The 56,700-nt window shown below is 42.8% G+C and overlaps 1 protein-coding gene across 1 annotated transcript; it reads right to left on the bottom strand.

Moving 5' to 3' along the window:
- Positions 1-32,018: 32,018 nt before the first annotated feature.
- On the bottom strand, positions 32,019-55,607 carry LOC124234539 (solute carrier family 28 member 3-like). Its single transcript, XM_046651881.1, has 18 exons — positions 55,497-55,607; positions 53,532-53,700; positions 53,277-53,370; positions 52,150-52,241; positions 51,264-51,453; positions 50,053-50,197; positions 48,683-48,796; positions 47,989-48,066; positions 45,841-45,921; positions 44,134-44,214; positions 42,101-42,226; positions 40,829-40,959; positions 37,912-38,080; positions 37,319-37,516; positions 34,210-34,291; positions 33,390-33,488; positions 33,043-33,163; positions 32,019-32,163 (listed from the first exon to the last, which is right to left on the bottom strand). Exons 1-18 carry the CDS (start codon positions 55,605-55,607, stop codon positions 32,037-32,039), a joined length of 2,208 nt encoding a protein of 735 aa, XP_046507837.1. The 3' UTR covers positions 32,019-32,036.
- Positions 55,608-56,700: the final 1,093 nt, after the last annotated feature.

Below are 56,700 nucleotides of genomic sequence, written 5' to 3'. Positions count from 1 at the left end.
GTCAAAGGGTACAAACTTCCAGATGTAAGATGAATAAGACCTGGGGATGCGATGTACAGCATGGTGACTACAGTTGACAATACTGTATTGTATACAGTATACATTGTATACTTACACTTGCTAAGAGAGTAGATCTTAAAAGTTCTCACCACACACACAAAACTTAACTTAACTATGGAGGTGATGGATGTGAACTAACCTTATTGTGTAACCATTTTGCAGTACACACATCTATCAAATCATCACCTTCTGCATGTTAAACCTGCACATTGTTATGTGTCAATTATATCCCAATGAAGCTGGAAAAAAAAGATGCTCGCTTAATGGCAGAGAGCAGTTATTCAAAGACTAACAACAAAATAATATTCATCAGACATTGAGCACCTTGAAAATCTTTAATATATGTCCAGGCCATGGGTTGATTTTCTTTTGATTTTACCATGTTTATAGTAAAATGTTGTATTTCCAAATATGATATTTCATTCATTTTCTCATATTTGTGTAAAATATAGTGTATATATCTGCACATACACATGTATTTATGATTACCTGTATCTCACCTTCTGGCAATCGGTTTTACTGCGACGCCCTTGGCATAAAATTCTGTAATATCCCCATGCCTCCACTAGAGGGTGGTCTGTACACATTTAACAGTAATTCGGCGTGGGCAGGGGATAAGGTCATCCTCACTCAGAGCTTTGTCAATAAAGATTAGTGGCTTAATCTCAACAAGTAAAGTCTGACCTTGATCATAGTTTCTCCTTTTTTTCTCCTCCAGAAATTCTACACTGGGCAGGACCTCAAAAAAAAAAAAAATCACCTTGACCAAGAAAATATAGTGTCCATCCTTCCAAAATTAACTATAGCTCAACCACGTAAAACGGGGGTTCTTTTTCTTTAAACTTTTTATTAAATAAGCAATACTCACTTGGTTCAAAATGTGGAAAGGCATATACCGTGAAGCTCCCTCCCAATCCCTTCTCCACCCTTTTTATACTAACTGTATCTGTTCACGCTGTTTATCCCGTTCCCTCCCTTTTTTTGTAAGAGTATATTGTGGAGACTGTTCATCAGCCCGTAAGGAACCTCCTCGTTCCTTCAGATGGCTCCTCAGTACCCGCTGTATGGATCTATCTTGCTTCGTTTTGCTCCTCTCCTGTTGGTGGTCATTTAGTTGTTTCCAGTCTTTGCTGTTTCAGATAAGGCTGCCCTGACTGGGAAGAGAAAAGGTGCTTTCTCAGCCTGCTCTTACAGACGTGCGAGGACACAGGCTTTTCCTGCGAGCCTCCCCCAGGAAAACCACTTGGCACCACAGGAACGTGCATAATTGTTGGAGAAGTCTCCATGGCTGAATTTCCTCCCAGTCTTTCCCCTCGGGCGCCCGCTGACATTTTATGCGGTGGTCGTGTGTCGTCGGCGTCGTCCTCGTCGTCCACCCAGGCCCCCGCCCCGGCATCGCTCTCTCAGGACCTCTGCATCCCCGCTTGCTCTCGCTGCCGCTGCCCAGCTTCTTGGCTTGGATTCTGGTCACGGAGACTCCTGATTGGCTGTGACGGCCTTCTCCTCCCTCTGGCCCTGTGATCTCCTGTGACTTGAAACTTCCGCCGTCGTCGCTCCTGCAGGGGGCTCTTCACCAAAGATGGGCTTGCAGTGGGCACAGGCTCTTTTTTATTAAAAGAAATAAAGTCTTTTTTAAAAAATACATTAAGGATAAAGAGGAAGGTAAACCTTTATTGATAATTTTACCACTCAGAAATATCTTCTGTGTATATTTGTTTACATAGATTTCCCATCTTTATATCGAATATGTGAGTATAATAACGTATGTGTATATATGCGTGCAGCCATTTACATCGTCTACATATGTTATACCAACCCTACATTTTGCCTTTAACATTATAAATCTTATAGGCATTTTCTCTTGTCCTTAAAATTCATCATGAACGTTATTTTTACTGGTTTGTGTATTTATTTGCGTGGACTATAACTCTCTTAATTTTTCTTTTGTTACACTTTTAGATTGCTCCCCTCCCTTTTTGTTTATTATAAATAGAGCTGCCAGCATCTTCGCAAGTACACACTCTTGGTTGAGTCGAGACTCTGCCTGACTGCTGGGCATCCCAACGGACCATTATTTGCCGCCTTCCTCCTGGGATTGTCTCTCCCAGACGTGTATTACTCTCTAGGCCCCACACTGCCTTCTCTCATGAGCTAGGGAGGCTGTTTTGAAAGTGACCCAGTGTTTCCTGTGGTGAAACTGGACCAGGTAAAGGGTTAGGGAACAGATTACCTTTTACTGTGTCGTATTACGTGCGGGGAGCTCTATATGTGTTCTCTCATGTAATTCTCAACATGACCTTGTGTGAGGTAGTTTCACCTTCTCATTTTATAGACGAGGAAACTGCGGCTCAGAGAGGACGAGTAACTTGTTCAAGGTCACACAGCTAGTAAAGAACAGAGCCAGGAGCTGAACTCAGGTGGGCCTAACTCTGAAGCCTACATCCACCGGAGAGACGTTTCAGTAATTAAGGTGGATTTTAAAATAGTTTGGTAGAGGCCAAAGCAGTGCGGTGCTGGTAAAATGGCTTTTTGGAAAACAAAGCAAAACAAAAAGTGGATCTGAAGTGTTTGCCAATTCCCAGGGTCTAAATACTCTCATCATCGCTGATTTCAAGCTGCCAATGGTTTAAACGATCCGCTTATGAAATTCCTGGATATGTAAGAATCAGGGCGCCTGGACACACATGGCTCCTTCATACCGTGGGGCAAACGTTTAATTACTTACTTCCCCAGAGACGTGTGTTTCTGCACTCTGAGTTCTGATTGGTTAAGTAAGTAAAATGATGTCCTCGTTTCTAAGTGAGGCAACTGTAGACATCCACAAAGTCCTTCTAAAACTCAGATTTTCGTGGCATCTTTAAAGTTCTCTAAAGTTCAGTTACTATCAGGCCACATATCTCCCCACTGTTGAGAATTTCTTTTCCACACGTGAGTGGCTTTCAGTGTGTGTGACTGACTCTGAGATTTCAGTCTCTCTCAGAGCATAGGAATTAAGATCAAAAGACAGGCTAGTGATATATTGTAGGATGTGGTCAAAGCAAAAAGTTAGTTCACCGAGTCCGCACTTCGTAGATCAGACTATCCACAGACTGTGTAATTAGAGCCTGCACAAACATGGTTTCAGTCAGTGATGGAAATAGGTGGGTGGGGGAATGTGCAGGAATTATTGCTAGGACTTTCCAGCACTACCAGGGGGAAACCACTTGCGAAAATCCAAGTGATTGAACGGTAATCCAGTAAACAGTTTCCGTTCCCAGCAGTGGTTTCTGGAAACCAGCTGGAGCCATTATCTTCGTTCAAGCCCCGTGGTCTGCCCCATTGAACATTTCCACGCATGGTGGGTCCGTGTGATGCCCGAGGCCCTGCTGAAGCCATCGCAGCCTGTTTAACACTGGTTCTGTCACTGCCGTGTAGGGACACTGGATTAAGTAATGGTCACAATAGCTTAGTGACTGGGGCAGGGGTCTGGGCATGGTCTGTACTTCTGTGGGTGACTTTCTGGTGGTGGGAAGAACAGAGAGTTGAACAGCCATCTTTGGCGATTACTGGATCCTGGCTGGAGGATTTCCAGGCGTGGTCTGACGTGTAGGGAAATCTCCGTCCTGGACAGGGTAGGAGGAACTCCCACTCTACCGGCGGCTGACAGAATGGGGGCCTCTCATCATTGCCCCCCTCCTGGTGATTGGCCACCTTATTGGAAGAGGAGTCAGTGAACTCTGGTTGGATTTTATTTCAAGAGTGTTTCCCCAGCACGTGTTGGCTAGACTCACAGGGTGGGTCACGGTCTGCGGCTGCGAGCGCCATCTTTTGTGCTGTACTTCACTGGGTGAAGGAATGGACCTCCCGTCTCACCTTTCCTACCTGGATCTGAATCCGTGTCGAAAGCAACAGCAACAAAGCCTTGCTGGTACCACCCAGGCAGCCACCTTCTCTCATGAACACTCTGTGGTTTGTCTGGGCCCCTCTAACTAGACCCAGGAGGACTGCAATCTGCTTTCCATCCTCTTCAGGGTGTAGCCCTTTCATGCTTGCTCTCTGGAGCCCTCCGCTCTCCTACCAGACGCTCAACCTTGTTTGTAAGGAAAGAAGGCAGGGGAAAGACGCGGGGACGGCTCACATCCTCCCAGGGCCTTATGGAGTGTGAGTCCCGTTCACTGTCCATTTCAGCGGTGCCTAAACTGTGCGGGGGAAGCTGAGCTATGGCCTTACCCTGCTCAGTGAAGAAACAGCCTTTTCTCTGTGTTAACAGCCTGCGTGTCTTATTTCCTAGATCGCGGGAATGGAAAAGTGCACCCCCATCATGGACTTGATTGCGTTTGTCCAGCCACGAGAAACAGTCCCATCTGCTCCCAGAATCCCTTATTAGTGCAATTGGAGTGACCCCTTCTCTCTTCAAAAGCATTCCTTTTTTATTTATTTAATTAAACTTTATTGAGGTAACATTGGTTTACAACGTTATATAAGTTTCAGGTGTACATCATTATATTTCTACTGTGTAGACTACACCGTGTTCCCCACGCAAAGTCTAATTGCCATTGGTCACCGAACACATGTGTCCTTTTACCCCTTTCGCCCTCCCCTCCCCCACTCTGGTAACCACCAGTCTCCTCTCTGTGTCTATGTGTGTCTGTTGTTTTTGATTTTTGATAGCAGAAAATGCAGAGGGGAGGTGTGTTGTTTTGACAAAGGGGAACAATCGCAGCCTGATTTCTGCTTGCGACATGCGGAGTCCAGTTGAAAGGGACGTGTAATCACTTGGGAATCAAGTCTGCTCTGACTCTTGGCTCCCTGGACCTTTTCATCATCTGGACGCCAGATAAAATACACATGTTCTGAGCTAGAAACACAGCACCAGACTATTGTCCTCTTGGCTGGCGCTGCCCCTCAAATGCCTGAATGCCGGAGAAACTCATTTCAGCATTTTGGTTCAGCCATAATTCACGGAAGTGTCCCAATCTGGATTGAATGACTTTCTTCCCTGCTATGTCTCTGAAGTCAGCCCCTTGTTCTCTGTGTGGTTTGGCTGCTGCGTCTGTGACCGTCTCTGAGCTGTTCTTCCTTTCAGTTGCATGTGCTACACTATCGCAGTAGACAGCAGCCATGACATCCTTCCTCTGAGACCCAGCGGGAGCCTTTTGTCCCACCCCAGATCTCTCTCTCTCTCTCCAGCCCTTAGAAGACTCCCCGTGAGCAGACCTCCTTTCAGCTGCTGTGGCTTCTGCTCTGAAATGACCTTTTCCACCAATCCTTGCCTCAGAATTAAAGAAGATGACTTTGTTTTTACCCACCTCAGACAAGGAGAGGACCCCGAAAGATTGTAATTACCTTGCAAGGAAGCCTGTGACCCAAGCTCCAGAGAGAGGGGACCAATCGTGCAGACTCAGGTAGGAGTGAATACGCGCAGTCTTACTGTTGGATTCCAGGCTCTGGCACTTTCCTCCTTCCTGCCCCCTCTCAAGCCCTCCCCTTCCTCATCTGCAGCTGGAGAGGGCAACTTTTAAAAGGCAAGCTTGCCTGATGGCGAGTTCTAATCATCCAGCCAGAAAGAGCAGCTGTTTTCGCTTCAGTTCCAATACTTTAGAGCAGGTCTTTCTTGTCTAACTGGAAAAGCCGACCCTACCAGTAATGTTGTCCTTTATCATAATGAAGAGGAAGATGAATGTGATAGAAGCTATGCTGAAATCTTAGAGAAAATAGTAGTCTGGGCATTCCCCTATATGACTCTCTCTACCTGCTCCAAGTTCTACGCCACCCAGGTGGAAACTCAAGTGGCCAGGCCAATTGTACATTGCCCTTTGGATTCTCCCTCCTGACCAAATGCCAACCAACCACAGCCTCCTGCCCTCTCCCACTGTGAGCGTCAAAGAGGCCCCAGGAGTGGCCCAAACTTGATTCTCACTCCAAACATTTGTTTCACTGCCCAGCCTTCATCTCTTGGAGATCCCAAAGGCAAGACTTAAAAGCGGAGGGAGGCAAGGAAGGCAGCTAGACGCCTGGATGTCTCTCTTGGGAAGTACATACCATTCGAGAATTTTCCTTCCACCTGGGTCTGGGCAGGACCCACACGTCCCATGCAGCAGCTGCAGTCCTTCTCGGCAGCTGCTGCACTTGTCATAGCCAAGGCCTGTGCGGGTTTCCTAGCTTGGTGGCAGGACTCACATTCTCCCACCTCTGGGTCCCCGTGGAGGCCAGGGCCACAGTTCCTCACACACTGCCGCCTACCCAGGAACACAGAGAGGAAGCACAAAGGCAGAACTCTGGCTGGCTTAGCTCGGTGCTCTAGGCAAGGTCACGTTCTAAACAGGCTGAAGAGAATCTCAGGAACACTTTTATTTGAGTTTATTTTAAAGAAACTTGCATTAGTTTGTTTCATCCAAGAAATGTGTCTTAACAAGTCCAACACTTTAACTCCTCTTTCAACTGAGAATTTAAATCGAGTATCAGCTCGAAGGGGTAAGAGCATACAATAAAGAACTTTACATTCTCAAGGCCTCGAAAAACTACACATAATGAATCTCTATATAGAGAACCAGTGGAGATGATCGTGAGCTGTCTGCTCTGCTCTCTCTCCCACAAACATTCGAGCGCACTGCCCTATTATTCTTCAGTTCACTCAGTCTGTTTCTTCCTAATCAGTAATTTCTATCTAAGTTAATGAACTGACCAAAATTGAATCCAGATCTGCATTTTAACAAATCCCTCACATGATTTGTATGCAAATTAAAGTTTTAGAGGCATGACTTAACCAATCTCAGGGCTTCAAGGAAACTCTATGAAGAGAAAATAGTCCATCCATCTTTAATTTAGGTTGAGTTTTCTTTCAAAATTCCAAAGACCCAAGTGCTAATTATTTTCCATATCTTGCATAAATTTACATTAGGATAAATCTTGGGATTTGGTGGCCTCCCTACTTTTCATTTTACATCCAATCCATTGGTGCTGTGTGGTACAGACTGTCCCCACCACCCACCACAGGAGAGCCATCTGTGAGAGAGGGGAGAAAGGAGGAGCCAATGGTTTAAATTAGAGAATCACATGGAAGATGTGCTTTTCCTTGTATGGTGGGATTTCAAAATCTACTGTCGCCAGGTTCTTTTTTGTCAAAGGATTGTCTTAGGCTCCAAGCAATAGAGTCACTTTTGCAAAGGAAGATTCCCCAAGCTCCTGACAAGCTTTTGTGTTTCACATACAGAGTGAGTTGGAACCGTCAGGCGTTTCTTTGCTTGAGTTCATTTCTCTCCCACCATTTCCCATCTTCAAATTTGTCACCGTGAGAAGCTAAGGAGAGGCAGAGTCCCAGGCACCCTGAAACACAGCAGTAGGCATCCCCTGCCAACCAGCTGACAGCCAGAGGAAAAGGTGACACTGTCCCTTCCTAAACTTGAGTTTCACGGAGACAAGCGACCTAGCCATTGTCTCAAAAGCGAACGTCTTTCACTGTGACCCTGTTTGTGTGGGAGTGGGCCTACTTAAGGGATGTTGATGGTGACACTGACGGAGACAGCAATGACAAGAGTCCCTGCTGAAGCCATGACAGCGTGAGGATGTGTGGAAAAGCACACAGCTATTTCTACTCTTTAAGTAATAAAGGAAAATGGCATACCCACCCTGCATCTGAGACATCCTTCTGCACAAGGCATGCGTTCTTCATAGGCTGGGTCTTGGACTTCCCCTATGCAGTGAGAGGAGTGAGAAACACAATTCTTTTCTCTCTCTCTCTCTTTTTTTTTTTGCAGGGAAAGATTCTCCCCAAACTAACAAATAGTTGCCGATTTTCCTCTTTTATTTTTTCCTCCCCAAAGCCCCAGTAAATGGTTATATATCCCAGTTGTAAGTCATTCTAGTTCTTCTATGTGAGCTGCTGCCACAGCATGGCAACTGACAGACAGATGGTGTGGTTCTGCGACTGGGGAAAAAACCTGGGCCACCGAAGTGGAGGGCGCCAAACTTTAACCACCAGGCCATCAGAGCCGGTTCCACAATTCATTCTAACTGAGTAGAGACACATTAATTGCTATGAAAATATGTGAGTGTGTAGCTTATTTTCAAGTAAATCATAGAGTAATTATGAAACCCAAAGCTATCCTTGAGGATATATGTGTCAGAACTGTTTTTATCTCCTTCTATTAATTTAATAGATTGCATCAGCTTGATTGGGTACACGTAGAACAAGGTTTTAACTCTATGCCATGCAACTAGTTTTGAAGTCCAGCTTCTTGTGCCAGCTACTGGTACAGGGCGGTGGCCCCAGAGCAGCCTTACCTCATCCACACTCTACCTTCTGGCAGGTGGGGTCGGTGGGCACTCTGAAGTGGCCGCCCATGCATCACGTGCAGACATGTGCACTGTGGCAAAGCTCACAGGTGTCTGGGCCGGGCAGCCAGGCGTGCCCCTTGGCAGAGTGGTGGCCTGCTGGGCAGCTCTCCAAACACTCTCGCTGGGACAGGTAGTGCACCTGGCCATGCTTATCTGAACAGATGGAGGGGCAACCAAAAGAGGGGAAATGTACCAAATTAACCATGAGGCTAATATAATACAAGATATTTTGTTAAAAAAAGATATAATCAAGTGCTTTGCCCCCCAGGGGACCAGGAATATAGGAATGCATTTAATGAAAAGTGCAATATCTATATACTTATAGTTGAATAGGGAATCGGTTTCCAATATTTAATATATTGGAGTGAACAGCGACTACTCTCTGGGATGTCACCGCAAAAGCACGAACCACGCCTTGTGGATAACTCAAGTCAGAATGTGGGTGACTTTCCCAAGGGCTGCTTTCTGTGTCTGTGGAAGCCCGCAGACTTGGGGGCTACAGAGATCCCATGAGAATAAACAAATGCTCACCGATAGACATGTTTTTATGACAGAATAATCTTTTAGACTGATTCTGAATTCTGTTCTCGAAATCGCGTGCTTGTGTTAACTGTCTAAAGTCTGAACTTTGGCACAGCCGCCAATTCCAGTGATGACAGCCTACCGAAGCACAGGACCAAGCACACCCCTCTGACTCCTTTACATGCATTCCAGAAAGTTTCTGAGCTTCTGTCAACACTGGACTCTACGAGGAAAGAATCAGCAGTACCCCCAGAGGGAGACTATGGGAATTTGCTCCTGGAGGGAATGGAAAATTCTAATCAAGTATAAACTATCACAATTAGTGGAAAACGATTATAATCAGCTACATATATAGATCAACAAGATCAACACAGATGCACCTAGAGGTCTCCTACCCCCACCCCCTCCTGGGGTTTTTGTTAGTGCTGAGTGTGTTTAGGGTACACGTCTTCTCTGAATCAGGTCTCTCATGTGCCGCTGCCTCTGAAGAGCAGCCGATCTGTGTTACCCAAAACAACCGGGGTCCAGTGTTCACTCATCACGTGATCTACCACATGAAGATCCCCAGACACTGATCTTCAAGATGCAAGGCTGCTGAGTCTGTGGGTAAAGATAGCGCTAATCCTGTGTTGCAAGTGCAAAAACTGAAAAGTTCATTTAATATTAAATTGAGCCACATGAAATTGCCAACACTGGGCCGTTTTTTACCCATAAACTCAGCACTCTCAAATGGTCTAACCTAATGTTTCTTATTTAATTAAAGCCCTAGTTCAAATGTGAGTTGAAGAGCATACCCTTGGATTATGGCTCTGAAGCTACCTCTTTTCTGTTGGTGATTTCACGCCAGAAGTCTGCTGGTTCCCATGGGACAGAGAAAATAAAGAGGGCTTCCACAGAGGTGGGGGAAACAGCGTCTGCTGCTTCCAAGTTTGACTTAGAACATCATCCTCTAAGGGAGGGAGAGTGTTCGGGAGGATGTAATCACCAAAATGCTTGGTGATTCTACAGCTAAAGGTCAATGCTGTGGAGGACGAAACCCTGATCTGGTGGAACCTGGAATCTAGGAGCCCACAGAAGATCACCCTTCCAAGTTGTGTTCTTCTCAGGCACTTTACGAAACCCTAGACAGCCCATTTCCACCAAGACTCAATCAGAAAAGATCCTGTCTTTCAGAGGGCAAACTTCTCAGACGTCAGTGGGAAGATCTGAGGGAGAGCGGGGGGAGTCCTCGCCTCTCCACCATCCAGCAGTTGCTGTACCTCCCCACCCCCTCACATGACGTCAACTCAGGCTCCAGAGGCCGGGGGCAGCCTGGCCTAGAGCGAGCTCTAAATACCCGTCTGATGAATGATTGAGTGAATGAGTGAGTGAATTACTATTTGGCAATATTCCTATTTTTCCAACATATCCAACAGTCTCAACAATCTTAAAATAAAAATGAAGGATGCCTTCAGATATCAGAGGAAATGTTCTCCAATCCCATTTTTATTGTTCAGCTGCGGCTTTATTATTTGGACCGCTTTGGGTATTGTAATTTGGATTTGAAAGACTGAGATTTGAAGGGTCTTGGTATTTAAAATATACGGACTCTGCAAAAGGAGGTCCCTTAGATGGCTTGACCATAGCCACCTTTTGCCACAAGTTTGTTCCAGGATTATAGATTTGGTCACATTTCTAATAGCCTGAGTAGTATAGTGGCTCACTTTTGGCTGATAATTTGGATACTCCATTGAATTAAATACTTGAATAAATTTTTGACTACTTGCCCAGAGTCTCAGAATTTAAATTATTCTAATGATCTGTAGGAAAGGTGGTTGTAATAGTAGAAGGGCTGATATTTTTGTTAGGTGCCAACACTTCCATGTGATAATATGAGACAAGAGTTAAAATGTAAGGAACTCCAAAAGAGGTTCAGATCGGCTTCATTTATACTGAAGAGTAATTAACTGTTTCCAGAGCATTTCTTGGCAGCTGGTTTTGTTAGGAGAGAAGGTGGACTGATGTGAAGGCATTGGATGTCTGCAGGAGGAAAGGAGGGATGAGAGAGGAAGGGAGGAAGGGATAAAGATTGCTGGAAGGGATGAAAGGAAGAAAGGCCGAGGGACTCTGAACATAAACTCGATAAAGTTTACTTCAGCATGCTGCTTACTGTAGCTGGTGTGCGACTGGTAGAGTCTAGCTTTGGGTCCAGGTTGGTAGAGGATACATCTGGAAGAGAATTCAGAGTGAATCTTCACCAACATTGCTGGAGGTCTGCATTTCCAAAAGGATTCGGATCTGAATCTTAACAAAATGACAATTAAGCAGGAGGGGAAATTCCTACTGATGGGAGAGGCGTGTGTGTGTAGATGGGACTCCCTCGCCAGAGGATCCAGCCTTTGATTAAAGCCTGTTGCCTCATTCAGTCGTCTTCTTTAGCGCTGTCTGCTGTACGATAGCTGTGCTAACACGTGACCTAGGGACATCGTGCTCTCAGGAGGAGAGAACCCTGCTGATCGGAGCTTCTCAGCCACACCCTCTCCAGGAAGCCTCCTCTGCTCACTACAGCTGAAAGCCATGTTTCCTCTCTGACCTGCGGTAGGATTCCCAACATCCATTTGGTCTTTAATATTTTCTTGTTTTATCACACGAGGACTCACCCCTCTGTCAGACTGTAAACTCCTTGAAGCAAGTATCGTGTTATCATTTCTTACATTTTTACGGCAACTGTTTATAGAACTTGTACATGGGAGCGGCACAATAAGTTTTTGTGAAGAGAGTGGATTAGACACATACGTGCAAACAGAAAGTACAGAAGAAGTGTCAAAGCATCTATGTGTGGATTGTCCAAGTAGCTGTGGGATGCCTAGAACATTTTAGACATTTATTTAGCATTCAACCCACTCCTTAATTTTGTCCTATGCATGAAGATTGAGTGTGTTTTAAATGTGAAAGGAATTTAAGATGCCATCTTGTCTATGCTCCCCTTTCTACAGCCAAAGAGAGACATAAAGCGGCAAAGTGCCTGGTTTGACATAGATGTACTTTGTTTACATAGGAAATATAAAGAAATAATTTTAATTTATACAAAGAAATGTTTTCTCCCATTTTTCTGAAAATGGCTGATACTCTCAATTTGTTTTTCATTTTTCTGGGTTTTACTACAAGAAGAATAAAGATAAATGGTTCTCCTCCACCAGCAAAACCATGTAAGTATGATGATGGTGGTAACTGACAGCCTCAGGATCAGTGAGACAACTGGGAAAGGTGAGGACCATGGAGAAATGGAGAGAAGCCACCTCTGGTCTCCAGCTAACCACTTGGGGAATGTAGGCCCAGTTGCAGATCTTCCTTGTCTTTAAGAGAAACAAAAACCCACGTTTTAATTTGAAATTTCCCAATTTGTAAATTTGGTTCAAATTTTAAAAGTATTGCATAGGTGAAATAAAATATGAATCTGTCCCACAAGAAGTCAAACTGGGGACAGACATATGAAGGGCTGCTGGAGAGGAGCCAAGGATCAAATGACAGAGGACCTTTGAGATCATGGAATATAATCCAATGACTGCAAAAATGTTCAGAGTTTTTAAAACGGGCAGAGGGCTGGTCCAGTTGCATAGTGGTTAATTTCATGTGCTCTCCTTCAGCAGCCTGGGGTTCACGGGTTCAGATCCCGAGTGTGGACCTACACTGCTCATCAAGCCATGCTGTGGTGGCATCCCACATACAAAATAGAGGAAGACTGGCACAGATGTTAGCTCAGAGACCATCTTCCTCAAGCAAAAAAAGAGGAAGATTGGCAATAGATGTTACCTCAGGGAAAATCTTCCTCACAATAAATTAATTAATTAATTAATTAATTAATTAATTAATCAATCTCGGACAGAAAAGGTGATTTGAGATGATTTCTGATAACTTCTAAATGGCGTAGCTCAGGGCTGAGGAGACGCTGGCACAGCCTCTATTAGGATAGTTCTCTTAAAGACCGAATGGGTCTGCCTTAATTTCCTAGCTTTTCACTTTTACCTCAACCAGTCTTAGCTTTACTGTCCACCTCGTGTCTGCATCACGTTTGCCTGCTGTTTCTTTCTCCTTCTCTGGAAAGACAGCTCTTAGCGCCTCTCTCATCTCCTCAGGGTCCGTGAGTCTGTGTCCACAATCATGTGAACCTGTGTCCTGTCAACAGGCAGAAACGTCAAGGTTGTACACACTCTCTAATGAACAGCTGTCTAATCGCAACCCCTGGTCCCCCGAGATGAAGCTCTGAGTCAAACCAAATAAGCTTCAGCGGGAGAACAGGTTTGAACCAAGGAAGGACGAGCGAGCACCAGACTCCCTCACCTGCCCCACGGGAGGAGCAGCTGGAAGGCGCGTTTCCTTGGCATCCTTGGCAGGTGCAGTGGCGTGGATGGCATGGGCTCTTAAATTCAAATTCGCCTGAGGGACAATTCCAAACAGAGTGGGCCTCATCAAAAATCCTAGGGGAAAGGCAGACTTTTCGAGTTTGTAAGGGTGACTTTCTGGAATGGCCTTAAGTATAAACACGTGGTGCTCGTGTTTTGCTGCACAGACTTGGTTTCATTGCTCGAGGATCAAGGTGAGTGCCTGGGACTGACCATCCTAGAATATGTGGAATATTAGTCACGTGCCCATCCTTGGACCAAGGTTTGTACCCACCAGCAGGCCTGCCAGAACCGGCTGGGGATGCAGTCCTGACTCTGGTTCCAGACGAGCTAACCGGTAACTGTGGGGACTGAGCCCATACTGTAGGCCGCAGCCACACCCAGCGACAGGCAGATGGAGGCCTGTGACCTTTCAAGACACTGAATGGGCTTTTGAATCCAGGGGCCTTGGAGAAAATATTCTCCCTTTAGTTATCAGCAAGCCTGCACTTTGCAAGGGCAGTGTCAACTCCAAGGGCTCTCGAAGGGTAGAAGGAAGAAGTATCCTATAGCTTAGGCGCTACTTATAAACCTGGGCTGTGCATTGGCAAGTAATCAATGAACTCTGGTTTTGAGGGTCATTTTTGCAAGTGTTTCTCATCATCATAATTGCTGAAATTTATGAGCCAAGCATTCCACATTCATTTAATTCTTTTTCTTTGATTTTTTACATTTTATTTTATTGCAGTAACATTGGATTATAACATTATATAGCTTTCAGATGTACATCGTAATATATTTCAAATTCTGTGTAGACTACATCATGTTCACCACCCAAAAACTAATTATAGTCCATCCCCTCACATGTGAGCCTAATCATCCCTTTTGCCCTCCCCCCTCCTCCCTTCCCCTATGGCAACCACCAATCCAATCTCGTTGCTATGTGTTTGTTTGTGATTGTTTTTATCTTCTACTTATGAGTGAGATCATACGATATATGACTTTCTCCTTCTGACTTATAGCACTTCGCATAATAACCTCAAGGTCCATCCATGTTGTCACAAATGGCGAGATTTCATCATTTCTTATGGCTGAGTAGTATTCCATTATGTATAGATACCCCATCTTCTTTATCCATTCGTCCCTTCATGGGCACCTAGGTTGCTTCCAAGTCTTGGCTATTGTGAATAATGCTGCAACGAGCATAGGGGTGCAGGTATCTTTATGCCTTTGCGTTTTCAAGTTCCTTGGATAAATACCCAGCAGTGGGATAGCTGGATCATATGGTAGATCTATTCTTAATTTTCGGAGGAATCTCCATACTGCTTTCCATAGTGGCTGCACCAGTTTGCACTCTCACCAGCAGTGTACATCCATCTCTCCACATCCTCTCCAACACTTGTTTCCTGTCTTGTTAATCATAGCCATTCTGACCAGAGCGATGTGATACCTCATTGTAGTTTTGATTTGCATTTCCCTGATAGTTAATGATGTTGAGCATCTTTTCATATGCCTGTTGGCCATCCATATATCTTCTTTGGAGAAACCTCTGTTAAGATCTTTTGCCCATTTTTTAATTGGGTTGTTGGTTTTCTTGTTGTTGAGATGTATGCGTTCTTTGTAAATTTGGGGTATTAACCCCTCATCTGATATATGGTTTGCAAATATCTTCTCCCAATGTTAGATTTTTTGTTTTGTTGATGGTTTCCTTTGCTGTGCAGAAGCTTTTCAGTTTGACGTAGTCCCATTTGTTCATTTTTCCTTTTGTTTCCCTTGCCAGGCCAGACATGGGACTTGAAAATATGCCGCTCAGACTGATGTCAAAGAGCATACTGCCTGTGTTTTCTTCTAGACGTTTCATGGTTTCGGGTCTTACATTCAAGTCTTTAATCCATTTTGAGTTGATTTTTGTGCACGGTGTAAGGTAATGGTCTACTTTCATTCTTTTGCATGTGGCTGTCCACTTTTCCCAACACGATTTCTTGAAGAGACTCTCCTTTCTGCACTGTATGCTCTTAGCTCCCTTGTCGAATATTAGCTGTCCATCAATGTGTGGGATTATTTCTGCGCTCTTGATTCTGTTCCATTGATCCATGTGTTTGTTTATGTGCCAGTACCATGCTGTTTTGGTTACTATGGCTTCGTAGTATATTTTGAAATCAGGGAATGTGATACCTCCAGCTTTGTTCTTTTTTCTCAGGAATCCTTCGGCTATTTGGGGTCTTTTGTTGTTCCATATACATTTTAAGATTCTTTGTTCTATTTCTGTGAAGAATGTTGTTGGAACTTTGATAGGGATTGCATTGAATCTGTAGATTGCTTTAGGAAGTATGGACATTTTCACTATGTTAATTCTTCCAATCTAAGAGCATGGAATATCTTTCCATTTCTTTGTGTCTTCTTCAATTTCTTTCAACAATGTTTTATAGTTTTCAGTATACAGATCTTTCACCTCTTTGGTTAAGTTTATTCCAGGTATTTTATTCTTTTTGTTGCAATTTTAAATGGCATTGTATTCTTAATTTCTCTTTCTGCTACTTCGTTGTTAGTGTATAGAAACGCAACCAGTTTTTCTATGTTGATTTTGTATCCTACGACTTGACTGTATTCATTTATGTTTTCTAAAAATTTTAGTGGATTCTTTAGGTTTTTCTACATATAAAATCATGTCATCTGCAAAGAGTGACAGTTTCACTTCTTCTTTTCCAATGTGGATCCCTTTTATTTCTTTTTCTTGCCTGATTGCTCTGGCTAGAACTTCCAATACTATGTTAAATAAGAGTGGTGACAGTGGGCATCCTTGTCTGGTTCCTGTTCTTAGAGGGATAGCTTTCAGTTTTTCTCCGTTGAGAATGATATTTGCTGTGGGTTTGTCATATATGGCCTTTATTATGTTGAGGTATTTTCCTTCTATACCCATTTTATTTAGAGGTTTTATCATAAATGTATGCTGTATCTTGTCAAATGCTTTCTCTGCATGTATTGAGATGATCATGTGATTTTTATTCTTCATTTTGTTAATGTGGTGTATCACGTTGATAGATTTGTGGATGTTGAACCATCCCTGCATCCCCGGAATGAAACCCACTTGATCATGATGGGTGATCTTTTTAATGTATTGTTGTATTCGTTTTGCTGGTATTTTGTTGAGGATTTTTGCATTGATGTTCATCAGTGATATTGGCCTGTAATTTTCTTTTTTTGTGTTGTCCTTGTCTTGTTTTGGTATCAGGATAATGTCAGCTTTGTAGAATGAGTTAGGAAGCCTCCCCTTCTCTTAAATTTTTTGGAAGAGTTTGAGAAGGATAGGTACTAAGTCCTCTTTCAGTGTTTGATAGAATTCACCAGGGAAGCCGTCTGGTCCTGGACCTTTATTTTTTGGTGGGTTTTGGATTACGCTTTCGATCTCCTTACTGGTGATTGGTCTATTCAAACTCTCCACTTCTTCTTGGTCCAATTCTGGAAGGTTGTACGTTTCTAAGAATTTATCCATTTCTTCTAGATTATCCAATTTGCTGGTGTATAGCTTTTCATAGTATTCTCTTATTATCTTTTGTGTTTCTGAGCTGTCTGTTGTAATTCCTCCTCTTTCATTTCTGATTTTATTTATTTGAGCCGTCTCTCTTTTATTTTTTTAGGTGAGTCTGGCTAAGGGTTTGTCAATTTTGTTTATCTTTTCAAAGAACCAGCTCTTGGCTTCATTAATTTTTTCTATTGTTGTTTTAGTCTCTATTTCACTTATTTCTGCTCTGATTTTTATTATTTCCTCCTTCTGCTGATTTTGGGATTTGTTCGTTCTTCTTTTTCCAGCACCCTTAGATGCGCAGTTACCTTGTTTATTTGTGATTTTTCTTCTTTGTTGAGTTAGGCCTGAATTGCTATGAACTTCCCTCTTAGAACCGCTTTTGTTGTATCCCATAGATTTTGGCATGTCATATTTTCGTTTTCATTTGTCTCCGGGAATTTTTTTATTTCTCCTTTGATTTATTCATTGACCCAATCGTTGTTCTGTAGCATTTTGTTTAATCTCCACATTTTTGTGGCTTTCCTGGCTTTCTTCCTGTAGTTGATTTCTAGTTCATACCTTTGTTGTCAGAAAAGATGATGGTATTATTTCAATCTTCTTAAATTTATTGAGACCTTTTTGTGCTCTACTGTATGATCCGTCCTGGAGAATGTTCCTTGTGGATTTGAAGAGAATGTGTATTCTGTGGTTTTTGGATGGAATGTTCTCCATATATCCACTAAGTCCATCTGGTCAATGGTGTCATTTAAGGCCAGTGTTTCTGTATTGATCTTCTGTTTGGATGATCTATCCATTGGTGTAAGTGGAGAGTTAAAGCCCCCTACTATTATTGTGTTACTATCTGATTCTCCTTTTATGTCTGTTAATAATTGCTTTATAGATTTAGGTGCTCCTATGTTAGGTGCATAGATATTTACAAGTGTTATATCTTCTTGTTGGATTGTTCCCTTTATCATTATGCAGTGCCCTTCTTTGTCTCTTGTTACAGTTTTTGTTTTAAAGTCTATTTTGTCTGATGTAACTATTGCTATCCTCGCTTTCTTTTCTTTACCATTTGCATGGAATATCATTTTCCATCCTTCCACTTTCAGTTTGTGAGTGTCTTTAGGTCTTAAGTGTGTCTCTTGTATGCAGCATATATATGAGTCTTGCTTTTTATCAAATTGGCCACCTTATGCCTTTGATTGGAGCATTTAGTCCGTTGACATTTAAAGTAGCTATTGATAAATATGTATTTATTGCCATTTTGTTACTTTTTTCCTGGGTGTTTTAGTAGTTCTTCTCTGTTCCTTTCTTTTTCTCTTGCTCTCTTCCCTTGTGCTTTGATGGCTTTCTTTAGTAACATGTTTGATTTCTTTTGTCTTACTTATTTGCCAGCTTATTATAGGATTCTGATTTGTGATTACCGTGAGGATCCTACATAATATTCTATGTATATAACAGTTCATATCTAGTTGATAGACTCTTTAGCTTAACCTCTTTCCAAAAGCTCTACTTTTTCACTCCCGTCTTCCCACATTTTATGTTTTTGAAATCATATCTAATCTCTTGTTTTGTGTGTGTCTATCCATTACCCTCTTCTCATTGAAATAGGTAGTTTTAGTGCTTTTGTCTTTTAACCTTCATTTTACATTCACAGGTGGTTGATCTGCTACCTTTACTACATTTTTACTTTTACCAGTGATTTTATTGCCTGCTTTTTTTCAGGGGGTTATTTTTTTGATAATTTTTTTATCCCTATTTGTGGTCATTGCTTTCCCACTTAAGTAGGTCCCTTCAGCGTTTCTTGCAGAACTGGTTTCTTGATGATAAACTCCTGTAATTTTTACTTGTCTGGGAAGGTCTTTATCTCACCTTCCATTCTGAATGACAAGCTTGATGGATAGTGTATTGTTGGCTATAGGTTTTTTCCTTTTAGCACTTTAAATATGTCATGCCACTCTCTTCTCGCCTGTAAGGTTTCGGCTGAGAAGTCCACTGATATCCTTATGGGCTTTCCTGTGTATATCACTTGTGGCCTTTCTCTTGCCGCTTTTAGGAGTCTGTCTTTAGCTTTAATTTTGGACACTTTAATTATAATGTGTCGTGGTGTGGGCCTTTTGGGGCTTATCTTGTTTGGAGCCCTCTGTGCTTCCTGTACTTGAATGTCTGCTTCCTTAGATTAGGAAAATTTTCATCTATTAGTTCTTCAAATAAATTTTCTGCCCCTTTGTCTCTCTCTTCTCCTTCTGGGACACCTATAATACGAATATTAGTGCACTTGATATTGTCCCAGAGTTCCCTTAGACTGTTCTCATTCTGTCTAATTCTTCTTTTTTCTGTTCTGCTTGGGTGATTTCCCCTAGTCTTTAGTCTAGCTCACTGATCTGTTCTTCTGTATCCTCTACTCTGCTATTGAGTCCCTCTAGTGAATATTTCATTTCCAGTATTGTATTCTTCATTTCTGATTGGTTCTTTTTTATATTTTCCAGTTCTTTGTTGATGAGCTCACTGTGTTCATCCATTCTTCTCCTAATATCTGTGAGCATCCTTATGAGATTTTGTTTGAACTCTTTGTCAGGTGGCTCACTTATTTCTATTTCATTTACTCCTGTTTATGGGGTTTTGTCCTACTCCCTTGCTTGGAATGTATTCCTTTGTGTCCTCATTATGCCTCTTTCTCTGTGCTGATTTCTATGTATTAGGTGAGTCAGCTATGTCTCCTGATCTTGGAGAAGTGGCCTTATGTAAGAGATGCCTTTTGAGGCCCAGCAGTGTGCTTCCCTCTCATCACCAGTCCAAGAGATCCAGGAGTGACCCCTTTGTGGGCTACTTGTCCCCTTCTGCTGTGACAGGATTGCTCTTAATGCAGGTACCCAGGGAGTCTAGTCTTTCCTTCCATGGCCAGCTGTTTGTAAATCCGGTTTGGGGAGCCTCAGCACTGTTGGCGACAAGGTCTAACAGCACAGTCCTGTTGCAGTTTTCCTGTTAATTGGGTAGGTACCCAGTGTAGCTGGTTGCTAGGCTCAGGGGCTTACAGTGGCTATAGGCCTCAGGCCTACAAGGCTGTTGTCAGTTCTCTTAGGAGTGCAGCTGAGCGAGGCTGGCCCTAGGCACAGGAGCACTCAATTGTTTCAGGCTAGTTCTCTGGGGTAGATATTATAACCTCCAATTTAGAGATTGTCAGGGAGGGAAAGAATCTTTTACTTACCCTTTTAGGTTTGTGACTGGGACCCACGAATTAAACTAAGACACGTATTAACAGGAGAAAAGGTTTATTTAGCATGTATATGGGAGCTTCACAAGAAAGAAATGAAAACTCAAAGAAGTGATTAGACCCGGGGACTTATATACCATTTTAACAAAGATTGATAAATTGTGGCATAAAGGACAAAGTAATTGGGGTAAATTGTGGGAAATAGATTGTGCTCCCAGGCTCCCAGGGGCAGTAAATTGTGGGAAGGTAAATATATGGGGGAACAATAGGAAGAGAATATTTAGTGAGGTGTGTCATACAGACTCCAGTTGGTGCCTTCTCCTTTGATGAATCATCTACAGTGATTAAGCAGGAGGCCAGAGAGCTAACTGCTTTCAGTTTTACACCAAAGTGGCATCCTTGGGGGCAGCACACTTTTATCCCCTCAAGATAAAACAACTGATCCTCACTGGAGTAGATTAACAGGTAACAGAACAGAAAAGAAAGTCCACATGCACTCCAATAAATGAGGCTTTAGTATGAGATAAAAGTGGCATCTCAAGTAAATAGGGAAAATAGAAATTACCAGTATTTGATGAGTGATGTACGGCCAACTTCTATATGGCAAAAAAGCACCACAAAAAAAAGTAAAACTACAAGTGACAATATGGGGATAATATGTGCAATTCTTATCACAGACAAAGGGTTATGTTCCCCAACAGACAAATGGCCCCTACAAATGTCTGAGGAAAAGACGACTTATCCAACAGAGAAATGGGTGAAGGATAAGAAGAGACTATTCCTAGAAGAAGAATGCACATGGCTCTTAAAAGATCCTCAGCCTCGTTAAACAAGAGAAATGTGAATTACAGCAACACTGAGAGGCCATTTCCTTTGCATTCGCAAAAATCCAAAAGTTTCATAAAATAGTGCACTGTGCTTGGCTAGTGAGAATATCAGTCAATCAAATCCCCATGGAGGATAATTTGTCAACATCCTCCAAAATTATAAATGTACACGGCCTACGTTTCAGCAATTCCATTTCTAGAAATTTCTCCTGTAAGTGTCCTCACGCATGTCTGCAGTGACATAGGTAGAGGCTGTTTACTGCAGCACTTGTTTTGTTTGTTTAGAAAACATGGGGTACAATATAAATAGAAGAGCACAAAATAAGTTATATGATGTAAATCCACATGATATGTACAAAAGAATGAAGTCTTTATGTAGTGATTTAGAAAGGACCCTAGAATATATTATTAAGCAAAAAAGAGCCCAGATACAGAACAGCGTACAGTACGCTGCCATTTGTGAGCCATGAGTACAGGGAGTTGAGCCCCTGTCCACACAAACGGGAACCCATGGCTGCTGTCCTGGGCAACCTGAAGAGATGTGACACACTTCCGGATCCTGCTTTTGCTGGCAAAATTGCTGGCCCTCCTTGATGGAGTGAACAGACCCAGTTCCTCAGCAACCCATGCAGTGCTCACCCCTCCTCTGCCGTCACCTCGCCCTGTATCCAACTGTGCTGGTGGGGACCATACCTTTTGGCTGAGGAGGATTTGCCCGGAGCTAACATCCATTGCCAATCTTCCTCTATTTTGTATGTGGGTCACTGCCTCAGCATGGTTGATGAATGGTGTAGGTCCATGCCCAGGATCCGAACCCACGAACTTGTGCCACCAAAGCAGAGTGCACCAAACTTAACGACTAGGCCACTGCATCGGGCCCAGCGGGACCATACTTCTTGATTCCCTGTGGACTAGGACTTCTTTCCTCCTGGACTGGGTCTAAGGATGGTTGGGAGTTAGCATTCAGGCTTACTCTTTTTTTATTCATATCAATGAATCTGTGTGGGCAGGATAAAAGCCAACTGAAGAAACAGAGAAATCAATTTTAATTCCAACTCTGGAACTAGAAAATGCATCTTTAAGCAGATGAAGATAACTTGGTATGTCATGTACCAAGGGTTTTTACAAAGTAATTGTATGAAATCCCACACAACCCAAGGCTTGCTATCGTGTTTCAACCACCTTCTTGACGGCCAGCAGAATCTAGGAGTTTGATCATGAGTAGACTGGCTTTGTGCTGGAGAAATGTCCATTCAAAGATGGATCATTGGCTTCGCCCTGAGGCTTAGCATAAGATAGGAAACATTCTCTTGGGAGATAAATCGCTATGTGTCTCCAGCATTTTTTTCTATTTTACAAGGAACCAATCGTGAATTTGTGTAAAGACTTGGCTGCAAGAATGTTTATTGCAGATGTGTTAATAATCATGAAAAATGGGAAACGTCCATAACAGGCAACTATAGGAGACCCGATAAATTATGGTACAGTCACACACAGGACGCCGTGGAGCTGCTTAAAAATGATGATGTAGAAGAATATTTAACAACCTGCAAATGTGTTCATGATATATTAAAGGGGGAAAAGCTGGCCTCAAAATTGGGGCTGGCTCAGTGGCCAAGTGGTTAAATTCGCATGTTCTGCTTTGGTGGCCCAGGGTTTCCCAGGTTCAGATGCTGGGCGTGGACATGGCACCACTCATCAGGCCATGCTGAGGCGGCATCCCACACAGCACAACCAGAGGCACTCACAAGGAGAATATACAACTATGTACTGGGGGGCTTTGGGAAGGAGGAGAAGAAGAAGAAAAGAGAGATTCGCAACAGATGTTAGCTCAGGTGCCAATCTTTAAAAAGAAAAAATCGTAATAGTGATCTCATTTTAAAAGTATTATACACACACACGCACACACACACATTGAATGGCTCTACACCACAGATTGTTAGCACTTGTTATATTTTTGTGCAGGGATACGGGTAAAGCTTTTAATTTCTTAAGATTACGAATATTTTTCTACAACAAATATGACTGATTACTTTTACAGTAAAGCATCTTATAAAAGCTATTACGAGAGGAGCAGAGACAAGAATGCCTCTGAGCGCCTGCACCGGTACAGTCGCAGCGGCCAACGCAGGGAGCCTCCTCCAGAACCTGGACCCCTGCCTTGTCCTCTGAGGCCTACGCGGGCTCTGGTCAGTTGCTGGTGAAGCTCTCTGGGTCTTCCCTCTTCCTCGCTATTGATGTCTGGACTGCGTCTGTGCCATCCACCTGAGCAGAGGCGCTTGTAAAAACCTATAACCGCAATAAAATTCCCCTCAAGCATGTTACTGGTAAGAGGGAGAAGAAAGCATTTAAGAAATTCACTTTATCTTCAGGTCATCTAGATGCTCACCCCTTGTGAATTTTAGACGGAATGTTGATTGAATTCTTTCTGAATACTCCAGTGGCTTTTAAGAAAGAATTTTCTTGAGGGTCCAGCGGCAGCCTCTGTGACCACATTGTGCTTGTCTGAGGACTTTGGATTCTGTAGCTATGAAAACAAGTCAGACTGCAACAGGAGGACCTTTCCTGAATCCCCAAAACATAGTTTCCTTCTGTTTGGTTCCGTTTGGTTTAAGCAGATGCAGAAACCCTCGCTTTCTGGATAAGCTGTTCTCCATGGCCAGACATTGATGAATGGATGGTCAAAGATAGCAAACACTTCTCAACTGTTTGAGATGTCCCTCTCAGAGAGGGCAGGTGGGAGCTGGCCTGGAGGCATAGTGTTTAGGTTTGCACACTCCACTTTGGAGGCCCAGAGTTTGGGGATTTGGATCCCGGGCATGGACCTACACACCATTCATCAAGCCGTGCTGCGGTGGCACCCCATATAGAAGAACTAGAAGAACTTACAACTAGGGTGTGCAAGTATGTACTGGGGCTTTGGGAAGAAAAAAGAAAAGGAAAAAAAGACAACTATGTACTGGGGCTTTGGGAAGATTGGCAACAGATGTTAGCTCAGGGCCAATATTCCTCACCAAAAAAAAAGTCCAGGTTGAATTTTGATTGGTGACTTCTAATGAAAATTAGAGTCTTTGCTATACACAAGTGCTTTTAAGAACTTGCCAACCTTTTCCACAAATGGAATTTAATTTATTATAGCTCCTAAGTGACAAAGTTCCCAGCTGACAGATGCTGCTATACCTTGCATGTCTGTTATGAGCAGAGCTCAGCTTGCATGCGCATCAGGCTTTCCTACACTGCTTTCAAACTACAAAGTGTTTCTTTTACATTTCTTGTATTTTTTTATTCATGTGCCTGCTCTATAGCACTATTTGACTCTCTAGTGAAGTCAAATGCTAATGTAACTCTTACTTTTATTGGAGACTTAGAAAAGCCAGGTGATTTTCTCAAAATGTAGCACAGTGAAAGGACCATTATGCAGAGTGTAGGGGCAGGCTGATCAATGTGCCAGTCAACTGAGAGTGGTCTCGGGGTGCTCCAGCTTCCCTGGTGTTCCCTTTGAGGCTCCAGCATCACTGATCTTCCAGTTTGTGGCCTGAAGCCAATGAACAATCTTGAAAATCCCTGTGAAGAACAACATGTAAGTGAAGAGACTGGGCAAGATCACGAGGGAGAGAAAGGGCAATAAGTAGCAGCCCCCATGAGGGCACCACGCCTTTTTCATGTTCCAGTTTACATTTCCAAAGCTCAAAATATTCTGAAACAGCCAAACAATGGTGGCAAATAGAAGCTTCTTTCAAAAACTGAAAACAACCTAAATGTCCATCACGAGTAGAATGGCTTCATAAATGGTGGATTCTTCATGCAATGGGATAACACTCAGCAATAGAAACAGAATGACCTACTGGATAAAACTTAAATACGTTGCACTGAGAAAAATGAGAGATAAAAGAGCACATGTGACTCCATTTCTACGAAGTTCTCTCTGAACCATTTATCTGAACTGATTTCTGGGAGAAAGAAAGTCAATCAGGCTTATGTGGGAGGATGGGGGTGAGATTGCCTGGGAAGGGGCACCAGGGGACTTCCTAAAATGATGGGAATGTGCTGCAGCTTGATTGGTGTGATGGTCACACGGGTGTAGACATTTGTCATAACGCATCAAACTGTATACTTATTATCTGCATTTACTGTGTATAAATTATACCTCAGTGAAGAGTGTATGTTACAGCCTTTCTATGTGAGGCGTTCTTCCAGGTGCTCTACATGATTTAACTTATTTAATTCTCACAGAAATATAGAAGAAGAGATATTTTTATTTGCATTTTACAGATAGGGAAACTGAGGCACAGAGAGGTTACATAAATATCTAAGATGATGGATCTCTTGTTTGGGGCAAGGGTTTGAACATTAACAGTTCAGCTCCAGAGCTGGACTCTTAGCTGCTGAGTTATACTTCCACACCTGCCAGAAGTGGCCACCAGCGTGTGGTTTTGCATTTCCTATTAAGAGCTTTTCCAAATGTGACAGAACAATTGCTCATCTAGACAGAAAGAATCTGGTTATTTAAAATACACTTATTTATGTTGGGTGTTGGGATGCTTTTAAAGATTCCATTTAGCTTCAGTGTAGACAATACTACTAAGCTGCAGGCTGGCTTTATAGATTATCAGGAAAGCCAGTCTCCTGAAGTGTGTTTACTGATCACTGTGTAACACAGTTAGTGTTGTAGACAAGAAAAACCACGGGCCTGAGGTTGCCAAGAAATGGAAGGTGGCAGTGATTGAGGCATTGGGCTGGAAAGAAGACTCATCCACTCCAGCTTGATAGCTGTAGCTTACTGTGTTGTTTATAAGATGGAGAGAAAATTAATAGTGACGCCAAAGTGTTAACAGTGGCCAACTATGGGGAATGAGATTGACGAGAGAGGAAATTTCCAATTGCAATTTTTATTATGACTATGGATTTTAGATGAGATTTTTAAAAAGTTTTTAACAGTTAACCAATTAACTTTTCCTGAATATCTGAAGGTTGGCCATTTTGCAATATTCACTCATTCATTAATTGAGTAAACATTTACCGAATGTCTGCTAGATGCCAGATTCTAGGTAGAGGAGACACACAGGAATAAGTAGCCTAATGATCACACAGACATATGGACAATTGTGGAATGAGGCAGGCACTCTGCAGTTGAAGAGATTCAGATTAGACCAAGGGACTCTGCCCCAGCTCTGCTTTTACCCATGCGTTTGGCAGCTCCAGATGACTGTGGGGTGAGAAGCATTTCTAAATGACCTAGGGTTCTGCCATCCTCTTATTTCATGAATATTCCAGAAGTATGCCCAGAGCATGGAAGATGTAGGGCTGATTCTACAGGTTAACGTGGCTTGTAAGGCATCAGTTTTTTCCTGATCCTAGTTTCTCATTGTAAAGCAGTTGGTTGTCAGTTGCCAGAGGACCACACTTCAAGGTTGTCATCTGAGGGCTTGTCTCAGTTCCGTGGCTACACGCTGATCCCTAAAATCAGTCACTGTCTTCGCATTCTGCAAAAGGCATAACGGGTAAGAAGGCTGGCTTGGAGCAGACTCTTTGTTTACTTCCTAGAGTCTCTTGAAATGAAATTGCCAAGTAGCTCACTAATGACCAGGGTTGAAAGCAGTCCCCCTGCATCCAGGGGGCAGTCACAGTGCCTTTGTAATGTAAAGGAAAGGATAATTATTATCATAAGCTTGTGCTGTCTTTAGAGCCAGAAAAAGAATGGGTAAATGTATACTTTTCTTCTTGCTCAACCTAAAACAAGGGTTTTTTTTAACTTTTATTTTTTTAATTAAGTAACAGTGGCAAAAAGTAGCTTTTCTCAGGACCATATGGCTCATTAGCTCCCCATGGTGCTCCTGTACCAGGCATTCCTTCCTTAAGTCCTGCGCTCCTGCCTGTTTAAATGTGTGTGGTTGCCTCCCTTCCCCTGCTCCAGTGCACTCGGGTAGTTTAACCCTTCCTGGCACACTGTCCTGCAGCACTTTCCTCATGAGCGTGCCTGATTCAGAATTTGTCTGTAATTGGAAGTCAGCCTCACTGGGCAAGTACGTGTCTTCAGCTCTTTACAGTGGCCTGCTAGCCTAAACTACAGAAATATAGAAGCCATTAGTTGGAGGTATTTGTAAAATGAATGCGTGTTAGTGATCTGTGTAGTTACAGAGACCTTCTCACTCAGATCTAACTGTGTGGATGTGCTGATTTGACCAATGGAAAAAAAAATCAAAGAAAATTCTCCATATCCCATGATGGCAGTCTATTTTTGGCCGAAACCCTAAGGCCTCTGGAGGGTCAGAGAATTTGTTTATAACCATGGTTTCTGGACTGGGGAGAGAAATGCCGTTTCCACCTCCATCTCCTTTTGCAAATGAATGGAGAACAACAAGGAGAACAGAAGCAGTAAAGAAACTTCCTTCTTCACTGAAATTAGGAAAAATTCATATCTGGACCCATAATACTATGCTTGAAGAAGGGTTTTCAGATTAGTGGAAACTGTACCAGTGTGAAGATAGACACAGGGAGAAAGCTGGGGTCTTCAAATGTTATGGGCAGACTAGACAAAGTACAGAATTCTTCAAAATACATGTCACAGTCTTGGCTTGAAACACGGTCGGGGTGCATAGACGGATAGCAACCTGCTGTCAGCCCTGAGTGACCTCAGACAAAACCCGAGCAAACACACAGGACACACACACACACTCCATCTTTGCCATCCTAGGAGACTATGGGCAGGTGGGTGGAGGATGAACTGGGGGGAGCAAACAGCCATCCACCTTCTGTGTCTGCTAAAGAAGAGCGAGGACATCACCACCACCAAAAACCTCCATCAAGTGGTTTCACTGGGAGGAGGGAAACTTCCAGCTAGCCCAGAGCCACTCACAACATGCACAGGGGACTGAGAATGTTCTGGAGGCGACAACCCTAAAGTGCTCACCAGCTCACTCATCTAGTCCTTACCCTTACTATCTTTTCTCATATGGCTCAAGAATAGTAACCCCATCCTCGGCTCAAGGATGGATAATATTAACCAAAAAAAAAACCAGCATGGGACTTATGTGAACATGTTGCATTAAAAATATCACACATACACACAGAGGTAGATGAATAAAACACATCAGAAAGATTATACCACGAAGCAGATGAAAATTAAGACTACATATTTTTCTAAGAAGCAATCTTGCAACATATATTAATACCAAATATACACACACTTCAATTCACCTAGGAAATCATCCTATCAAATTTCACTGTCCAATATGGTAGCCACTGATACTTGAAATATGGAACTATTTTGTATATGGAACTGAGGACCTAAAATTTAATTTAAAAATGATATGCATTTCAATTGGAAATGGAAGTTTCCACTGGAAAACTTTTAAGCATGTTTGGAACAACCTTGGTATGTAAATTTACTTTTCAACTGCAAATTTTATGCAATCTAAGTACAGATAAAGTATTGCCAATGAAAAGTTAGTGTCTCAAGGTATGCTCTATGTATAAAATACACATTAGATTTTAAAGACTTAATTCAACAAATAGAATGTAAAATATCTCATCGAAATAATATCTTGGATATATTGGGTTAAATATATTTTTTAAATTAACTTTACAAATTTCTTTGTACTTTTTAATGTGGCTACTGTAAAATTGTAAATTACATGTGACTTGTATTATATCCATCAGACAGCACTGCTAAAGAAAATAAAAGCAGCAGTATGTACAGTAAATGGCCACCACCATTCAAATAAGTCAAAAACAAACTTTAAACAAAGTGAGTGCTTCTCCATAGAGGAATGGCTCAGACAAATACATAACATGTCATGGGCTGTTATGAAGCCTGTGAAAAGAAGAAAGTTTTTCCAATGGACCTCACTATCCACAAAGTATTATTATCAGAGAAAAATAAAGTGCATAGAAATGTGAGTAATCTTAGTACAGACAGTGGCCAACTTAATGATGGTTCAACATATGATTTTTGGCTTTAAGATGATGTGAAAGCGATATGCATTCCGTAGAAACTGTACTTTGAATTTTAATCTTTTCCTGGGCCAGGAATACTCTATGTGGTATGACACTCTCTCATGATGCTGAGCAACAGCAGCAAGCCACAGTTCCCAGCCAGCCCCGCGATCACAAGGGTAAACCACCAATACACTCACAACCATGCTATACCCATAGACCACTCTGTTTCTCACTTTCAGTACAGTATTCAACAAATTACATGATTTATGCAACACTTTATTATAAAATAGGCTTTGTGTTAGGTGAGTATTTCCTAACTGTAGGCTAATGTAAGTGTTCTGCGCATGTTTAAGTTAGGCTGGGCTGTTATAATGTTTGGTAGGTTAAGTGTATTAAATGCATTTTTGACTTACGATATTTTCAACTTACAATGGGATTTATTCGGATGTAACCCCATTGTAAGTCAAGGAAGGTCTGCACTGTAAACTATCATCCAAATGCTCAATAGATGGATATGTTTGTAAAATACAACCTGAACATGAAAAAGAGTACAGGAAAAAGTACAATGATGTTAAGAAATATCAAGTTATTTAACCTGGGTTACCTGTGTGTTGTGGGCCAGGGACAGGAGAGAGGAGGAGGGAAGCAAGTAGAAAGACAATAAAAATGTCTAACTTCCTCCCATCTCCAGTACTTATATTATCTCATTTACGCAGAATCGTACATACACACACACACACACACACACACTAGGAGGAAGGGAAGGATAGAGCTAGAACTATATATAACGACTTGTAGAAAGTGTACCGCCAAGTGAAAAGAAGCTGAAGGTGGTATGTAAAGAGGCTCATTCTATTTGTGTAGAAACAACAAATTCCCCATCTTCTTATATAATTTTGGAGAAAGGTACATATGCTAATTAACAATCTCAGGGGTGTGTGGTACTAGAAAGAGAGCTGAGGTGAACAGGGTAGGGAGAAAGATATGTGTGTGTGTAAAATATTGTCACTTTTTATTACAAATGGAAATTACTTTTTAATGAAAAAGAAGAAAATAGTAGAAAAAAAAAAGGCATTAATTAAGTTTTCCTTGAAATAAAAAAAAAAAGCTCCCAGAAGAGCCACAAACATCCAAGGAACAGTAATGGCAACAGGCAGAATTTGAAAATTAGTTGGCCAGAGAAGCATGCTAGAAACAACAAAGAGATTCTCTGAGAAAGAGATTCTTAGAAATAAAACAGAATAGAAAAATACAAAGAGTTAAAAGGAGGAAAAAAAATCGTTAGAAAAATAATAGCGAAAACAGACAATGGAGAATCAACTTATGAATAACTGGAGTCCCTGACACACTGTGCCACAGGCTTTAATGAAGGCTGACACCAGAGCACTGAGAACGGAGGGAAAGACAGGTAAATATATTTTCCTAAAACAAAGTCTAAATACTGAAGGGACACATTGAGTTCCAAGAAAAATTTGATACAAATGATCAATAACTAGAAATATCCTAATATATTGTACTTCAGAGACTGAGAGTCCTGTAGGCATTTAACTCCCTCCTTCACCACCACCACCACCATCACACACACAAGAAGCAGCTATTCACACAGGGATTTAAAAAAAATTACTCTTGTGCATGAACAAAGAGGAAAATATATAAATAAATTACTTAAAGTATTCCAAAACCTTTTTCACTTGCTTTCTTTTGTATGAGTCACCTTTTAATCCAATCATTACTGTTTGTGTTTTCTCACAAAATGTGGTCCTTATGCTTTTAAGGGTATTGACAATGAATATTTCATTAAAGAGCATCCCATCCTTGTTTCTGGAATTTCTTCTGAGACACATTTAGTGTCAGAACACATTAAGGTTCTTCTTTGATACCCATTAAGCAAGTTTGATGCTGATGCTCTTCTGGAAGTATCAATGGAAGATTTTTCTCCTTCAAATGGTCCTTACATGGCTGTCTGTCTAAAGACTAGCACCATTTTCCAGTCTTGTCACCAGGAACATAATCAAATTCGCACATGAATAGGCTTACAGTTATGCCCTATAACAGGTTGGTTTCTTGAAGGGAGACATGGATATTATGTACCCATGTGGTATATCATATTATTTCTTCAAAATATTTGCTATCCCTGGGGCTGGCCCCGTGGCCGAGTGGTTAAGTTCGCATGCTCCGCTGCAGGCAGCTCAGTGTTTCCTCGGTTCATATCCTGGGCACAGACATGGTACCACTCATCAAGCCACACTGAGGCGGCATCCCACATGCCACAACTAGAAGGACCCACAACTAAGAATATACAGCTATGTACCGGGGGGCTTTGGGGAGAAAAAGGAAAAAAATAAAATCTTAAAAAAAAAATATTTGCTATCCCTCCCTATGACAGGATAAAACATCTATGGTCATTGATTCATGCTTGTCATGTGACTATCCTTGGATAATGGAATGTAGTGAAAGTGAAGGGTGTCACTTCCTAGCAGAAGTTTTAAGAGCCATCATGTGGTCCCCACCTTTCATTTCCCTCTCCAGTAAGACCAACATGCCCTCACATAGGGGCTGCTCCTTTAGCCTGGGTCCTGGAAATAAAGACAACCTAGAGTATGGCCAAAGTTGACCCTGAATAAACACATAATATGACTGAAAAATAAACTTGTAAGCCACCAAGTTTTGTGAATTATTTGTTATTGCAGCACAGTTCAGCACAAGCTGACTGATATAACTCAAAGTACACGGGATTTAAAACCTAGCTTTGGACTGGTCTAGGCACTCTCCTGAAGGATGCCTGATTTCTGCGGGACTTCCTCAGGGCAGGTAATGAGTGGGTGATATGTGACTGGTCCTCGTCCACCTGAGATTCCCTGTTAGGCTATTTCAGCTCAGCCAGGCTGAATGCAGAGAGACCTCACCTGAGACGTTCTTGAAGTGGTTCACTCTGGGCTACTTAGAGACTCACACTAATAAGTATGGCTGAGTCACAGCCCAGTTGTTGTGAGCTGTCATTTATACCTGCGCTCTGGTTACATGTCCTGAAATTCCAAGGTCAGAAGACATTTTGGGGACTGGAGACAACACCTCACTTTGGGACACTATAGTAGTTCTCAGTGGGGAAGGGGCTGAGGAGGGGAGGAAGATGCCCTAGATGTGAAAAGTTCACTCCTGTTTTTCTTCTTTCCAGTTAAAGCTGACTCCATGATGGAAGTACTAATCTGTGGACAATAGCTTTTATTTTTCTCCCAGAAGCAGAAAGTTCAGCATCTGTACTTGAAGTTCTGTTGGAGAAGTGGCTGAACTCAGAGTTCATCAGGGATCCAAGTGCAGTTCAGTGTTGATGGCTTCAACAATTCACAGCAGTTCTTCAAAGAAGACAGGCTGTGGTACCCTCCTGGGATGACCTCCCCGGGACCCATGGCAACAGTGCTGGTAGAAAGTAGAATGAAACAGTTAGCTGAGCCTTAGAAGATGGAAACAGTAGATGAGCAGAAGAGGACACATTAAAAATAGCATAAGAAAGGGAGCTGACTTCCCCTCTCACACGCTGGTTAGGGTGGGTTAAGGACAGAGGCACCAAAGAATTAGTTTTGACTCTCAAATCCTGTTCGGCCTCAGGACTCCCCCTATTTCCTCCAGAATAAACAAAGAAAGATAGAACTAATCCTTATAAAACACCTGCATATTAAGAAGGGCAGATGGGGTGGGAGTATTAATTTTGCAAATAGAAACGGTACAGGGATGGGGTGGCTGGCATGGGGCACTGGCAACCCCTCATCCACCATGGCCCATCACCATCACCGTGTCAGGACAGCCTGCATTGCTTGATCCCCTTGAAAGGGAGGCAGCACCTCGTAACTAGTACTAGAGTACTACAGTACTAGTTAAGCGCATGGGCTCTGTGAGCAGAAAGACCTTGATTTTCTGGGGTCTTTCTATCTTAATTGTGCTTGCACTCATTTTGCTTGGGTCAGTGACAAAGCCTCCCTAAGCCCTGATTTTATATAACGCTTCAAAAAGCAACAGTGCCTAACTTGCACAGTGTCTGCAAGGTGCGAGCAAGCTAATTCACACCAAGTGCCCAACACACAGAGGGGGCATGTGAAATGCTTGAGCAACACTAGATGGCTATGGGTCCTAGTCTTAGCCAAGAAACGTCAAAATGAAAGGCGGTTAGAATTGCCACAGAGGTTCTCATATTTAAATAAAGTAAGAGTTATGAAGTTTAAAAATAAGTGCAAGGGGTCTTTAGGTCTAATTTTTAAATTAATGATGGATACAAAGAGGTTATGATCAAGAATACAATACCTGCTCAATAAGCTCTGACAACACACCACCACATCAGTTGTGTTTTGAGGTAAGCTGGAGTTGAAGGCGTTCTCTAAAATGTGGTGGCAGTTGATGTCTACAGGAGTGCTGGAGAGGATGCCTAGAAGTGGAACAGAGCACCGCTGATTTTATTAATTCACAAGTTCACTGACGTCTCCTTCTTTTCTTAGCTTGTCCACCATGCTCCACACATTTCACTTCACTGCATGCTTAACACGGCTCTGCCTCTCAGCTCTCTGCACAGCATATGCTGCATGTGCAGGTTAGAGGCACCGCCCCCCTGAGAGCTGTGGGCACAGGGGGACAGGACACAGTGGAAACGATACCTGCGATGCAGCCCATCATGAAGGAGGAGATGATTCCTGCAATCAGAGCTCTCACTGACACTGCAGTGATGTCATCCCTTCTGAAAAACGCTATAAGTGCTGGGAAATATGGAAGCAGATATGAGAGGTTAATGTTAAAGCTCATTGATTAAAATTCCAAATTCCCAACCTCTGAGAATTGTTCTGGGGCTGGAGTCTCAGATCAGCTGACTTTTCCTTTTTTTATTCAAACTTAGTTGGGAAACTCAAGATTTACAAGCTTAGTGATGAGTTCCACATCCAGAGAAGTTCCCTGGTGTGGGAGGAAAAGCAGTTTGTCCACACCTAGAGGCCCAGAGGCTTCCATTCTCTACAGAAGAAACGAGTCCTAAGGTTCACCCAAGGGGCGCACACAGCATGTTGATGGCACAGCAAGGCAAATGCTACGCAAGGGAGGATCCCAAACATCTGCAACTCATCTGTCACCATCCATGTCTGTGCCCATGGCAGACATCACTCATTAATCACAGCGTTTCCCAACAACTTCCAGTGGACCTCAGAATCCTTCTCCACGTGGCTGTTATAAGTCTATTGGAATTGGCATGCGAAGTAAAAGCCATGTGTCACCCCTGGCTGGAGAAGCACCTGTGCATTTGGGCAGATTCTTCCCGATGTTAGCTTGGGTCTACACGGGGAACTACACTGCAGAGCAGGGATAACAAATAGACACCAAAGGATTTACTGCCCTTGAAGGGCCTTCTTTTCCTGACATGAATAATGTTACAGAGCAACATGGAGATTTACAGCACATCTGTTGTTGAAGAATATTCTTTTTACTTACTGAGAGTCTTGATTGCTAACCCTAGGGCATTGGCTCTGCCAAAACCACAGAGAGCATAAGTGGCAATTGTCTCAGAACGAATCTGTAAATAAGCATAAACACACAGATGCATACATGGCGTGACCCAGCTTAGTAAATCTGACACCCTAACTGGGCTTCCCATTCTTATGCCAGAATCAATACTGACAAATAAGTGTACAGTGCACGGTGTCAAACACCTGCTGCAAACATGTGTCCTAGACTCTTTTTTCCATTTCCCCTTGAATTTCAATGGAGAGAAAGGGGCTGTGCGGATTGAGAGACTCTCTACAAAGGACTTGGAATTCTATTCTGAAGTCAAGAGGTGCTGCTCAGGCCAGATGGTTCTTTCTCAGGGTGAAAGACTGACTACAGAGGCTTGGAAGAGCCAGGGCACTTCACTGTTGACCAGAGACACACCCAATATGGCAAAGGCACCAACACAATTGAGGCAATTATTATTTTCCCCCAAATTTTGAAAAATCTATGATTTAGTGCAGAGAACAAACCAGGCCAATGCAACATTCAAAACTGGTGGCGCCTTTTTTCTTTCACTGACTGGATTTTTTAAAGCTCACATTCAAGACTCAAGTGGTCATGGTAAGTTTTGGTTGAGCAAGCACCTCTTCTTTTCATGGTTTCTGAGAACTCCTTTGTTGATGCTTTCAGTCAGCGTGCATATAGCAGGCAGGGAAAAAATATGTCAAGTATTTGAGCAGTCCACTGTTTCTGGAAAAGCTCATCCTCGTCCCCTGCTCTGTCTAGTGCATTTCATTTAGATCAATTGGCTTCAAAAACAGGCAAGTTTATTAGGAGACCATGGGGAGGGAGAGGGCATAAAGTGCTTGAGAGTCCTCTTTCTCCTTTCTGGGGATCTGCGGAGGGGGCACACAGATGGGGCCACGTAGGGTTTTATAAGAAGAGGAAAAGGAGGCTGGGATGATTACACTCTGTCTTTGCCCATAAATGTGCAAGACTACCTGATGGAAAGAACTGAACTAGGAAATTAATAGGACATCCTACAGCTCTCCTAGCACATGAGCAAAGATGCCATATGTTTAGGGACGGTCATTGTAGCACTACTTCCAATAGCAAAAAATCGATAAGAGTGTTCATCAACAGGGGACTGGCTAAAATAAACTATGGTGTGTTTGTACATAGAGTACTGTGTCACAGGCACTGGTGTGGAAAGGCATTTGAGATATGTTATTAAGTACAAAGAGCAAGGCTAAGAACAGTGAGCATAATATGGCACAGGGAGAGGAGCTAGTGCCAGAGAAATAGGAAGAATGACTCACTTTTCCCTCTATAGCTTTTTGTACGTTTTGAATTCTGTGCCATGAAATATATTGCATGTAAACAAACAAACATGCAAAGTATCATCTTTAAGAAAGAGAAAATGGAGTAATAAAGTGCAGTATACACATTCCGACCTCTTACCTCAGATGGAGGTCAGCATTGGGCATAATTTAATGGATAACACAGGGTTTTTGCCTGTGGACCCAGATCTTACGCTTCAGTCACGTGGTACCTTTTCCAGGAGACTACTGGGACAACCCCACCACTTCTTGGTTGGTAAGCAGAAATTGCAGGGACTCATCCCCATTTTTTTGATTAGAAATAAGAAATTGGGAAGAAAAACAAAGTGCTTTTCTATTGTAAGTCATCAACTACAGAAGCCATTGAGCTCATATTCCTAAATGTCCTCTGTGCACCTGCCCCTGCGTGGGCTCATCCCCAACCCGAATCAGCTCTACTGGCCTGTCTCTCTCCTCTTACTAACCTGCTCACAAACCTGCTCAGCACTGCCAGACCTGTGAGCTTGCTTTGCTTGTTAATAAAACTACCCTCTCCTGGCAACTGGCAGTTGAGGATGAGAAACATTTCACTTAATTGAGCCTATTGTTTGCTTTTGGCAGGGAAGCAAGCTGGTTTGTGGTGGCAACCACACAATGAGGACATTTGGCCAAGCCCCACTGTGTGCTCAGCTGAAGAATGAACATTTGAGAAACAGGAGACCTACAGAGCCACTGTGCACATCAGATGTGTGAGTCAAATGCCCTGATTAGAACATACAAATCAACACTCTCCTGGGGTGTGCTGTTATTTTGGGTAACACGTGGGAGTAAATGTGCATGTTTCCTCTTTGGGAGGCTGAAGAGTGGGGGCTATTCAGAGGTGGGCCATCTCACTTAGAAGCTTGGGCAGCATGTTTTCCCTCACCTTTCCTTTTAAAGCCCAATATGTGCCTAGGACATTAATTCCAAATGGATTGTTTCCAGGAGTAATGGTGGCGGTCAGAAATGTTCACCATTTCCCTGGGAGTTTCCGTGTGTGACAATTCTGTTCGTTAGGAAAATAGAAGTTGGAGACTCAGCTGCAAATATGGCCCAAGTAGGAGCCTCGCCTGAGCTTCCTTATCCCATCCAAGGCCAAGGGGACATGAGCATCTCCTTGCAGGCTATTGACCTGAAGTCCTGGCATAGTTCTAGGGCGCTTGTCTCAAAGGTTCAGAACACAGACCCTGCGCTGCTTCTCTTCCCTCATCTACGTGGAGAGCAGCGATTGTGTCTCACTACTTCGTTAGGATGTCCAGGCTCTAGGTTACATTTAGGCAGTCTCTCAGAGTCCATAGATTTACTTAAGCTGAAAGGGAGAGAGCTTCCTGATCATTAGACTCTGAGCCTCACGAGGGCAGAGGCCTCATCACTTGTTCAACACTGTGGCCTCAGTTCCTGGGTACATTGCACACAGAAGGCATTCGATAATTGTTGATGGATTGATTCCAGTCCCAGCTCATACGACTCTGGGATTGCATCCATGGTGCTCAACAGTAAATGATCATAGTGGTAAGGATTAGCTGTGCTTCTAAACACACACACACACACACACACAATTATTAATATAGTGTAACTGAGAATTATGAGGTGTTCTGTTCATTATGCGTTCCATGAGCTCTGAGATTTGGGATCTGTTTTGTCATTTGATTTATCCCAAGTGCCTGGCCTCACAAACAGAGTCACCAGTAACTATTCGATGGGTATATAGATGTGATAAACAAGTGCACTGAAAAATCAACCTATTTACTCACCGACATATATTGCTGCACACCATCCACAAATTTGGGTCCAGCCTCTTTCCTTAAATACACCAATTTTGAGAGCTGCTCATAGGCTATAAATTCAGTAAAGAATGTCTTATAACCTATGAGTTTGGCGACCATAAAGCAGTCTTGCCAGTCCACTCCCATCATGAAGGAAACGGGCATGAAGATGTAGGAGCATATCATCTACAAAAACCAAAAATGGATACTTTATTAGAGTAGTGTTTTACTCCCATTCTTCTGCCTCACCCTCATGACGAGATTGTTCCCACCCCTCTGTCTCCTGTAGACAGAAATCCCTTCACATGCCCTCGTCCATCTTCATCCATTAGAAATCAAGGCGGGAATTGAGTCATTGGAAATAACCTGGATTCTTGGGATGGAGACAATGACTGTATGATGGGGAAATGAGGGCGACAGGAGACAGAGAAAGAGCTGTGGGAAGATAGAGGATACATGACAGGTTTGTGCTGGTGTAAGAGTGCACTAGAGGCAATTAGGGAAGGCGATTCACAAACCTATTTTATTTTTAAACAAAGATGGGCAGAAATTAAATACGGGAGAAATGTGATAGAATATACCTCAAAACTCAGTTGTGGGTAGTCAAACATGTTTCCAAACCAGGACAGGGCTGCATTCACAAAAGACAATAGGGCCAGGAAGGCAATCAGATTCACAGTGATGTTTGTCACCAGAAAGATGCATGAGGATGCTCCATGTGATGCTGCTTCTAGGAGATTCCTCGAATCACTTTATCAAAAAATAGCAATGGCAGAATTAACAAGGAGCTGTCGGTGGATGGACATCACAGGTGTAGATATGGGGTAATCAGAGCTCATTCAGACGGAGAGACAAACACTCAGGCCCATGCCTTGGTCAAAACCCTCACCTGGATTCCATGAAATCATGACAAGTTTATAATTCCTGAGTGTATGTGATGGGCATTTGGGTGTCTAACGGTTTTACTACTCTTTTAATTGGGGACATTTATAATTTAAAGATTGGGAAAAGATAGAAATATTATAGGTTTTAAAAATTGTATTTAATTAAAAGTAGCTACCAGAGAATATTTATAAAACATTCGTGGTATAAGAACTAATAATTCAAGGAAGCCCTGGATATCCATCACCTAAGAAATGTAACGTCACTCTCACCTTTGAATCTCCCTGCCCCCCAGTGCCCTTCCTTAATCTCATCCTCTCTAATCTCAGAGGTACCTGGCTCCCTAGAAGTTGCTTATCATTCCCATTCTTTTCAATTTCCCTATATGTCTGCATCCCTAAATAATATGTTGTGTAGGTTCACACATTTGCTAACTTTATAAGTGGAATCACACATATTCCATATACATATTCTTTGACAACCTGCTTTTTCATTCACGGTAATGACTTCACCTCCATACAAACAAGGGGCGAATCTCAGAAACGTGCTAGTTGATGGATTTGGTTATTTAATGAAATACTTTTGTACATCCTAAGTCCCTTAGTCTTTTCCACCCTTTTCACTTTGTTTTTCACAGGGCAAAAGAAAATGAACTGAAGAGGGGTTAAGGATACCTATATCACACCTTCTTTCTCTATTATATAAGACACTTCCAGAAATGGTCATGCTGTGGTTTTGCAAGTTTTAAATCAAGGCCAAATGAACTCTACACTATATTTAAAATAAAATATCTACATTGAAGTCAAGGAAATGTAATGACATGCAGGTATTTAGAAAGGTTTTCAGCCAAAGCAATCTTGAGAAAGAAGAACAAACCTGGAGGCATCACATTCCCTAATTTCAAACTATACCACAAATCTATAGTAATCAAAACAGTATGGTACTGGCACAAAAACAGACACAGAGATCAATGGAACAGAATAGAGAGCCCAGAAATAAACCACTGCTTATATGATTAATTAATCTATGACAAAGGAGGCAAGAATATACAATGGGGAAAAGACAATCTCTTTGACAAATGTTGTTGAGAAAACTAGACCGCTACATGCAAAAGAATGAATTGAGGCCACTTTCTTAGACCATATGCAATAATAGATTCAAAATGGATTAAAAACTTGAATGTAAGACCCAAAACCATAAAACTTCTAGAAGAAAACTTAGGCAGTCAGCTCTTAGACATTGGTCTTAGCAATATTTTTATGGATCTCTTTCCTGGGGCAAAGGCAACAAAAGCAAAAGTAAACAAATGGAATTAAATCAAACTAAAAAGCTCTTGCACAATGAAGGAAACCATCAACAAAACGAAAAGACAACCTACTGAATGGGAGAAGATATTTGCAAAGGATATATCCAATTTGGGGTTAACATTCAAAATATATAAAGAACTCATACAACTCAATAGGACACAAACAAGAAATCCAATTAGAAAATGGGCACAGGACCTGAATACACATTTTTCCAAAGAAGACATACAGATGGTCAACAGACACATAAAAAGATGCTCAACATCACTAATCATCATGGAAATGCAAATTAAAACTACAATGAGTTATTACCTCACACTTGTCATAATGGCTATTATCAAAAGACAAGAAATAAGTGTAGGCAAGGATATGAGGAAAAGGGAACTCTTGTACACTGTTGTTGGCAATGTAAATTGGTGCAGCAATCATGGAAAACAGTATGGAGATTCCTCAAAAAATTAAAAATAGAACTACCATACAATTCAGCACTTCTAATTCTGAGTGTTTATTCAAAGAAAATGAAAACACTAATTCAAAAAGATATATGCGCTCCTATGTTCATTGTAGCATTATTTACAATAGCCAAGATATAGAAATCAACCTAAGTGCCCATCCATAGATGAATGGATAAAGAAAATGTGATATATATATATATATATATACAACAGAATATTACTCTGCCATAAAAAATGAAATCTTGCCATTGGCAACAACATGGATAGACCTAGAGGGTATTATGCTAAGTGAAATAAGTCAGACAGAGAAAGACAAATACTGTATGATTTCATTTATATGTGGAACCTAAAAAATAAATAAACAACAAAACAGAAACAAACTCATAGATATAGAGAACAAAGTGGTAGTCACTGGAGGGAAGAGAGGTGGGTGAAACAGGTGAAGGGGATTAAGAAGTACAAGTTTCTAGTTATACCATAAATAAATCATGGGGATGTAATGTACAGCAGAAGGAATATAGTCAATAATATGGTAATAACTTTGTATGGTGACACATGGTTACTAGACTTACCATGGTCATCATTTCGTAATGTATATAAATGGTGAATCATTGTGTTGTACTCCTAAAACTAATATTGTGTGTCAACTATGCTTCAGTTAAAAAAAAAAAAGGTTTTCAAGTGTTGAAACAAGATTTTTTGGAATGAAGTCTAATACATTGGGAAATCAAATTCACTTTAATCACATAATTCATTATGCTCTTTTTATCAATTTTTTGCTGTTTTTTGAAAGTGGACCTGGCCCCGCCCCCCCGCAGCTTGTATAGTCGTTAATGAGGTGAATGTATCTCACTTACCCCATTTCCATTTTCATGGCATCCCTGATGGTTGTTTTAGATATTTCTGTCTCAGGCCAAAAGAGTTTAGCCAAAGCCAATGACGTGGGCGCAGACATAATTAAAGCAGTTAATAAATGCGTGGGTGAAATCTGTGATTTTAGGAGAAAGAAGGCCAACTTAGGTTTTGCTTTTCTGTTGTGTTCAGAAAGAATGACCCAAAAGCCTTACAAGGGAAAAGAAGGGCAGGAATTGCAACTATGCCAGAAAACAATGTTTCTTAGGAGGCTTGGAGGAGCTCAGGGAGCCAAGTTGGCATCATCGTGACAGTCAGAGGGAGGAATTTGTGAGAAATGACCACATCCCTGGAGAGAGGCACAAAACCAAAGTCTGATTATTTTAGAAGAGAATTAATCTTGTACTGTAGGAACTTTCAAAGATTTCTCTACCTTTCTTTTGCCTTTGGAATTTTCAAATAGTTCCTAAAGCCCATATTTCATTACATCTCGATTTAGATGGGGATGTCTGGGGCTGCAGGCATGGATACAACCCTCTCTGTCTTCCTTGTGCTCTTCTGAAAGTTTGTGCCTTTATGTAATACTCCTTTACGCAGAGTCCCTGTGATCTGCAAGCATCTCTGCTCTTCTCACTGCAGGTCTACTTAAACTCTTTCCCCTCCCCTCCCCACACCCTTATTGTTTCTGGATTCTCTTCCCTTTCTTTTCAGAATTCCAGAATCAGCACCCCACCCCCACTCCCATTCCACCCAGCACATTTCTGCAGGCGGTGTTCCCACAGTGGTGGAGAGTGGGTCATCTGGGGATCCAGTGACAGAGCTTCTCAACTCTGTAGCATGAAAGCTGCCATAGAGAAACAAATAGGAGCAGCTGGTTTCCAGTATAAATTCAGTTACAAGAAAAGAGCAGTGATCTAGAATTGGCCCATGGGTCGTTCTTTGCTGATCTCTGGTTTAGATTGCCTTTACTAGTGTAATAGGGTGTGTGTTTTTTTACATATTTATATTTTCAGCCAAAGTAGCCTCATAATATGATTGCATTCTGCCATGGTTGGATCTGATTCACATTTAGGTGGCAGGGATATAAAAGTGAAGCCCCAAAGCTCCTTTGGGGACTCCATTCAAATGCCAAAGGAACTGTGACCAACCATCCAGCAAAAAGGACACTCTTTTGGCCTCCTCATCCAGAAGCAATGGTAAAGAAAAAGAAAGGAAATGACAATAGCAAAGAAAGAAGAGGTTGTATTTTCCAAAAATTGATCCCCAAATATTCTTACTCCAAAAGAAATGTATAGGCCTAAGACATTTCCAGCCATGGTAGCGAACCCAGTTGTCATGATTGCATGGAGTTCAGACTTGGTGGCGTGTTGTATACACGGTCGGACCAGCAGTGGAGACTCCGTCTGGAAACAGACAAGATTAAGTGTTCCCTTTTAAGTCTAAGGAGGGTATGCCAATCTACTCAAAATTCCATCCTCTAAAGCAGTGTTTCTAAGAAAAGACATCAGACCAGCTCCATCAGCATCACCTGGGAACTCCATGCAAATTCTCAGACTTACTGAATCAGAAACTCTGGGGGTGGGGCCAGCAATCCTGTTTTAACCTCCTTCCAAGTGATTCTGAGGCATGCACAAGTTTGAAAGCCCTGGCTGTCTGAGTCATTTGAACTCTAGGTCAGTGTGTGGACAGAATCATGTGTAAAGTTTGCAGAGTTTGCAAGGCCGATTCACACAAGGCCCCCACTTAGCCTGGGACTGGACTCTGCTGGCTGGGGACACTTTTCTAAGGTTGGAAAATCATTGGCCAAGAACCTCTGCCCAGTGGCCTGGCCTTGAGAACTGGGGATTCCCAAGCCTCTGTGACTTCCCATCTTCCAGCTTCATCTCGACAGACCTTAAACCTCTTTGCTGACACTGCAGGGAAATAGAGACACAAGCAGAAAAAATAAACAAGGACAGGTGCCCAGAGGCTTTTCCCTAATTGAGAATCAGAGACCCCTTTTTCCCCTTGGGTGGAAAGGAATCAGGTAGAATGTAGTTGTAAAGGCTTGAGTCCCATCAAGGAGGGCAGGCGGCCTGCAGCCTGGGGCTCTTCATAAATAATAGCTGAACTTTAGCATATTAGGTATCAAATTGAGCATGTGTGCAATTTTACAATTTCTCCTTATTATTTCTAATTGTTCTGTAAGAGTGAATGTGTTGAGCGTCTATTTATGGACTGAATAGAAATTCAGTACATGAGCCCTCTTACCCCGCAGGTAGGAGGAATCAACTCAAGATGGTGCCCTAGTTAGTCCAGAGAGATCTTACTACTGTAATTATAATAATCTCAACTCCTAGGGAAGGAAGCATGGGCCCTGCTCTGAACGCTGTGCCCCAGGTTAGCAAGCTGGGCTGGCCGATAAGAAGGCTCAGCTGCCTGGAGCAGTCGTAAGCCTGGGATCCAGGGCCATGTGTTTTTCTGGGGACTATTTTTGCTTCAAATCCAACTTCCTTGGGCAGCCATGCTGGTGAGCACTCACACTTGGTTTCCTTGGTATGTGACTCCCTTCTGCCTGAAGTTCCATGTGTAGAGTGATGATGAGGATGATTATTACTGTTTCTCACTCATCCGTCCCTTAGGAATACCGCTGTTTTCAGAGATACTCCTTTTGCATCATATTTCTTTGCTTAAATGGACTTCAGGCAAAAGAGCATCTAACCATGGGATGGATCAGCGAGTGAAAATGCTTTTGCTCCTCAGCATTGTTCCTCAGGCTCAGCAAAGACAGACTGTTGGCCAGTTCAGTCAAGTTGAGAATGAACTCAGGCATCTATACAGCTGCACGGTTGTCGGTGGGAGCCTTTCCTGGTCTCTTTCATCGCCCCAGCCTTACACTACGGCATGTGAGGCTGCCTGTTACGGGTTTTCGGGCTCAAGACAGCAGTGAACTCCATGTGAGTAAATGAGCTGCTCGCCTCTGAAGGGTGGGCCAGAGGCCTCAACAATTCTATAAATTCAGAAAAGATTGGTTGAGCATCTATGCATGAGAACTCTGATGCTTTGACAAAATGCCTCAATCTTTCGTCCTCTCCATCAAATTTCCAGAACCCCAATGCCGCGTTCGTGCACTGAGACTCTTGGAAGGGATCTCTCTCTCTCTCTCTCTCTCTTATTCTCTCTCTGTTTGTCAATGTTAAGGGGTCCTTATTTTAACAGTCTTCCCTCTACACTAAGAGAAATAAAATCATCATATTTTTTTATTTGGCTTTCTGGAAAGCGTATCCATTTTAACAGGTGTTTGTTTTTGTTTTTTGATATTACAACTTACAAATCCAACAAATATACCGCCGGCTGCAACTACAGATTCAACAGGAGATGATCCCATAGTAACCAGCATGACCCATCCAATCTAAAAGGGGACAAGGGACAAAGTCAGTGAAGAGCTATTTGTACACACAAAACTTCAAAGTAGGGATAAAAGTCTTTGGAGGAAAATGCTGAGGCCTTCAACAACTGTCGGCAGGCCAGCAATGTCCTAACTGTGAGGACATCTTATCTAGTCCTTAGAGCAGGCCAATCACACCCTCCTATTGGAGGGGTAAGTCTGAGTCATTGCACATACTTTCAACATCATTCGAATGAATTTCTACTGAAACGTTGTGGACAAGTCATAAGTTATAATAATTGCTGACAGTCATGGCAGGCTTACTGCATTCCAGGCAGTTTTGAGCCCTTGATCTGAGTAATGCTTTAATCCACACAATAACCCTTTGAGGGAGGTCCTATAATTATGCCCATTTGACAGAAGAGGAAACTGAGGCACAGAAGAGTTTAACTGTTTTGTCAAAAACCACCCAGCTAACAAGTAGTGGAGTGTAGTTGACATCTGGCCTTTTCTACTTAACTCTCAGTCAAACACGGTTTATGGTCCCACTTTCATAGTGGTCCTTCCAACCAGAGACTGTGGTGCCCACCTCAGGATGGGGACTTCCTGTGGCATTCTTTCTCCTTAGACATGGGCACAGTAATTCTGAATGCTTAAATCTACAATTGGAAAATTGCGGGCCCTGGTGCTCTTGCTGTAATTCTGAATTCTGCTGAAATTCTGGTTCTCTCTCTCTCCATTTTATTTATTGACAGGGATCAAAGGAGGGCTGGGTTGTGCATGAACCCTGTGTGCACGGCCTCACTCTCGTGTGTGTTCAAACCGGCTTACACCTTTCATAGTTCTCTGGTCTAACGAGACTGTAGGACTGACAGTTCCTGGGACAGCAGGAAAGAGATTAACTTTTTAGACTTAAAAAAAAAAATCTGTGTGCTTATAAAATTCCCTGAGGAGCGAAAAGCAGCTTCCCCTTCTTGCTCTGATTCCCTAGCAGCTTCCAGCCGAGAGTGCCCCCTTTAGGAACCTCCTGCAGATAATCAGTGACTCTGTGTAAGGCACAGGGCTGTCACCAAGATGGAGGACAGTGCTGTTTTCCCAGGCAGGTGTGGGACCTGTGGGAGTCAATTCTGTGGCTAAAGAAGTAATTGCTGGGGCCGGCCCGGTGGCGCAGGGGTTAAGTTTGCACGTTCCGCTTCTCCACCGCCCGGGGTTCGCCAGTTCAGATCCCAGGTGCAGACAAAGTACCACTTGGCAAGCCATGCTGTGGTAGGCATCCCACATATAAAGTAGAGGAAGATGGGCACAATGTTAGCTCAGGGCCAGGCTTCCTCAGCAAAAAGAGGAGGACTGGCAGTAGTTAGCTCAGGGCTAATCTTCCTCAAAAAAAAAAAAAAAAAGAAGAAGTAATTGCTAAGGTTTCATGAAGATATCAGTGGGTTGCAAGTCAAAGCCCTGTCAGAAGTCCCGAGATAAACCTCCCTCTAAGGACACATGTAGGATTTTGGGGTTTGAATCTAATAACTTGGGGAGGGGGTTGGATCTTAGCATGAAGAGAGAGGCACTTTGGAAAACTCTGGATGAAAGGTATTTAGGACTTTGTCCCTGAAAGAATCAGCTCAACACCTGTCACCCATCCCTCTGGTACCGTACCTTTCTAATGATCCACTGCATCAGTCCTAGGTAGTAGAGCATGTACATGATGGCGCTGAAGAAAACCAGCATAGGCAGGTACTGGAGGGGGAGATGGAAGCAATCATGGGCAACGTTGGCCTCAGGAGTATTAGTAGGTTTCAGATCAGTCTCCTTCTTTCTAGCTCCTTTTTCCCCTCTGAAACGTCATAAAAATACTGGAATCTTCTGGCACTAAACAACACTTTATCAGACAGCTACCCCATCTACAGTCTCTTATTCTAATTTGCTTGGATAAGCTTGAGTATATTTCACAGGAAAGTTGACATTTTTTCCCCTTTGCTATAATGATCTTTTCTTCCTTTAGTGTCTCAGAGAAGGAATAAAGTTTTGGGGGAATATGTAATAATTAGGCTCACTAAACTGAAGGCCACTGGCAGATGTTCTTGTTCTGATATTAAATAGACATGAGCTTCACCACTTATTAGCAGAGTAACCTGGGTCGCGATTAAGTGCGAGCAACCTCAGATCCTTATTCAAAGTGGCTGCACAGATCAGATAGAGCACAGTAGGTCCACAAACACAGTGCCTCCTACAGAGGAAGCATCCACTCTTTTAGCTTTTAGAATGAAAATTATTTTACTTATAAACTTTTGATCACTAACAAATGGTTACATTTTGGAAACTAGCTTACATCTGTGTTCACAAAGGTTGTCCTTTCCTAGGTCCTATTTTCCAGATGCTCTTTGGGTGCCTTCAGTGCAGCCTGTGTGTCTACAGGGAGCCGTGTCTCCCCTGCAGAGACCACACAGAGCTGCGGTCTCAGTCCCTCCCCACCCATACCCCTCCCCACCCCTTCCCATCTGCTCCCCAGCTAAAGGGCCAGGGACAAGCTGCCACCAGAGGCTCAGAATGACGGAGGACAATTTGTACAGGATCCAATTTAGGAAACTCTATTAATACCATATATTAAAAGACTTTCTGCGCCGTCATTCAGAGCTCACACTCTTACGTGCTTTTGTTGGCTTTAATGGGCAGGCAGAGCCTTCCTGAAAGCCTCAGGAAGTCCAAGGGGCTCATCCCTCGAATGTGCCCACAGGGATTCTGTGCTGGCAGAGAGGATGGAGGCTACTGCCCTGGGGGGAGCGGGCGGGAGGGCTGAGACACTGCTGCAGTCTGGGCAGCAAGTCACACCTTCTTTGTGACTTTATTTTTTCCCATGTGGATTCAGATCACGATATGAGCATATTTCCATCTTAATTTGTAAACACTCGACCTTTCAGAGATGGCTTAGTTATCTCAGCACCAAAGCATCAAAACAGCAGTTGAAAAAAATATAGAGCCTAACAGTTAGCCTAACTGAAACTGGGGTAATTTGGAGGTAAATTTGGAGTCCCTATGTGAGAAGACAGTTTAGAAGTGTAGGAACAATAATACACCACAAAAATAAAAACTGAAGAAAAAGCCAAATGCATCTTTCTGACTCATTGACCAGCATCTGTAGGGACTTCCCAGAGGACAGTGACTTCCTGGGGCTTGTGGGAGCCCCGGGGGAATCAATGAGGCCCGGGCATGGGGCCAGGCTGCCTTTCCCCTGTAAAATAACATCCCTCTTTGGCTCAGAGAAGGCCCAGCCCCCAGGCTTCCCTAGGCAAAGGCTGTGCTGAAGGAAAATGGGAACGGTTTAGCACGAGGTTGGTTCTGGAAGAACAGAGGCTGATGTGGGTGACCAGCTGTCCTGGTTGGCCTGGGACTGAGGATTTCCTGAGGGTGCACCTGTCACTGATCCTGGACCTAGCAGCCATTATTGGCCACATGCCTGTTCATGGCCAGGTACCAAATGATCTTTTCCCTGAAATCTCAGATACTGTTTCCCCACATGATTTTTCATGAGTATCTCAGACAACACTACAAGCCCTCCAAAAGTATTTGAACATTTCTGTGTCCTCTAGATGTTTCCCTTAATGCTATAGTAACAAATTAAAACATTTACACTGCAATGACTTCAGATAAAATTGTCATAAGAAAGGACAGTGGTGTGCTGTGCACCTATGATGTGCCCAGCAGCTGTACGCCTGGTTTCTGGCAGTTGGGTTCTATCCAAACATCCACAAAGACTGAGAATTTACTGAAAAGGACGTGACTCCGTAGAAAAGGGTTTGACTTTACCTTAAATGCCAAGTAGTGGTCTGTGTAGTTCTCACCAAAGACAAAGGAAGTACCAGCATCAGTGTGCTCCAAGAAGGTCTGAGATAAAGAAAGGACAAGAGCAGATCATCATAACCCCTGAAGCGGTGGTTACGGTTCCCAGGAGCCGTCAGGCTCTGCAGAGGGTGAGGACCCAGCTCACTTGTTGGATAGACTTGGAGAGTTAGTTTTCTCAGCTTTTCTCCCTCCAGTGGGTGGCATGGAAGTGTATTTTTGAACTATAACTGCGCACAGATTTCCCAGCATTTCTAACATTCAATATGACTCTAGGGTGCTGAAGAGTAAGCTGGGTGTGGTAATTTGCTCCAGAAGCAATAAATGGCACATGGGTGGCACTGCTGACCACTAGATACAAAGAAAACCTGTCTCTCTGTTTGTGGAACCATCTTAGAAGTGTGACACCCCTTGGGCAGGATGAAGGGGGCAACCGGGATAGGGGAGAGATGTAGTGGATGGTATGGGTGAGAGGCAACAATAGTATCAATGAACTGGACAGATTAACATTTTCTACACAAAATTGTCTAACTCATGCTATAAAATTAAAGTTTATGTCAACTCATGGAGATAAATAAACCTATTTTTGATATATCTTAAGGGTTATATCCAAATGTTAGAAGCACTGTAAAAGCAAGATGTTCTTTTGAACCCAACTTACCTGAACTTGTTTGCCCAACCACTGGAAGGCCATAAATCCAGGGCCAGTCCTTAGTATTATGAGCCCAAGAAGAAACTGTAACCCAATTCCCCAAAAGACAGGCCTCCAGCGAACCTATGCAGAAAGATGGAGAGAGAAGTATCTTATTAGAGGATGAATGCTGACCTCAGCATAAACACCCAGAGGATCACGATTTCCTTGGCAGCTTCTCACTCGTGGCCTGTGACCCACCTTCTCTGGGATGCCCAAGCAGTCACAAGCAGAGAGTCCCTTGATAGACTCATATCCAGAAATCTCAGGGTTGTATTCCCTCTTTCTAAACCTGAGTTTGAAGCCTTCATTCTCAGGGGAGTCTGTAACCATGATGTCATGATAAAACAACTCAGACCCAAAGAGTAGTCTTAGCAGGGCCATAAGGAGGAAGGATCTATCCTTGATGGTCACAGTGTAAATATTCGATACCTATAATTATTTCCCCTTCTGGAAGATGGAGAGGCAGAACAGGACTTTTCTGTGCATCCTAGGTTTGTTGATCTGACAAACTGTAAGTGAATTAAGTGAAAGACATTCCACGCTGTTAAGGGGCTCTCATTTCACTGTAAAAGGAACCAATTATCTCTAACCCAGACCCAGGGAAAGCAGAGTCATGGACAATCAGCTGCTTTCATTTTTGGTGCAGAGAGGAGTGGCCAGCAAAGAACTATGGTATTGGAGGCATAGAACACAGCAGAGATGTTCACAGGGCAAAGAATTTGGATCACATTAGGTTGCTTTGGTCTCTGACTAATGCTTATTTTTTGAGGGGTGAACCTTTCAGTCAGTAAAGTCTTCCAAGATTTGCCATTATGAGTCATTTGTGAACAACTGATGTCTCAGAATATTTGCCCATGTGTTGGGTTACTGACTGACAGAACAAGGATGAGTTTGAAATTCAATGTGAACAAAACTATTTAAGGACAAAGTTTTGGAGTAAAATAGCCAAAATTGCAAACATAAATTTGATAAACTGCAGAATCCCATCGTAGAATATTAGATTATTTACTGGTCTGGGAAATCTGGATCAAAATGGATGAGTTTTCTTTGAATGTGTATGTGATGGGGAGAGGAAGGTACACGAGTAGAAGTTGGACTTGACACGACAGAACATCTCACTGAACGTGTGACTGGAAAATTACTCAGAATGAACAAGGAGAAACGGACAATTCTATGAAAGTTCAGAAAGAAGGGCCCCCTAGCCACTCAAAATATCAAAACAAGGTAAGAAAAAACACTGAATAACAGTTCAATTCTCTCACACTCATTATTTTGAGCAATTTACACATGAGAAAAAAAGAGAGAGAAAAACCAAAAAAGATCAAATCGATACTTACTTTGGTTGGGTGCTTGGAAAATAGAAACATCAGGATAATGAACATTATGAGCCCACCGAAGGACACCAGCTGCTGTTGGCCCAGTTTGGCGGTGTCAAAGATCAGCCATAAAACAACTCCCAGGATCAGAGAGCTCCAAATCACCCTGAGAGAACCAGAAAGGGGGCATCATTTGTTGTATTTGTGGCAACATTTGTCGCATTTAAGTGCTAGCCTGAAAATCATAATCAGGTTTAAACTAACAAACAAAACATATTAAGAGTAACACACTCTGGCACCAGAAGTTATGCTTCTAGAAATTGCAACAGACCCTCTTTTGTTGTGGCTATAAAGGCAAATAGCCAAAAGATTAAGCAATGTGTCACCCTCATTCCACAACCCTTGGACCCTTCAAGGATATATAAAGGGGTGAGAGAGAAGAAAGGATGTTTGGAGAGAAGTCTAGTGATTTCTTTGAGAGATCTATGGGTAGTCCTCATCTCCATTTTGGAAGATGGCTGAGGTGCTACTTTCTTCCCTTTAAGGGAGAGCCGTCATCTGAGCCCCAGAGAACCAAGTTGAACTTTAGAGTGGATTCAACTCCCTGGGGAATCAGGTGGGCATGACAAGGTTGACTCACAGCTTGGATGGCAGAACCAGAAAGGGTGCTGTGTTGGGATTGCACAACCCTGGTTTATTAGGCCAAGGATGTGTGAAGTTTCCTGGTAGGTCCCAGGTGGGCCATACTGAGGAGAATGGGTCCTGCGTCCCACCCAGCAGGGCCACCTGGAGAGAGAGGAGGTCCCACAAAGAGAGGCTGTGGGAAACACTCTGAGTGATCACCTGCAGGCCATGGGCTCCTGTAGGAGAGGGTTGGCTTTAATAATTCACAGACCTTTCCTCCCAAGGGGGCCAGCTTCATGCCTAGAGCAGAGGGTCACCTCCCCAAGTAAGAACCATCCCATCCTTTGGAGAACATCTTATCATTTAGTGGCAGTTGAAATTAAGGCAATTTGTAGGGACATTTGAACACATCTCGAACGACTCCTCACCTTATCCAGGCCTTGATTTCCTGTTTGTAAAAGGAAAGGATTTTAACAGATTATTCCCTAGGTTGTCTCTAGCTTCAATATCCCCTAAATGAGGAAGGAATTTCAGAACACAGTTTTGGAAGAGTGTTCGAAAAGACTAAGCTCCCTCTCAATGGCAGTAAGAGAACCAACTGCATTTACCACTTCAGCCAGGACCAATGGCTGTCCAGAAGCCTTCTGCCAGGAGACAGGAGCTCTTTGATTCGATGCTCATATTTGGCCATAAAGTGATCCCAGACCACAAAGAAGATGGCAGCCACGGTGATCACAAAGAGAGGAAGGGCTCGGTGAAAGTTGAGGGCACACGCAGCGATCACCATAGCCAGGTAACCTGCCGGGAAGCAGACACAGATGGGGACCATCAGCACCAGCTGGAGACCAGCCACAGCACCAATCGGCTCAGCCAAGGGGAGGTTCAGTCAAGGGAGCATTGAAGGCGGGAGAGCTCGTGATAGGGGTGTGGGCTCCTCTGATTATAAGTAGTGGATTTGGGGGGCTTCTGTTGTTTTTCCAAGCAAGTCCCTAACAATGTCACCATGAAGACTAGGAGGACAGCGTGCTAGGTCTTCTTCTCTCATAGAACCTTCTGAGTTCTCGAATCCTGATGCTTCATCCCTGGGCCTCTCACTCAGTACTAACCACTTTTTTCTGGCCTTCAGACTCGGCAGGTGAGCTTCCGTCAGAGAAAGGCCAGGAGTTGAAGCCACCACTCACTAAAGGTATTGATTTTGCTGGTTTGCCGCTCAGATTTGGCCTAAGCTTGAATAGGAAAACAGACCCACCAACAATATCTAAGTGTCCTGGGATCTCTACAGGAAAGGGGAAGGGGTGGGGCAATTACCAAGGGGGCTGCTTTTGAAGAGGAAGTTGTAGGATAAGAACAGCAAGGTTTCCTGCTAAAGGTCAGCAAACATGGTCTGCAGGTTAAATGTGGCCTGCCACTTGTTTTTGTAGGAGGCAAGTACAGCTAATATTTGGGGGATCTGCAAAAAGAGACACTTCTATCTCATCCCCCTTTGTTATTTACCTGCTAATAAGATGCCCCAGAAGATGTACCAAAGGGTGGTTTTGTGTTTCTGAGAAAAATCCCGAACTGTACCATACTTCCTTTCCCGATACCTGTAAGAAGACAAAAGCAAAAATGCAGGCAGAAGTCAACACCAAAATCATGAAATAAACTGGCAGCTAAGGGTGGATGGGGCTTTGTAAATCAAGCAAGCAAATGACCAAACTCAAGAAGTGCGTGTCCTACAATGTAGAAACGGGAAACCCTTTTCATTTTAGACTAAAAGCAGCCGTGGCTTGGATCTGCCTTTGCTGAATGGATGTGATTTGCTGAATTGTATGTGCCAGTCCTTGAGGGGTTACAGAGATGAGAAAATGTGCTCCTGGAAATGGAGCAGGGAGATGGAGAGCTAACCAAAAGCTGAAAATAAATCACAGGACGAGGGTGTTTCTCACCGGACTATGAGGGCCTACATTAGCTTTTAAGACACTGTTATTAAATGTTGAGATTTAAAAGACAAAAAAAATCCAATGAACTGTCATCCCTTCTGGTTACACAAAGTTTGAGGAAGCTGGTGGTCCCCTGTCCTCGCTCATCGTACTTTTTAGCGGGAGGCTGACAGACCTCACTGGGTGCTTGAATATAAAGTAGGATCTTGTGGATTTGAGAGCTATTAACCAGTATGTTGTAACATAGCTTCCTCAGAAAGTTCTAGAATTGTTGGCAGGTCTTTGCTTCTGTCCAGAGTTTCGTTATGAGTATGGAGTTTTTTTATGGTGGGTATGTTTCCAGACTAAACATGTGTCCCCTACTTGGCAAGTTAATCAATCTACACCAGAAGTAGTTGTCACACAAAGCAGAAATTTTGTTTGCGGCATGCAGGAAAGAAAACAGAGACCATAGGGAATAATTCACAAAGCCATGGCTCCCTGAGCACAGTGTGGTGGGTATCTTTATTTGGGGTAGGGAATGAACATTCAAAGGGGAAGTTTTATCATCGCATGTAGAGGTGGGCAGAAGCTTGCACATGCGTAGTTTGAAATCATGCATTTACATGCATCACGTGATCTAAAAATGGCTGCTTTGTCCCTCCCAGAGGAGAATTTGCAATGTTAGTGATGGCAGATTACTTTAGAACAACTCCCCACCTGTCTGCGTAGGTGTCATTCCTGTCAGTCTTATCTGATTCAGAGCTATTGGGTCCAGGGCAGTTGTCTCTTAGAGCTTCTTCCTCGTGCATAGCTGAAAGCGCATAAGCTCAAGACCCCAAAGTTGTTGGAGAGAAGAATGCCTGCACCTTTCAAGAAGACAAGAGAATTAGGTCAAACACAAAAGGTTAGAATTTAGGCAGGACAAGAGAAGCAGGCTACAGTCCAGGGCTGGTGACAGAATCCCTCCTCTACTTTTATCCTGCTCCTCATTCTTGAGGGCATGAGTCAAAGGTCCATCTTCTGTAATTACTTCTTCCTGAGCATGAGTGTTGTCATAGGGGCCAGTAGAGGAGTAGAATTTTTCCCGCTGGTCGGAGGTAAGTCTGCGGGTCACCAGGCATAGCTCTAAGTTGTTCATATCCTTGGTTAACAGGGAGGTGGCAGTTACAGCTCTCAGGCATGAAGGCCATCTTTTTGCCACGGTGTCTAGCTGCTTTGAGAAACAGGCTATCACTCTCTTTAAGGGTCCCAATATTTGGGATAATACTCCCAGAGTTATTCCTTCTCTTTCATGAATGTAGAAGTCAGATGGTTTGCTCAGGTCTGGTAAGGCCAGTGCAGGTGCTTCTATTAGTAAGTTTCTAAGCTTATTGAAAGCTTGGTCACATAGCTTATTCCTTTCAAAGGGGTCCATTTCTGGCCCCTGTAATTTGTCATAGAAAGACTTAGCAATCAACCCCAATTAGGGATCCACATGTGGCAGAACCCAGCCATCTCAAGAATCCTCATAGCTACTTACATCTTCTTGATGGAGAAGTTGATATATTACCATTTTCTTCTCTTGGGGAAGGCTGTGCTGCCCTTTTGAAATAATAAGCCCCAAATACTTTACAGTCTCTTTAGATATCAGTGTTTTTCCCTTAGAAAATTTATATTCTTTACTAGCTAAGAGGTTTAACATGGTCCCTATGTTCTCATCAGAGATTTGCTTACAAGGACTGCCTGCTAGGATGTCAGCCACATACTATAATATAGTCCTTTGCTTTAATTTTAATTCCCTTAAATCTCAGCCAAGGATTTCCCCCCAAAATTGTAGGGGAGTTTTTAAGTCCTTGGGGGAAGACAGCCCAGCAGTATTGTTGTTTCCGGTAGGAGTCTGGGTCCTCCCATTCAAAGGCAAAAATCTCTTGGGACTCAGGGTCCAATGGGACGTAAAATAAAGCATCTCTTAAATCTCGCACTGTCTGAAAGATGCTGCCCCAGGGAGATTAGCCAGCAGGTGTAAGGATTAGGTCCTACAGGATGTGGGTCTTGGACTGTTTTGTTGACAGCTCTAAGGTCTTCAACAAATCTGTACTCCCTTTTTCCCAGCTTTTTAGTGGACAAAATGGGAGTGTTACATGGGGATCTATGTGGCTGGCTTATTCCTTGTTTTAAAAGTTTGTCAACTACAGGAGGGATTTTTCTTATGGCTTCTGACTTTAGGGGGCATAGTTATGTGAGAGGCCAGTGGCCTATCTGCTTTAAGACCACATTTACAGGAATGGCAATGACTGCCTGTCCCATTTGTCCTTGTGTCCATATCTCTGAGCTGACTCAGCCTAGAATGTTTGGGGAATTTCTTCCTTTTCAGGTACTGGTGTGTTTTGTAATAAGGCCATGAGCTCGACCTCACAATTTTTGGGGGCTTGGATTTCTATTTTGTCTTGTTCCCAGTTTATCAAGGCCGCCAGTTTTGATAACATGTCTCTCCTGAGGAGAGGAACAGGGCATTCTGATATATATAATAAAGAACATCTTAATGTTTTTGATCCCATTTCACAGGCCAAAGGCTCCAGAAACCTTCTGGTCTCTCCTCTACCGATACTCCTTGTCTGTCACATTTTCTTTTTTGAAAGGTTTCCTTTTTGGGTATTTAACACCGGGCATGTGGCCCAGTATCGAGCAAAAATTCAACATGCTCTTCTCCCACTGCTAAGGTTACCCAGAGATGAGGATCTAGTTGCCTGGAGCCAACCTTGGAGGTCCACGGCCCCATCATATCTCATCTGTAGTCATGGGCAATTGCCATGGCTTGGTCTTGTCTGATCCCTTCCCTCTCTCGGGTTGGTTTGGACAATCCCAATGCACTTCTTGTCTATAGTTACACACTGATTAGGCCCCAACTTCACTGGTGGCCTCTGGTCCTGTGGGGGTGGGGGAGTCAGGGTCACTCACCCTTGGCGTCTTCTTCTTCTCCCTCGGGTGACCTCGAGCTGACTGGAGAGCCACTGTGAGCAGAATAGCTTGCCTCTGCATCTCCTGGTCATCTGTAATTTCTTCTGTCATATCTCAGATGTTGAGCGCCCTGAAGGCTACCTCCCTAACTGCACAGAACTGGTATCAGGCCCTATTGTCAGTTTTTGGAGTTTCCTACAGATATCTGGAGCACTTTGAGATGTGAAACAGGTATCAAGAACCATTTATATCAGTAACATTTACCCACCTGATATAACCTAAGAAGGTTTATTCTTATTTATTTGACAATTTTGTGTAATTTAATACAACAAATAAGCCTAACTAGTCTAATATTGCCCTCTTTATAGAAAGAGAGAACAGGAGCTGGCCCAGTGCATGGTGGTTAAATTTGCACGCTCCGCTTTGGCAGCCTTGGGTTCACAGGTTCAGTTCCTGGGCTTGGACCTAGCACTGGTCATCAAGCCATGCTTTGGTGGCACCCCACATAAAATAGAGGAAGATTGGCACAGATGTTAGCTCAGCAACAATCTTCCTCAAACATACAGAGGAAGATTGGCAACAAGATGATAGCTCAGGGGCAATCTTCCTCACAAAATAAAGAGAACAAATTCTTTGAGAAGTCCTCAGGGCCCCACTGGGAACCCCTCAAAAGAAAGACTTTACTTAGGGTTTGAACCTCGGGGGTTTTTGTCAAAAAATATCAAAAGGTTTTAAAACACTTGGTCAAATAGGAAATAATGTTTCATTATCCATTTAATCAAGGTGACAACAGAAAATGTCACAGGCAAACAGAGAGAGTGAAACAGTCTAAAAAGAAAACCCTAATAGAGAGACTTCAGCTTCCTTGAGCATAGCAAATTATTTTAACCAAACATAGATTGTCTGTGTTGTTAGTAGACTCACTCAAAAGTAAAGAAAAAAAACCTTTCATAATCTCTTTATCAAGAGTGGACCAAACTTTAAGATTATCCTTTTAAGAGAGAGCGCGCCACATTTTTAATTTTGTAAATTACTTTTGATACAGAAACTCGTTTATTTAATTGAATTTATTTTAACCTTAGTAAACTTAACTATGTATAAAACTCTTGTCTTGGGGTTTTTACTTTCACAAACCTTGTGTCACTTGCTTCTTACATTTAGAATTTGTTCCATGTCTTCCTCCTTTTTTTCCCTAGTACTCTAA

This window comes from Equus quagga, unplaced genomic scaffold (genome assembly GCF_021613505.1).
Source record: "Equus quagga isolate Etosha38 unplaced genomic scaffold, UCLA_HA_Equagga_1.0 876_RagTag, whole genome shotgun sequence".
NCBI classification, from domain to species: domain Eukaryota; kingdom Metazoa; phylum Chordata; class Mammalia; order Perissodactyla; family Equidae; genus Equus; species Equus quagga.
This window is presented reverse-complemented; position numbering and strand designations above follow the sequence as displayed.

Bases quoted from the DNA above. Each gene is read 5' to 3' on its own strand.
- LOC124234539 (XM_046651881.1), bottom strand. From the start codon at position 55,607: ATGACAGAAGAAATTACAGATGACCAGGAGATGCAGAGGCAAGCTATT. The intron at 50,198-51,263 runs GTAAATGCAGTT...TGGTTCTCTCAG, and splicing joins CATTGGTCCTGGCTGAAGTG to GGTGATTTGGAGCTCTCTGA. The intron at 48,797-50,052 runs GTAAGTATCGAT...CTTTCTGCATAG, and splicing joins TTTCCAAGCACCCAACCAAA to GTTCGCTGGAGGCCTGTCTT.